The following is a 68,056-nucleotide window of genomic DNA, read 5'->3' as shown; positions in this document are numbered from 1 at the left end:
TTTCAAACCTCAAAATTTGGATAGGCATTGAGTGCATCATCATACAGTTATTTTTACATTAGAATAATATTTAAAGGTCTTAGGAATTGTAATTTTGCTTTAAAATATTTCTTCCTTGATTTTGCTATAGTAGAGCCTTATTTTTCAGTAATAATCTGGCTAATAATTTTCTTCAATCTCAAACCTTCAGAGATTCATTAGCCTGATCATTCTTTTTTAAGCCACTGTTTTCCTTTCCATGGATTACCATGGTTTCTTTACCAGCCTTACTGGAAGTGAGTTCTTTATTAAATACTTCTCTGTCCATATCTGAAAAAAAAGCTGTTAATCTCTCCTTCTCATGTTTTTGCTGAATTGGTGATTATAAATGACATATCTGTGTTTCTGAAACTCTGTGCAGTGCACAACTCCTACTCAATAACAACTCCCACAGGGGTTCAATATACCCCAGTACTTTCTACTGCAGTCTTTCTTCCTATTTTGTCTGTCCTCTACTGTTGTTCTTCCACTGGATTATTAAGGCAGCACTTCCTGTTTTAACAGTCAGGCAATCCAAGACAGAGGAATAGGTCAGAGTTTCTGAGACCAGAGTTCACACATGACCCCAGTCCTTTGGGCAATGAGCATCAAACAAGAAGGAAGTTATAAGACACTCAAATATTTGATTTCAAAATTGTATTCAGTATTGAACTATGGCTATGAGATGTTCCTAACTGACCAGCCACAGTACCCCAGCCTCAGCTATCACATGCTGCTGATGCAGCAAAAGCAAACTGGAGAGAAGAGAGCAACAACCACCTTTCATCCTGGGCATTTGTTGGAAATGACTGAGTGGTCTTGAAGAACCTTTTCTAAAGTAAAAGCATCTGCAGATCAGCTCAGGATTCTAAATTGTCTGGGTGAGAGACATTCCTGGGTATTGCTTCAGGAGGAATTCAAGTATATTTGAAAGGATAGGGGACCTGCTTCCAAAGAGAGGAGTGATATCTTCTCATCCATTCTTCTCAGGAAGACAAAAGGGTTTAAGTGGTAATAGGTATGGACCTTACTGGCTTAGGGGCAGAACCTGTGAGAAAAACTACAAAAAAGCAACACTAAAATGTGCAAAGCAATCCTACTTCCACACTGCCTTTACATGAGCAACTGCCCTTAAGAATCCTTTTTTTTTTTTTTTTTTTTAATTACAGGGTGTATATGGATGCCAACAAATCAGCTATGTCAGCAGGAGAGAGAAAAATTAACTCAATCTATGACATCATGGCCTATCCTTCTCAAACACTGCCTCACCTCTCTAGGATGAGGTGCTATTTTTAGTCCTCTGGTTTCAAACATATGTTGAGACTGCTTCCAAATGCTTTCCTTCTTATCCTTTTCAAGTTTTGCATCTTGGGTGTGGGGGTCTGAAATGCTAAATATTAGCGGTCTGGATTCTCTGTGCTCAGCACGTGTCAGTGAATCCCAAACATACTTTGGATTGAAACTATTTGCACTACATGCTCTCCTGGTTCACATATGGGGAGCATGTATCATAGCATAGTAAAGGCCTTCACAACAACAAGCCTGAAAACTCTTAGTAAAACAAATAGTGTTTAACCTTTTCTTCCCTGTTATATACCTGGAAAAGTCACTGGCTTATATTTTACTCGTTTGGACTTAGAAGATTTGCTTGTTTGATGAGGATGGTACTTGCTAGAAGCTTGTCCATATCTCATTTCCTTCAAGAGAAATGAAGGCCAGAAAAAAAATTTCATTAATTTACCATATTGTTAGGATTAATGCCTTAATTCTCATGCATTCCCTTTGAAAAGTCTGGCACATCCCCAAGTGAAACATAGCTATCTCTAGGGCAAAATACAGCAGCACTAGTGCTAGCAGCACCACGCTGCAGTCATGGGAAAAGGAATAAAAGCATCCTCTCCTGTTGAAATGGCAGGATAAATTTCAGGGTCATAGGAGGCAATTGTAGTCTTGCAAAATAGCTATGACACCAGGGAATGTCCTTATCTAGTGAAAAGCAACTGATGGAATTATTCCATAAAGTTCACAGCCGAATCAGCTGTCTCCAACAGAAACGAGTTTGCAATGTTTCTTCCTTCAAGATTTATTGACTCCATAAACTGCTTCACAAAATTAACAAATCACAACACACTTGTGTGTTCCAGTCTGCCAGCCTGGATAGAAAATGACGTTAGCATCACATGGTTACTGTATTTTTCTAAGACAGTTCTATAAGCAAACTAATTTTTCCCAAATTCCATTCCCTGCATAATTCCTTAGTAAAATATGTTTCCCCCTTGCCACTCCAAGGTGCCAAAGCAGCACCAGTTAAAGGGCTTTTTCTAACATGCTGTAATGGCAATGCCCTGCCTGTGGCAAGAGGATTGTGGCTGGCAGCATGGCAGTATCATTGGGATGATACTTCAACATAAACAAGGACAGGGATTCCAAAAAATAAAAAGTGATCTGGATTAAATCAGCATTGCTCTAATAGTGACTATTAAAAGAAAAAATAAACGAAATTCAATTCATATTGGTCAAGAGAAGCCAAAGTTTTTGCTTCCACTTGTTGACAGACATGTAGCAGCATAAACTTTCATTTCAAAAATATGTAGAAGTCAGCAAGTTGAAAACTGAGTAAATTGTGTGTTATGCTGAGAGAAGTCATTGGCAGCATGAGTAAATATAAAAGAAAATGCTTACTATACCTATTTTCAGATTTTAATGAGAATAGCTTGCCCTCCTGCCAACTTGTTTTCGAGGGCTCTGGATTTAAACAGAGCAGACAGACTTGTGACTGACGACCTATTCTATTCCTTCTCACCCCACCTTCCCTCCCTGCTTCAATGTACAATACGGGAAAATTCCCAAAGTGTTTCACAGTATAGGCATTGTTCTTAACTTCAATTTAAGAGCAATATAATTCAGCTTAGTTCCAAAGCATTTGTAGTGAAATAAATGTTTGACTCTATGAACACCAGCTTTGAATATCTTCACAGGCTTCTGTATCTGGTTCAGTGTTCCCAGCCTCTGCTTCAATGCAGCCTGTGTGCATTTACCACTACCATTCCTTCCACTGCTCATACTTTCTTCCATGCTGCTTTGCCCAAATATCCTTCCCTTGATTTTTTTCCTTCTGCCTTACTCTCTTTGCTCCCTGTGCTTAGAACTTTTCCCTTTTTTGTGTGACAAATAAGCATTTTTCCTTGTTCCTAAAACACTAACCAAAAACATGTCAAAAATTCCTGTGGTTTTCTATTAGGCATTTGAAAGCAATTTGCTACTCTCTACCATCTACAGTGGTCATGCTGTTGCATTATACTCCATCATCCAGATTATTCAGGTCTCAAGATATCAAACCTGGAATTAAATCAGGGGCTCATAATTAAGTAGTGAAATTTTAGTGCAATGGGAACTGCAGTTCCCATTGACTGCAAAATAAGTGCTTATTATTGGAGCATTTTGGAAAGTGTCACTACTTACCTAGGTGACTAAATATCAGATTAAGACATTTGTTTTGGATACTGCAATCCCCATTTTTTACTGGCAGATTATCCTTTTTTGCAGCCCACTGCACACTGGCTTACCTGTCCCAATTTAGATTACAAGCTTTTCCGTGTTCTACACCAGGCTTGACATCCTTAACATGATCCCTGGCAACGAGTTATCACTACCGGTTGTTTAATCTTGGAACTGAAGTAGCACATTACTTCAACTGTAAATGAATGAATGAATTGTGAGAACAGCCTGTCTGCTGACCCATGAAAACAATTTCCCTTTCTTTCAGAGTGACAAGATTTAAATCTTCAGAGACTCAGTTTTTCATTTGCTTTTATTTTGAAAATGAATCAAATTACACAGATGTGTGACCTAGGAACCAGTTTCTAAATATGACATGCCTTCCCTCCCATTAAAAAGATGAGATTCTTTACAATATTTAAGCACTTGCTGTGAAAGTCAAAGTTAAGTATTATTTTCCCTGTACCACATTCTTCCCTTACTTCTTATCTAAAGGAAATGTCTGCTGTATCTTGGATCTTGGCTAGTGAGTACAATATAGGCAGTGAGTGTTGCCTGGGGAATGATGACCTGCAACAAATAAAGTGCAAAAGGTGCTTGTGGGCATGTGTTTGAAATTAGGCTGATAGAACACCTGCCAAGGACTTCAAGGAAGTCTTTCTGAATGGTTCATGCCATCTGACAAATTGGTCAAAAAAAAAAACCACAACCAGAAACCCAACAAACGCAAACTGACAACCTTTTCAGTTATAGGAACAAGATGGAGAGTGCTGAGGAACACATTGAGTGCTGGCAGCTCAGTGTGCAGCTCCAGTGTCAGCAGCAGGTTGGGCTCTGGGCCGTAAGAGCCCCAGGCAAGAGGCCAGGAGCTGGTGCTGACCCTTGGCATAACAGAGGGCACAGGACCTGTGGCACAGCCAGGTGACCGGACACTGAGACACAGCAGGAGCCGAGAACTCAGCAGGAAGAGCCAGGACTTTGTCACACAGAGATTGGGAGGGTATAAAAACCCAGGGCTTTCTTTGGGGTCCTTTCTTAGAGGCACCCAGCTTGAGCTGCTATTGTTTTGCTGCCCCATGGTCAAATAATTTTAAAGATCCAGATGTCTGAGACTGTAAGGGAAATCCCAGCTCGAGGCAGTAAGGAAACGTGGTCTGACTGTGGGAGCATGGGGGGTGTAGGGAGTCAAGCGAGGCACCTGCTGGGTCACTGGAGCTGCCCACTGAGGAAGGGCTTCCGTCCCAGGGTGACTGACCGTGTGGCTTCTGGGTGGTCAGACAAGGAAAGTTTCCTTAAGAGCAATGAATGCTTCTAATGAAAGCCTGAGCTTCTGTGACACATCCACTTGCTGGCCGCACATATTTGTGAATATATTTTTATCCTGCATTCCTACCAGTCTTACCAGTCTTCTCTGAACTGCTTGTCATCATGAAGGAATCTGGGGAAGAGAGGCAGAATGAAAAACACAGTTCCTAAGTTTAGAATCCAAGACTTAGTTTATGTTTTATTTTCAGTTTCAGAGAGAGAGCACCCTCCATTATGGCTCATTTTGCTTGGGCATTTAATGCAAATTCAAAATTTATACTTTCAGGGTTAGCTTTACCTTGTGAACCAATGAGCTTTAGTGCTGGTGAACACGCTTGACGCTGTGCAGCCACTTGTATGACAGCTGTTGACCTACCAAGATCCCTTCTGCCTGGTCCTCATATTTGCGTCCCTTGCTACCCCAGGGAATGACACAGAACAGGAAACCAAGACCAACCAGATCTCCCATTTATTGCTGTAAATACTTCTGTACCTTGCTTTCACAAGTATCATAGGAATGGATTCTAAATTGGCATCCTGGAGTAGTGCAGACCATTGGTGAGCTGTCATCTGCATTCCTCAAAAGCCTGAAAAGCAATGTCATCTGCACAGGAGCTAGCAGCAGATACCCAAAAGGACTTTCTGGGCCACACAGTCCATTGTCATGTTGTTGCAGACTCCACATCATCTAAAGACCACGTTACTTCCAATTTTTACATTTGATAAGAGGCCATCCACAGGCATACCTTTCTAACACAAAGAATTAGTGTAGAGTAAGACCTATAGATCAAGGCATCCTGGGCAGAAAAGACCACCCAGGCTGGATACAAAATTCTTATTTTGATTAGCAGGGTCTAGGGAGAATGTTTACCTCAGTGTTCTTATGACTCTCTTTGGAGACAGCAATTAGTTCATCTTGAATTTTCCTGGTTCCAACTGGAATAGTCCCAGTTAGTATAGCTTCTTGGAGCTTTTTGGAGTGTGTCTAAATGAAGGTATAGAAGGAATGGTGAAAGAACATGGAAGAAGAAAGAATACTTAGCATGTCTCTCCCACCTTCATAGCATGCTATACACACTGAGCTTCACAGAATCTCATTATGCAGTCCATGATAAACAAGTGTGCTTGTTTGTACAGGCAAAGCACAGCTGATGCTCTTCTGAGGCCTGAGATTAAACTGCCTTGACAGGGAATTTAGAATCCAGGCCCTGTTTGCTCTCCAAAGGCCAAACATCTTGTCTCCAGCAGCTGCCAGTGGTGAAGGGTTACAGCAGCACAAAATACCAACCCACACAGAGAGATGCTTGAGACCCTTTCCCTGGTATTCCCTTTTCCTGAATCTGCTCATCACGAACGTACACACTGGAGGCTTAAGTTTCATCATTTCCTGGAAAGGACATCTTAAGTGAGCCATGGACATAGATGACTGTCAAAGTAAGAGACAAGGAAAATAATGAAATACAGATGTGGAAGCAAGCAAAGAGTAGCCAGGTAATAGGAACAGAGTGAAATAAAGCTTAACACAAGCTTTCACTGCTATGTGGGCTGCACATGCTCTCTGAACCATTGGTCTCCCAGTCACCAAGGGCAGCTAGTGGCAAACTCTGTCAGGAAGCAATGGATTCTCTCCAGAGCATGTGAGTGGCTCAACTGCATGTGTATTTGTGTAAACTACTTCAAGTGAACAGTGTGGCCAGAATGGTGAGCAATGACTGGAAAACCTTCTCAGAGGCCTGGGAACTTTGCATATTTCATATGTGGCTTCATTTACTCTTTTTTTTTTCTTCTTGGAGCAGAGGATACATGTTTTCCCTGTCAGTACATATTAGAGAGGCCAAAGTACACAAATGTAAACATGTGGTATGTATGTGTGAATTCAGGGAAGGAGGGCAGGAACTGAGTTTGAAAGACAAGGGGTAATTCAGTAAGCAACTGAGGGTAACTTACAGCTTGCAGGAACTGCACTTCCTGATGTGAGCAAAACTGTTCTCACCTCTCATCCACTCTGAAATTGCATTGCAAAGCAGTGTCTTGGACTCATCAGTACTGAAACACGACCATGGGAAACAAGCAAGACAAGGCTTGACTCAGCAGTGAAGAGAAAAATAAATAGGGTTTAAGGAAAAAATAATGACAACGCTACATACTTTTTAGTCCAGAGAGCATGTACAAAGTGTTCTTTTGAGTAAGAAAGACTACATTTCAGCCAAAGTAAAGACTGCAGCTTTGAAAAGCCAGTAGGGAAGAATTACGTGGTATGGTAAAAAAATAAGGATAAAAACACTTCTCCTTCCTCCTTTCTTTAAAGGAGCAAAATAGAACAATCAGAAAGAGTGTTAGTGCAGATATTTAGAACTTTTAGGACACTGTAAAAGCCAGCTGTGAAAAGTGAAAGAGAATTAAGAACCTGTGGGTAAGTAAGTAGCTAAAAGAGAGAAGGCAGAGGTCAAGCAGGTGAAGGCATATTTGTTGGATGATAGAGGGCACAGATGAGGGATGAGAAATATAACCTGTGCTTCACTGCATTTTATTATTTTTTTAGGTTACTAAGATCCATCCAGAAGACAGAGGCATGAACTTTCCTGGCTATCACTCAGCTATTCAATGAAGGGTACCACCTGTGACAGACACTCCATTATCTCCAAAAGTCATGGCATCCATGATAGTTGGATATTAGGATGCTTGCAATAATTAATTAATAGATGCTTGCACAGTACTCTGAAAATCTCAATTTATAGGATAAGCATTAATTTCAGATTACTTTTGTGAGGATGGATTTCTCCACTTCACTCTGTGTTTTCTTTGCCTAGCTATAAGCCCTGGAATGAGGGCCTCCTGGTGGTGGAATCTGTGACTGTCAAGCCGGAGGAAAGCACATTTCTTAACAAAGCAATGAAACGGCTGTTCTTTTATCTCTTGAGTGAGCTATAATGAAATAAAGAAACAGAGAGAGAAAAAGAAGTGTCAGCTTTGACAACAAAATATAGGTGAGGTATTTAATATCTAGGATTCTAAAAGAAGGGACATCTTTAACTGCACAGCACTGAGGCAACAAGAATTACCTCATTGCTGAAAATTTTAATTAGGCAGGGAATTAATTTCAATATGCAACAAAAGTTTTAGTTTACAGGTTTTAAACTCAGGATAGGTAAGGCTTTATAAAGGCTTTATAAAGCCTTACCTATCCATGACAAGCAGGCAATGTAGCAATTTTCAATACAACAACTAAATTAAACACTAAGAGTAAGCCAAGAGTAAGTCTACTGAATTCACCAGTCAATGGGGTTTCCCTGTAATTATTGATATAACAGAGAACAATAATAATCCTGCAGCATACCTTATAAAAAGCAAGAGACACACTATGGAGTTAAAAGCAGCTCTGAGAACATCTAAGCTATAGATTCTCTATCACTTTTGAGCCAAAAAAGCTGAAGAAGATGCTCCAAATTAGGCTACCAAGAACAGCTTGGGTCTATTCCAAAATTTCCACACTGCCATTTGCTACAGCCCTATCTCCATCCTGTCAATCTCTCAGCCTTCCACCAGTGTTCTCAAAGATGTCCTCCTGGGAACATAAGCAGCTTCCTTACACAATGACTGTAACATACAGGTTCTTCACCATTTAACAGGCTTTTGCAGCTCCTAAGTGATCTCTGTAGTTATTGTCCTGGGAGAAAGACTGTGTGCTAGGTGTTCTTTTCCCCACAGAGTGACAGGAACAGAAGGATGCACACTACTACACCATAATGCTCTTAACATAGCTGAAAATCATATGTCAAACTATATATAAATATATATATGTATGTATTTGCAATATACTGAGAGACAATGCTAGAAACAGCAACAGTCAGTTCTTGTCTTGGTATCTACCTGATGTAGGTGGAGAAACAATGAAAAGCTGCTGCCAAAATACCCTGGGAGGTTGGTGCAGTGAGGAAATTCCGTAGCATTTTTCAAGGAAATGGAGTCTGGTGAGAAATGAAATTTCGTCAAACCCTGCATCAGAAGAAAGATTCCTGAAGCAAATCACAGCAGAAATCAAGACACTGAACCTCCTTCTCTTAGTCTCCAGGGAAAGATTTCTGAACTCTTGTTGACAAGCCCTACCAACTCTGAGACCATTCACACAGGGATTACTCACCATGGGCACAGCAACCAGGCACAGAAGGAAGCATTCACCTCCCATGCCAAGGCAGTGGGGATGAGCTGCCTGGCTCTTTCCAAGTCTCTGCTCTACAGAAAGAGGCAGTAAGAGAATCACCCTGAGACCCCAGATGCATGAGACAGTTTAGTTTTATAATAATTACAGTGTATTTCTACAACACATCCTGCTCAGCACAAGGAGAACTCAAGCAACAACTGTGCTGAAACATGCAGGTTTTCTTCTAGGAAGGTGAACAGTACTGAAAAAACCACCCCAACCAAACTGAGCTCAGTCCCTCACTCTCCTGTATGGTCTTTGGCTCTTATAAGCACCCAGGTGAGCTGCCTTTATGTTCTCATTTCAAATTTGTAATTTTACATGCTCTCAGCTTATCTTCCAAAGTACTTGCCTTCATTTACCTGGACCTTCCTTTCATCTTTCTTACCCAATATATGCACGCACATGTATGGGTATTAAATAGTCATAGAAGCCACAACTACTTCACAAAGGCCTTGCTCTGAACAGCGAGTTTTTATTCTACTTTTAAGGGTGTTGCCTTCCTCCCACACCCCATTATAATCACTTCTCTTATTGCAAAAATCACTTCTTTCCAGTGTACAGACTCTGCTATTTTGGGTCTGAAAGCAACTGGTTTTATAGCATGTGTCCTGCACGAACCAAATATTGGTTAGCTGGACTACCAAAAGATACAGCAGCACCAGAAATTTTTCTTGTCTCAAGTCACCGTATTTAACTGTGCTATTTTTCCAGTTCTCATTCCAAGTGAGCAATTTTCTGGTTCATTTAAGGCAGGGTGCCAATTAAGCACTCTGGGAATGAAAGTCTGTTAGATAATTTTTTTTTTTCTGGAGTACTAATACATGTACAAACCAAATCAAAATGTTGGTGATTCTCTTCTTTTCTTCTCCTTTTATCTCCCTGCCCCCTGTTTTTTTTTTTTCTCCTTGTCTTTATTTTTCCCTTTTAACTAAAGTCAGCATCTCAGTACCTCATTAATCCAAAAATATTCAGGAAAGCCCCAGGAAGTCCTCAACAGAAGCTTTTTTAACAATGAAGCAAGTAACTTCAGATTGCTATTCTATCATATTGGAGAATTATTTTATAGTTTAGGAGTGACATTTTGCCTCTGTAACATAAAAAGTGCTGGTGATATATGTCACATACCCATGCCATTCATTCAAAATATCCAAACCAACTGCCACTGCCACCTCCCATGGAATACAAGCCAGCAAGTAACACAAGGAATCTAAATTTATTCCATCATGTGCTGAAAGGGAGGGCTTTGCAATGTGCACAGAAAATCAGGATGCTGGGACTGCTTCAAAGGAAGGCGTGTGAGGAGCTCCGGCTGTGGAGTCACTGTCCCTGCAGGCGTTAGAGAAGAGACTGGACATGGCACTTAGTGTCACGGTCACGTTCACATGGGGGTGTTCGGCCAAAGGCAGGACCTGATGATCTCAGAGATCTTTTCCAAGCAAACTCATTCTGCGGTTCTGTACCGTTCTGCTCTCTCCAGCTCCACATCCCCTGAACCCGTGCAGTCCAGGACGGGTTCACTCCTCCACTTCTTCTCCAAGGCTCCCAAGCAAGGGAGGGTTCTCTGCCTAATGGTTTAGTTATTTATCTGAAAAAATAAACAAACAATCCCCACCAAAAACACTTTAAACAACTCTTCCAGGCGAATCGCGCATTTTAGGGAAGGTGTTAAGGAAGGCGCCGTCAGCACGGCACTAGTTTGACGCAGCCCGGGAGCAGGGCCGACCCCCAAGCCCGCTGCCCGGCACTCCGCCCCCGTCTACCTCCAGCACGGGAGGCGGAGCGGAGCCGCGGATCCCATCGCCACGGCAACGCGGCGGCCGCAAACCGCTCCCGGGACACGCGGCGGATCCCACCGGCGGCGGATACGAGCGCCGGGAGCGGGCGCGGCCCGACGGAGAGGTGCGGCCCCCCCCGGAATTAAGGCGAAGCTCGATGGAACAGCCCGGCCCAACCGCCCTCGCACCGCGGGGCTGACCCTACCACTGCGGCGCGGGGGGATGGGGTCCCAGGGGCATTCTTCATCGGCTCCGCTGTTGCCGAGCCCGCTGCTTGCAGTGAGATTCAGGGAAGGAAAACAGAACAAAGGAGCATCCCGGTGGTGGACCGTGCGGGGAACAGCGCTTCGCGGAGCTCCCCTTCCAGCTCCTCGCCGTGCCCGTAGGGTGGTACGGCCCGTGCCCCCCCCGAAGTGCTGGGCCGCGCGGCGCTGGGGGTACCGGGGGCGGGGAGGGCCGGGCGGGGCGGGCGGGGGGCGGGGTGGGTGACACTTCGCACCGGCTCCTCCGTCCCCCGCCCGGCTCGGTCACGTGGCGGTGGAGGTGCGAGGGACGTGGCCGTGGAGGGCCGCTGCTGCCCGGTGGCAGCGGCGGGGTGGCGGCCTGGAGCCGCCCAAATCGCTGTCTCGGCCGAGAGCTGGGGGGCTCTGCCTGGGGAGAAGCTCATTGGAGAGAATGAGGGGCTCTGCCTGGGGAGGACATGCCTGGGGAAAACATCGCTGCTCTTGGCTCACAGCCTCAGACCCGTTGTGTCTCTCCTGCTCCTTCAGGAGCCCGCCAAAGGCCTGGCCAGCAGCGTGCAATGCCTCTCTTTGGGAACTCCTTCAGCCCGAAGAAGACCCCCCCCAGGAAATGGGCCTCGCTGTCCAACCTGCACCTGGTGAGTCCCAGCGCCTGTGCTTTGCTGCAGGAGCCATGTCTCGGTGGCATGGGTGGGTGGCTCCTGCTGTGAGTGCCATAACCCTTACAAGGGCTCCCAGCTGCATCTGGGGCAGGAAAAAGTTCTTCACCCGGAGGGTGGTTGGGCTCTGGAATATACTCCCCAGGGCACAGCACCAAGCCTGACAGTTCAGGAAGTGTTTGAACAGCACACGGTGCAGCTCTTGGAGACGGTTCTGTGCAGGGCCAGGAGTTGGACTCAATGATCCTTGTGGGTTCTTTCTACCTCAGTGTATTCTATTATTCCAACTGTGCTGGTTTCTTCCTGCAGTGCAGCACCATTCCTGATCATACTGACTGACATGAAGCTAGAAATGGAATAGCTCAGGGAAGAACCATCATCACCCCACCTGCAGTCCAGAACTGTGTCACTGAAAACTTCTCACCTGTGGTCTCCAAGTGCAGGGAGATGAGTGTGTAGGTGGGAGAAGGTGCAGGGACGGCAGTGAGAGCAGGGATGGCAGTGAGAGGAACCAGTCCTCTACTGCAGCAGTACATGACCAAAGTAGTACACGCCCAAAGGTTCCAGGCTCTGGAGCCATTTGGACCAGCATCTTCCACTGGAATGCCAGTCACTAAGAAATGGGAGATCAGGGGGTGGCTCTGGAATTCTGTGAAACTCTGAGTGTGATCTTCTCCCTGCAGCTGGATAGATCCACCCGTGAGGTTGAGCTGGGCCTGGAATACGGCACCCCCACAATGAACCTTGCTGGCCAGAGCCTGAAGTTTGAAAATGGCCACTGGGTTTCAGGTAGAGTACAGCTCAGCTTGCTCTGGTCTGAAGTAGCCACGGTTGGCTGACCATCTGTATTTTGACCTCCTTCTTTCCTCCAAGAATCAGGAGGCTTCCTGGGGGATCGCAGGGAGCTGCAGCGCTTGCGCAAACGAAACCAGCAGCTCGAGGAAGAAAACAACCTACTTCGGCTGAAAGTGGATATTCTGCTGGACATGGTGAGCCTTTGCCCAACTCCTGCCTGCCCATAGCAGTGGGGATGCCCGGGCAGAGGGTGCTGAGTCCCCTGAAGAAGGCTGTTCTCAGTGCACCCCACTTTCTGCTTTACCCTGTCGTGCAACACGGGTGTAATGGCAAAGTGACTGTGGGAGTAAAGCCTGATCCCCTCTGTGAAAAGAGGGGAAGGTTCCCCCCACATCAGAGCTTGTTGTGAACACTGTGACTGAGGAGACAGAAGCCCCTGCAAGTGCCATGTCTCCTGTTTCCCTTTCTGCACAGAATATGGCATTTTTCTTGCCACTCTGTCCTCTGCCCTAACTATGAAACTGAGTTACAGCCGCAGAAGGCTGGTCACAGAAGATTAAAGCTTCCATCTGCTGTCATGAGGGGTGAGAGACGTTTATCCTGTGTGTAAAACTGTGGATGAAAGAGTTTCCAGTAAATAAACCAAAATTCAACCTTAGCCAGAGATCACAGCTTTCATGCTTAAAATCTGGAGAGACATTCAGTGAAACAGAACACACATCTATTTGCAGTTAATTAGTGATTTAGCCTTTATGTCACTCTAAACAAATATTTTATTTCTTTACTCTTCACGTGTTTTAAAACTGGAAAATGGCTTTTGTGGCTGGAACACTCAGCAGAAGCACTAGATGCTCTCCAGGTTTTCCAGGTGATCTCAGTGAAAAACGTGACATGGCAGCTTCCCCCTTGCTCAACAGGAACAAATTGCCTCCCGCAGGACCTGGCTTGTGGCTGTAAATCTCGGTTGTGCTGTGAAGTTGGAAAAGCCTCACGAGCTTTTAACTCTCCTGTTGTTGTTTGCTGTGCGTTCCAGCTCTCTGAGACCACTGCCGAGTCCCACCTCATGGAGAAGGAGCTGGAGGAGCTGAAGCAGCACAGCCGGAGGAAGAAGTGAACAAGAGATGGTTCTGGGTCTTGGCCCACGGGATGCTGGGGCTGGCTGGGGCCTCCCAGCCATGTTGGTACTGTGTGGAGGTACTTTGTTTCACGGGACCACGAGTGCCGAGATGCCTCTAGCGTTGTGTGGTGCCGTGGGTACTGCTAATGGCTGGTTTGGCACCACAGCGCTGTTAATTAACACGATTTTCCTCAGAGCACTTTATTACCTTGCTACGTTTCCTCAGCGCAGCCCAGCGCAGGTACCCTCTTCTCTAAGGCAGCCGGGCAGCAGGCGGTGGGGCAGATCCCTCTCCGTGAGGGCCCCTCCTCGCCTTCTCTGCTTACCAAAGCGGGGAGACCTCTGCCTCTCCCCCCGGGGAGCCCGCGGGTGCTTGTACAAGGCTCACCGTCTGCCTTGGGCGAGCAGGATGCTGGAGTTGCTCGTTCTCGAGAGTTTTGCATACTTTATATAAAACCTTGCAATTAAAACCCGTTTCTGAGGGTGTTTGTAACGCGTCGCGCTGTGCTGCGGGGGCCGGGGCGGGGGGGCGGCCGGTGCTCCTCCGGGCCGCTAGGGGCCGCTGCCGCGCCCGGGCTGGGTGGCGCTCTGGCCGCCGCGCTTCCGGCGACGCTCTGGCCGCCGCTCCTTCCGTCCTGTCTGGTGGCGATGGCGGCCGCGGCGTCCCTGTCCCCGGAGGAGCTGCTGCCCAAGGGCGGCGCGGGCAAGGCCGAGGAGCTGGAGGACGAGCTCGACGAGGAGGAGGAGGACGACGAGGAGGTATCGGGGCAGGCGGCGGGAAAGGCCTTGCGGGCGCGGTGACCCCGCGGGGCGCGCAGGGCCGTGCGGCGGGGCCTGACATGGTTGGTGCCGCCCGCAGCTGGATGAGACGCTGGCGGAGCGGCTGTGGGGACTCACGGAGATGTTCCCCGAGTGCGTCCGGTCGGCGGCCGGGGCTACGTTCGACCTGTCGCTGACGGTAGCGCAGAAGATGTACAGGTGAGGGGGCGGCGGGCCGGGCCGAAGCCCCTCGGAGCGGGCCCGGCGGGCAGAGCGGGGGCGCGGGGCGGCTCCGCCGGCTTTCGCGGTGGCTTTGGCCGCTGGTAACGCAGTGCGGGGCCTGCGGGGAGCGGCAGAATCACGGGTTTTGTTTATGGGCGGCTTGGGAAGGGCGGGGATAAGGGGACACCCCGGAGCTCGGGGTTGAATTTGGAGGCAGGCTTATGGTTGAGGCACGGAAGGGAAACGCGGGATTGTGCCAATAAGAACTGATTCCTAGGGTTCTTTATCCTTGATAGATTTTCTAGGGCAGCTCTGTGGATTGGGACCACCTCATTCATGATTCTGGTTCTTCCTGTCGTCTTTGAAACCGAAAAACTGCAGATGGAGCAACAGCAGCAGCTGCAGCAGCGACAGGTGAGGCAGGAGGGCCCAGCCGTCTGTCCCGGCCCTGCAGAGTTGGCCGGGAGTGCCTGCACCTCCTGCAGTGAGCAGTGTTGGGGAGCCGGGGCAGAAGGGTGCACGCTGTTGTACACTCTGGCCTCACTCATCCCACCATATTCTCCGGCTGGATGTTCTAATTGGACAATCCTGCTGATTCCCAGTGGTGGCAATGCCTGGCAAGTACAACCTGGCTTTTACCAGCAAAAATATGTTGTGAGGGCCTGAAATAGGGGCTGTGGTCAGGCACTGTCCTTGGCTGCTGCAGCAGGCACGGGACTGGTGCTGCAAAGGGCCACCAATACCTGTGGGAGGGGGGACAGCATGGCAAGACATCTTGTGTCCTTGAAACACCTCAATGAATGGTTTTCTTTCCAGATCCTCCTCGGACCCAACACAGGGCTCTCAGGGGGAATGCCAGGGGCCCTGCCTCCGCTGTCTGGAAAAATCTAATTTGCGGAAGCTGAGTTGGATTCATATCAAGTGGGAAGACCTTGCGATTATGATATATTGAACTGTTGATTTGTTGGGCCAGGGCATTTTTTCTTTTTATCTTTGGTTCTCCTTTGGGACATTGACCTGTTCATAACGAGGGAGGGAAGCCCCCCTATGGACCTGATGATGGCTCCTGTCTGCATCCCCCTCTCCTTTAGAAATCATGAGTATTTCCTTTTATTCAATCACTATGCCATAACCAGTTATAGACTTGGACCAGGGGAGCTCCTCTGCCAGCTTCTTGCCCCCACAAAACACCCTGGGGCACAGGTCAGGCTTTGAAAAGCAGCAGGCAAACACAACAAATGCTTTCCTGCCTGATTTGGAGCTGAAGGACAGTGGTGGCAGGAAGTGTGACTTTCCCAGCAGAGGAAGGAGGGGTGCCGGTGGCAATCAATACCCCATGGAAAATACTCTTTGGGAAGATGCATCTGCAGAAACACTTTCACTGCAGCTGTGTGTGTGTGAGAACCGAGGGAGCAGCAGGCCAGGTTTGAGACGATCACATCCACGCAGATTCTCTGCCTCATAAAGTAGAACAGACATCAGCTGCGTATTTTTTTGTATGGAATATTAAATAAATCCAACCTGAGCAGTGTGGTTTTAATAGATGTCCTTGAGGGAGGCTCAGTTCTTTCAGAGCTGCTGGGGGATTTCTGGGTAGGGATCTTTCCATTTCATGCACGGCCTGGCAGTGTGGAAGGGACCAATGTGGCCTTGTCACCTTCAGAGGGGAGGGGAAGCCATGTTTGGCTTGAGGGAATTCTGGGAGGTGATCCTACCTCAGCACCAGTGTCCACCCGTTCAAGGTTCTTAATGCACAGAAACTTGGTGGTTTTATAACCAAAGAAAAAAAATTTATTTATCCTTTACATACTTTGTTACAGAACAATTCAATTGAACATACAGAAGTGATAGGACATTTATATGGAAACTTTTTTTTTTCCATTTTTAATATTTGGTTAAACAAAATACATCTCTGTAAACAAACCCAAGACAAGGCTCTAACAAAACCAAACAAGCAAGAAAACAAAGAGGGGCTTCTCTGCTCCCGAGCAGTGGGACTGGACCAGCTCACCCACCCCCGGGCACAGCAGCCTCACCTCCCACAGGGATGTGATCATACACTTTCCCTTTACCTGAGCAGCTGGATCACACTCTTTCTCCCCTGGGAAAGCAGCCCCAAAGTATTTTAAAACATCTTTGCATATTTTGCACTGATCCATTGGCTTGCAGTTTCCATGCAAATGGTGTTTTTCTCCAAAGTGCAACTTCAATCAGCATAGAAAATGTTGCTGTTGAGATTTATATTTTCCCCTCTTGAAGAAATGGCTTCAAGTCAGGAGCAGAATGCCTGCAGGCTGAACATCCTGCCTGGAAAGTGTTTAAAAACTCTGCCAGCTGGTATTGGTCATTGGAATGTGTTACGAAATAGGACTTTTTAAAACTAAGAGCCATTTGCCCTTGACTGCGGGAGGCTGTGCTCAAAGGACTGCAAAAGTGTTTGCCAGATGTCCAGGGGTCAGCAAACACCATCGTCCTGTCGTCATGTGGCCTCTGTTCTCTGTTGGGACGGTGCCACTCTGGTGGTCTCTGAGGTTCGAGCACCTGCTCATGCATTTGCAGAGCTCTGAAGAGAAAAATAACTGAGAAAAGGTCATTACAATCCCTCCTTTCACCAGCTCAAACATCAGCAATGAGAGTTTCCTGCATGATGGAACAGGATCCTTCAAGCTCCATCAGGTCCCAGAGGTTGCTGTTCAACCAAGACATGTAAAGATGGAAGCAATCAGCAGCTCAGCCAGGAAGTGCTAAACACAATGAAGTGAGTTCCAGATTTATCATTTCCTTCTCCTGCCACAGAAGGCATGGCTGAGCTACAGCTCTCCTGGGTCACTGGGAAACAGCTGGTAGAGATTCTTCTTAGTGTCCATGTCTAGTTTCTCTTCCTCATGGAAGGCAGATAAAAGCAAATCACCCATTAATGGAATGTTTATTGGCCAATGCTAAAGGAGAGGCTGGTTCAACTACCAAGCCAGAGTGTCTCCAATGCCTGGAAGTTCTGGTGGACCCTCTGCAGCTCCCACACCAGCAGATGGTAGCAATAAAAGAGCAAAACTGCTATAAAGGCTTCCCTCCTCAGCCCATTTTTATTTTATAACTTGACCTCTTTCATTTCACATTATATCTGTGACTGTGGGCTGGATTTCTGGAGAGAGGAAAATAAAAGGGAATTAATTTCTTTGAAAACCTCTTCAGCTTTATTCCTCTCTCCAAGGAGCCCCTAAACTACTGGGTGACCATGCAGAAAGCCAAAAAAACTGTTAAAAAATAGTAAAAAAAACCGCACCATAGCACGAAGGAACCCAAGCAGATTGTGGCCTCTCTCCAGTACAGAAACTTGATACTCCTCAGTCATCCTGTGCTTGCTGTTTCCATGTCACCTTAGCCAGACACACACTGCCAAACAACAACTCACCACATACATAAATCCTTGGAGACCCTAGGGAAGAATCCTCTAGCTACCCGAAGAATTTCTTGGAAGATGACTGGTTTTATTATTGTTTCCTAATTCCTAGCACAAACCAGCCCTAAAAAGCAGAGGGTCGTGCTGAGCACCGTACCATTCCTTGTGTTCTGAGTGTCCTGAGAGACCCTTAGGAATTGCAAATGTCTTCACAACAATTTGTTTTGGAGGGAGAGAACTGTAGAGGTGGCAGCGTGCTCAGTCCCTGCTCCTTCCTGACAAGCCCTGGAGGGAGCACCATCCCACCACACACAGCCTCGAACCACAAGGGGAAATGGAGGCCTAGTGTTCCCAGGCACTCTTTCTCCCCAGCCCAGTTTTTCAAGAGTGCGATGCCTTCCAGCTGGCCAAAGGGTACTGCAGCTCATCCACCTTGCAATTAAAGTGATTGGCTTCCAGTTTCTCTGCTCTGCCCTCAGTTCTTCCCCACCCACCACCCCCAATGTCCTTTGCCATTGCCCTATTGCACCAAGGAAGGAAGAGAAGAGCCTAACAAAGGAAATTCCAGACGAAGAGAGTTGGGGCACCCATTATCCAGGTTTTAGGACATCAGGAGTTTGGTAAAGGGGAAGAACTGTAGTGGGAGGACAGAGCTGGCCCAGGTCACACGTCAGCTCTCCAGGTCTGATGTGCTTCCACCTCCTCTGGCACCACCAACAGGAGTTCGCAGTTCTTTCCTCTCAGCTGGTGTTTCAAAAATTTCCTATCATACAGAGAAATAGAAACAAGTGCTACTGAATGTAGAACTTTGTCATCTATAAAAACAATTAAATATTATCTTAACCTCAGCAGAGATGAGTCTATATAGATGCCAATTTCTTACTTTCCAAGGTAAGAAAAACAGAATTAAAACCAAATTTAGTTTCTTCATATTTCCAAGATAAAGAATCCCACCTTAACTTTAAATAATTCCAACAAATCTGGGGGGGAAAAAAAATCTTTTTATTCTAAAAAAAGAACACCCCATCATACAGACATCCTTAGCAGCAATGTACCACTTGGTCATTTGACATGTTTTTTTAGCCCTTTCTGCACATAAGCTTTTTCTAATACCAAACTTGGATTACTTCAAATAAATATGAAAAATCAACATTTCCTCCAATATCTCTTGGTCCAGATTTCCAGAACTCCCAGTAAAGAAAGCCCTAATTTATTGCTGAAGAACGATACACCTAGGATAAAATCCACCAGAACCTCTGCACAGTAGTTTCACAAGAATTACTTTACCCCAGAAATTTACCAAAACTTCAGTGGCACGGCTGGCTCTGCAAACACTGCACATGTGCAATCCCTATCTCAGAACAAGACTAGTCAAGGGAGCAAAGCTGCTAGTAGGATTTATGGCAGGATGGAATAGAAGCTAAACAGCAATCAAGAGCAGGTGAAACTTTACAAAGTATTTACAATGACCTTCTTGTGTTAAGTTTGAAGAGGGAAGGGGAGCCAAGCCAGAAGGGCAGCATATGCTTACATAGGAAAAGTGATTCCTAACAAACAACTCTTACTGCTCTCAGGGATAAGGCTGCACTTTTAGTCTAGAAAGCCTTTTGTTGGAGACAGACAGATTGTTACTAAAGAGGCAAAGAATGCTGATACTGTTATGTTCGAGGAGGGAGCAGGGCACAGCACATCTGTTGCAGGTGTCACCCATTATTACCAGAGATGGCCTCTTTGCCACAGACAGAGCCAGACACGTGAGAGGCCAAGTCAAGCTCTCCTGAGCTGATAGAGACACTACGGCCAAAAGCATTTCCCTAGCTTTGCACAAATGGGGCATAAATCCAAGCGGAGGCAGAAGAACCTTACTACTCTCAAATTTTTACAATTCAAAGTCAGCCATACATGTTTCAAACACCAACTGTTTAAGGACAGACTTCTTACCTCCAACAGGGACGGATTACAGGAAATCCTACCTGAGCTCACTTTCACCTCCAATCCACTCGGGCACCTTGAGCTTGGAGTCGAGGTTGTAGTAGGTGCCTCCCACCTCCCGGACACAGATCCAGTGCTGTCGCTTGAGGGGGAGCTTCAAGGGGCCCCAGCAAAGGCTGGAGGGCAGATTCATGATGAAGCCCATCACGTTAGACAGGGCAATAGCGTTAACATCCCTGAAAGAGTGTAGAACATCAACCAGATTATGTTCTGGTGCTTTCACTTCAATCTTTTTCTCAGTTTTACAAAGAGTAGCCACCTCCAGAATGACACAACTTCTCGGTACCTGCGCTTATCCCACCAAACCGCCTCGTAGCCTTTGGTCTGAAGTGCTGCCATAATCACGTTCACATCATAGTTCCCATTCCCCAGCATGCTCTTCTTGTGGGGGGTCACCATGGTGTTGGGAGACAGCCTGCAAACAGAAGAGGAGACTGCTCTAGCAGATGTTTGCTGAACCTGTATTCCACAACCTGCTATATAACTTGAAGTCCATTTCCAGGGGTTTTGTGTTTAAACACAAACTATTCCATGGCTGAGGGAACTAAGTAATGCATTAAGAATAACCTGGATGTACAAAGCCTCCAAAAATCCTACCTCTAACGGAAAAGAAATCACAAAGCTCTTTCTCCCTGACCCCTTGAACTGGTACTTCTGAAGGATGCTTCAATTATGATTTTTCCTCAATTTACAGTCAGAGTAAATGCAAGTTTGCTGTTTAGGATAGCGGCTATTACAATTTCAAGAGTCTAACAGTCAACAGCAGTCTTGAAAACTGGGTGAGCAAAAGAGGCACGGGAGGTTGGCTGCAGGAAAGGTTGTTGTTCTTCCTCCTTCACTGGTAAGTGAAAGAAATTTTCAGACACAAAACTGTGAAGATACTTGGGGTTGGGAGCTTTCCAAAGCTGTTGTGGTTGCTAGATGATAAAAAAATATCTGTTGCTGTAGGCAACTAAACAGATAATCCTGATACAAACAAATCTCTTCAGCTTCAACCTCTAAGTTTGCTTAGACATCACTTGATGCATATCCACAGCATCTAAAAATGCAGAACCACAGTCTAACACGTTCATACAATTGCAGAATATCCTGAGTTGGAAGGGATCCACATGGAGCCCACTCCTGGTCCCAGACAGGACAGCCCCAAGGGTCACACCATGTGTATGACAGCATTGTCCTAACTCCTCTTCAACTCTGTCAGGCTTGGTGCTGTGACCACTTCCCTGGGGAGTTTGTTCCAGTGCACAATTACCCTCTGGGTGAAGAACCTTTTCCTAATATCCAAACTAAACCTCCACTGACAGTACCTCATGCCATTCCTTTAGGTCCTGTTACTGGTCACCAGAGGGGAGAGATCAATGTGTGCCCCTCCACCTTCTCTTGTGAGGAAGCTGTGGGCTGCTATGAGGTTACATGCCAAAAATATATAACAGCCTTTGCACAAGTTCAGATAATGGATGTGAGACACAACATGGAGATGTGTAGCAAAAAAAGCCTGTTAGCCACTTTTATGGTTCTACGTTTCCCCCCTCTGCCTAAGAAATTTTGTAAGGAGGGAAAACAACAGGATGTACTATTATGAAGATGACAGCAGGAAAAGCAAGCATGGGGGAAACTGGGAGCAGAGAACAATAACATCACATAATGCCACTCCAAAGAAAGTCAAGCCTTAGATGAGTTGTGTTCTGATGAATTGATCTTTCCATTGATAAGGACTCCATTAATTCTGCTAGTGAAAGTTCAGATTTCATATCATCCAGACATCTGTATTTCACCTGCCTCCTCCTCCTCCTGTCAACTCCATCCCCAAAACTCCTAATGTTTCTGCAAGTTTTTTGCTCAGCCTGTACCACAGTGAATATTCTGCAGGCATATTTCATCACTGGAAATCCCTCAGCCCTCCTGCATTCCCAGCCTTCTTACCCAACAAATTATATTTCTTTAAAAAGGTGTCCATGCAGCAGAGGTGGAAGATGTGGAAAATCTTTTTAACTTTAGCACAATAGTGTTTGATCCCCATTATCTGTGATGAATGCTTAGTTTTGTACCATACAGTACCTTGTACTAATGTCAGAGATTAATGTGGCTTTGTGTTAACTGCCTACATCTGTGACTAATAGTCTTGTATCAGCTCGCGCTTCCTTATTTACCTATATCAGCCACTGGGATGTATTAGCAGATGTCTTAGTTTTGAGAACAAAGATAGAGAGCCAGGGCAAAGAATGATAAGAGAAGTGCATCATGACATGACAACATACTTGAGATATCTCAAGGTGAAAAGATTCATTAGAGGATCCAGAACCATAAATGGAAAATTTAGGGAATGGGATGTTCCCAAATGACCACCAAAGACCCTCAAAATACCCCTACTGATATCCAAATAAATCCATAGAAACAATTAACATATATGCATGTATTCAGGAAATATAATGCACTTGTAATAGAAATGCAGTGAATATATACTGGTTTCATGCATATAAGCTGGTCTGACTATATGACTAGTCAGACTGCTGGGTGCACACGTTAGGTGGAGCAATCCCCATGCACCCAGCACGCTGAATAAAGTAATCTCAGCTTTCCTCCTTAACCAGCTGGGGAGAGTTTATTTCCCAGTTTTCAGCGACACCCTGACAGCAAAGGCATTTGACAAAAAAGCAGTGGACTGAGTAGGGAATTTCAGAGCAATCAAGGCTGGAGAGGCTACAGACAGGTAGTCTTTGTCTTCAGCTCTTGAGTTTTTCTGCAGTGGAGCAGTCTGCAGCAGAAAAGTCTGGGAAGCATGTTCACTACAGAAGGACGAGAAGTCCACAATAACATGGTAAGAGGAAAAGCTGTTAATACCCACCATGGGGGTGTATTTTACTAATCACAGAGATAAAACCTGCAGCTTGTCACAGCTCTTCCAGCATGTCCATAAAGCAAGATCACTTGGCTATGCCTAATTCCTCAAGATGATTGCTTCAATCTACCAACTCTCCTAAGCGCCAGCGAGCAAAGAAAACCTTACATTGGGCTGCAGAAGCACCCTCTCATGGTACCATTTTCCAGACAAGTTTATTCAAGAGCTGAAATAACACATTCATCTTTGTTCCTTCACATAACTTCCAGAGTCCCAGAAATGCGATGAGGTAACCAGCATGGGCAACAAAAAACTGGCATGTGTGAGCAAACTTGCCCCAAGAACCACCTCAACATCTTGATCCACACATACCTAAGCAGGGTCCACAATCATCAGCTGAAGGATTCTGACCAGGCAAGGAATTAAAATTGTTGTTTTGGTATATTTTATCTAGCCACTGAGCTGAGGAAGACTGACAAAGCTGGACAGAAATCCAGGTAAGTAATCCTCCCGATCTTTCAAACAGAAACTTTCATCTAAGACAACATGTTGTCTTAACACAAGGGGCTCCAAGATTCCTGCATGCAGCTGTTTTTCCTAATCAGGTCCCACTATGCAGACTCCAGTGAAGCAAAGAGATTTGTTTGTATCTCCATGCAACACTTGGAACATGCAATCATACTTCCTGCAACAAAAGCCAGAGGAACATCAAAAAGGTATTTCTTGTTTTAGAGAAAAGAAGAGGGAAAGACTACACAATCAGAGGGGTGCCTAGACCAAGTTTCAGCATATGCTTGAGATGATAATCATCAGACTACCCTGGCCTTACACAATAGGATGCAGCAAGAGGGAAGCTAATGATTAAGCAATGTGGTTCAATCATTCTCCAAGGAATGTGGTAAAAGCTAGAGAGCTTATTTGTGATTTTTGTTACCTTATCAACACCAGGTTTAAAAATCAGACCTCAACATTTTTGCAGGTTATTAAAAATATTTATCTGTCCTTTACCAATACATAGAATGTAAGTAGACACAGGAAAAGACAAGTGACATAAGAAGGGCAACTAAATTCATGCTTCTCAAAGGCAAGTCAAAGAGCTACACACAAGCAGTCACCCAACAGAAATAGAAAGGCAGTGGCAATTCTTTTGTATAACTTATAGCTCATCCATTTCCGAGAGGAATATCCATGTGTATTTCCATACTACCATGGGGCTGAATCAATCTGTGTATCTTGATCTGAATATCAGGATGGAACAACTGCAGGTTGGAATAAAAGACAAACTCTCCCTTCTAGGGAAAGAGGTCCAACAAGATTAATATCCAGGCTTTTTCTGAGAGGTTTCATGCTGCACACTAATTCTGTCTCACCAAACGCAATGAAAGCCAACTAATTAGATCATCACACTCCTTCTACCACATGAACTGCCTTTGTTTGCCTCAGGCCAAGAGCATTCCAGCTGTGATTAAGATTCTGACAATTGCTGCTCTGGAACAAAACCACAGTGTGTTTACACTGGACAAAGAGTGCCTTGAGCCTGACATGGACAGCTCCACTCCACCAGCAGCAATTTTATCTGCAACATTACAATAAATAGCATTTCAATCTGATACTTGTTATTGTCCACCACATTCTTTGCCAAAGACAGGCATGAGTTTGATGAGTCAAGCACCAGTTTCATAAATTTGCCAGTTTTCAGGAGAGCTACAACAGGCCCACAACTCCCTGCTCATCAGCACAGGGTACCCACGACTGCCTCATCCCACAGCACGTGCTGCTATGATGTGGGATCTCCTGCTTGTCACAAACACAAGATGCTGGCAACTGCTGTTAGCAGGTATTCAGCCATAACTTACACAATGTTTATAACATCTGCATGTTGAGTACCACAGGAGAGCCCTTTTCCATCATTTCTTTTATCATCACTTAGATTCATCAGTGGTGGGTCACCAGAACTCATAAAGGCTCACACAGGAGAATTACCATACAGCATCAAAACACCATAAAATAAACACTGAGCAAAATATGAGCTATTGCACAGGCCACGTCAATAATTTATATTCATCCCTGTAAAACTCAAAACTACTTTATTAATTATCTGGAGCTCCTGGGAAACATTTAGCAATGCCACAGGAAACAGGCATCCAGCTACTGAAATTAAATCCAGTTTGAGAGTACAGAGAATCTTGCTGCATGGAAAAAAAAGCAATATTTGAAGAACTTCACTGAACCTCTTGAATAAGGAATCACTCATTTGGCAAAACTCCAAATTTCTAAAAATTTTACAAATGTTGCAGTACTAAGTCAGTAAGTCATTCCTGCTACCTTCATTCTCCTAAGGCAATCCCCAAATCCATTATTAACATCTAGGTAATTTATCTACACAAGTAAGGGACAAAAATGTGGAAGACAGGTAGAAGAGGCGTTGAGGTGAGTAGAGAGGAAGACAACACTCCAACCACAACAGCATCTACAATAAAACCCTTGGACCCAAAGCTGGCAGCCAGAACAGGTTAAGAAACAAGTAAAATGAGAAAGAATTTCTGCATGGAAGGACAAAAAAAAAACCCGCTGCAGTTAAAAAAGCAAGATACATTCAATTCAAAGCAGTGGCACAGTCTGAAAGACTCCTTTTCTTTCTACTTCCCCCCAGATAACACCCAAAAATTCCTCCAATCAGCTGAGGTCAAGGGGAAGCTAATGCCAATACAGAGAACATCCTACCTCTGGAAAATCTCCTGCAAGGTTTCCCTAGTGAAGGCGTTGCTGTCCTGGAAGACATTGTTGAGGGCATGGAGGGCACACAGCTCCCTACGTTGCTTCTCATGGTAAATGTGCTGTGGCGGTTGCTGGGATGGCTCTGGCGATTCCGATTTGGTCTTGTCACCTTTCCATGGCACACAACTCATTTTCTCGATGGGTGGATGGGGAGTAGGTGGTGAAAAATGAAGGAGGCTGGAGTTTCTGCCTCCACAGTCACAACAGCAGCCCACTGCCCCTTTCTTTTGTGGGCTAGAGCTGCTTCCAGCTTACGAATCCTCCTCTTGTTCTTCAGTTTATTCAGTAATTGCCTCTCACAGCTGGTTTTAAAAACCACATGAAGATCTGCAACCTCCCTCCTCCCATACCGCATAAAATGTAGTATTTCCCTCCCCTCCACAGAAAAAAAAAAATTAAAATGTCAAAATATATACTTCTCCTTAGTGTCAAGGTACCAGCTGGAATTTATCACATCGCTCCTTTTCTTCCATCTCCTTTGGTCTACAGTGCCACTAAAAAAAGTACCCAGACCAGGTAACAAGGAGAGGCCCACCCTCGAAGTGCCAAAGGGAAGGTGAAGCCAGCGCCTGGTACTGCCTATAGGAGCACAGGGTGGTTAAGCACTTATCAGCTGCATTCCTCCATTCCTTTGGGAACGACTGAATCCCGGCAGGAAGATGCCAACAGCTCGGGAAAGGAAACCACTTCTTGCTAGGCCACGAGATACCCAAGTCCAAGCTGCGGGGAAGGCGACTCCTCACAGGTCACCCTGCGCTCCGACAAAGGGAAGTCTCCGTTAGCAACCAGAGGCAGCACAAAGCCCCTGGGAGTGAGGGTAGGGCAGGCGGGACCAGCCCCACGGCCTGCCTCGCACCTTTCCACCCCGCCCCTCCCCACCCTACGCCTTCACAACCACCACCACCACCACCACCAAAACAACAGCAACAGCAACCCAGGCGGGAGCCGCTTCCCACGACCGAGGCCCAGCGACCCCCGCAACCCACCGCGCTGAAGAGAGGCCCCCGTCTAACCCCCACCCAGCCCTTCAGGGCTCGCCGCTGGGCCGAGACGCCCGCCCTTGCCCTCGGGAGGGTTGGAGGGGCCCCGCCGAGCCGGGCCAGGCCGGGCCAGGCCAGGCCAGGCCAGGCCAGGCTAGGCGGGTCGGGTCCCGCCGACGGCTCCTCACCGCCCGCTCGGCCCCTGGGGCCGCCCCGCGCCGGCGCACGCGCGCGCCGGGCCCCGCTCGCGCCACTCTCGCGCACGCACGCACACACGCGCGCCCCCCCCGCCCCCCGCACGCGCCGACGTCGGCCACGCCCCCTCTACGTCAGCGGCAAAACGAGCCGGGACATAAGCGAAAGCGCTCTCACCGCCCGCTGAATAAACAAACGTAACTCCCCCCCCGGCTTCGTTCTGTGCCACTGGTTGGCGCCTCTGGCGGTGGTGCCACAAGCGTGAGTGTGGCTGGCGGAGAAGCAGGACCCCCGCCGCTCTGCAGGGGTCACCTGCCCGTCCGCAGAGCCCCTCAGCCAGAGGGATTTCCTCCTTGGCGCTGGAGTCCTGTCTGGCGGTCCGCGCCGGCAGTCTGAACACTGTGGGCACGCATGGCCAGCAGGCGTACCGGTTTTCTGTAGGGAGCCCGAGGCGGCAGGGGCGGCGGGGTCCTCTGCGGACCCGGGAGCTGGCGACACGACGCGCCGGGACAGGAGGTCTCGCGGCTGCAGGGACACCAGGCGCACTCCCGCCCTGTTCCATTGGCTGACACAGTTATCAGTAAAAAATCCCCTCTTTCTCATTAGCTAGTCCGAGAGAATGCCCTCCCACCAGGGCGGGCTCTGTTTCGGCACTTAGTCCCACCCAGGCCTTTGGGATCCCTTATTCGATTGGCTGTCGAGGTTGTTTGTCAGGAAGCTCAGCTCTCCTATTGGGCAGCCGACCCCGGACACGTCGAGAGGGCTCTGCTGTGTGTGTGTATGTGTAGAAAACAAGCCGAGCTGGCAGTGCGTCTCCCATTGGCTTCGCGCGCTTCGAGGGGGCGCGGCCTCTCCTCATGAATAACCACTAGTCCACCCACTGTCGCCATGGCGACATGCAAATTTAGCCGCTGCGCCGCCGGTGATTGGCGGGCGCCGCCTTGGCGGGCCCGGGGGCGGTGCCGGGGCGGAGAGCCGGGCAGGGAAGGGAAGATGGCGGCGGCGGAGCGGAGCAGATCCCCGGTTCCCGGGGGGTCCCCGGTGCCGGCCTGTATGTTCGCCCCGGAGCCCGGCTCCCCGGGCGGCCGGCCTCGCGTGGCGGCGGCCGCCTGTCCCCTCCGCGCAGCCTTCGACGGCGAGGACGGCGAGGCGCTCAACGGCGAGCCCGAGATCGACCTCACCAGTAAGGTAGGCCCGGCGGGGGGGCGGGCGGCGGCGAGCGCCATCACCCCGCCAGGCCCCCGCTGCTCTCCTCCCTGCCGGTCGGCCGTGCGCGGACGGCTGCCCCCCAGCCTAACCGCTCCCCCGCACCTCTCGCAGGAGAGCGAGATGCGGGGGCCCGCCTGCCTCCGCCGGGACGGGACGGGAGGCTCCCCTGAGCGCCCCGCCGGCCCCAGCATCACCTGGGCGGGCGGCAGAGCCAGAGGTGCCGTGTGGAGCCGGCCGGGAGAGGCGCGGTAAAGTTGTCCCGTACCCCGGCCGGGACAGGAGGGTGCTGGCAGGCTGCTCCGCCCTGCGCCTTCTCCGCCTCGGCTGCTCGGGGGGAACGCCAGCCCGCGGCCGGTGTAGCAGCCTCAGGAAGCGCAGGGTTTGGAGCTGTCACCTGCTGCAACGTCCCGCTGACGTTTGCTCTCCGCGCTGGGTCTCTGTAGTTATCTCTGCTGCCAGTTGCACTAGTTCCTGGGACTTTCTCCACAATCTTAAAAGGAGGTCAGAGCTTGTAACTTTTGAGTGCAAGAGCCCAGTGACAAGAGTGCTTTGATCTTGCAAACAGGGTTAAGTCAATGCAGGAAAGGCTTGTTCACCTTGTGCAGCTCCTCTCTAGGATCCCAGTGACAAAACTGTGTGGTGGTCTTATTTCTGTCAGAACCATTCTCGCTTCCATCCTGCAGGAAAGTACATTGTAGTAATCTGTGTGTGCCAGAGCCTGCCACAGACTTAGTTGCCTTCTGTCACTGTCTTCTCTTTTTTTTCCCAATTGGCTGATCTCTTTAACTATATGCCTTTTGCTGCCACGGATTTGATGTACTGTGGTGCTGTCTCCCACTCTAAATTCTCCTGAAAACTTCATTTGATCCCCTTGTAGTTATGTGATTCAGAAGTCAGCATAGCTGTTGTTTCCTCCTGGTTTTCTGTCATCCATCCTCTTCATGCTTTCAGCTTAAGTTGTTCCAGGGTCCTGGACTTCCTTGCCCTCTATGCACAGAGAAGGAAAGAGGAATTGTGTCTGTGGACATGGAAACCTTTTTATTTTTAGTATTTTAGTAACCTTTGTATTTAGTACAATATGGTACTGTATTAAAACAAGTGTTACAAAGATGTCTTGTAAGATAGTAAAGAACAGAAATCAAAGCTGTAGTATCCATTGATCGTGCCTTAATGAGCTGGAAAAGATTTTTATACAGGATGCCAATATTGATCTGTGCTTTGTCTTGGACGTGACTGCTGTGGAAGAGGGCCAAGGAGGATGCCAAGGACTGCATCACTGATTCTTGACAGCCAGGAACCTGACCAAAACTCCAGCAAAGAGAGAAGAGTTCTTTTCTCCGACAAACTCCCATTTGTGGTGTCAGTCTGTCTTCCGTTCCTAGAAATCTGGAGATGCTGTGGAGGTGGTAGGTAAGCATTTTTTTTGACCTTTATTACAATTTACTTTTCCATGTAGCACTGTGCACCTGGTGTCTTTTCTCTGGACTTTTCATTCATCCCCACTTTGGCTGAGAGCTGAAACTGTGAACTCTGCTCCATCTTTCTGAGTTAATGTCCCATTGTGTGCTCAAAACAGTAATCCCATATGGTGAGAACGCAGTAGCTAACCTGTGCCTCCCTGACCTCCCCTCCAATCTTTTCTGTCCTCCCAGCTGAATTGTTCCACTTCAATCCCTACTTAAAATGGGGACTCCCACTGCAGTCAGTTTGTTTGATAGTTGCTAGTTCTGTCCTGGTCCTTCTGACTCACCCCTGGCTGTGTTAATACTTTTCCTCCAGTCCTTTCCCTGTGTGTAAGGTGAGCTCTTTTCAGAGAGGAACACTTTGGGATTCTCTTACCAAGTGCACTATGTCAGCTGGTCAAGGACAGTTCAATTCATCAGCACAAATTCATTACCATGTTGATCTTAACGGGTGTTTGTTTTCCCTTCAGTACCAGGACATTGCAGCAGTAATCAACTTTCAGGTCAAAAACCATACCACACAAGGCTATTAGTGAAGCTGATACTTACTTTAGATCTACATTGACAACAGAACATAATAGCACTTGAACAATGTATGGCTACAGGGCATAGAAAACAAAATATGACATTACAGAAGGTGCCTTTTCCCCAGATCCTCGATGGCTGATGCTGGTTTTCCAGCCATGCAAAATGACAGGCTCTGTTTTTCCAGTAAAGAGCAACACTGTGTACCACATAGTATTTGCCCCTAATACTTATAGTTTGCCTGCCTCATGGAAGCAGGCAAAGCCACTTCTCCCCAGAGGCTGGGAAGGGACTTGAGAGATGGCATTTTAAACTTGTGAGATATTTCTTTCTGCTATCTTAAGAATAAAACAATAACTGGTTGTCACTTTTTTGCCCTATAGGAAACCTGAGGTTGCTAGACCCACATGGCTCCTACTGATAACTCCTCAGTGCCTGACAAAGTGGAAAGAACTAAAGTGAACATATTTGACTTTGTGAAAGCCTCTTAAAAACATGCATTTGTGGTCCAGGCACGGAGGAGTTGCTGAAAGGTGAAAAGCAAAAAACAAACCAGAGGAACCAAAATGGAGGGCTTCTCTTCGACCAAGAAGATGGCAGAGGACAGGCTCTCTCCATCCAGGAAGCTAAAGAGATCTTCAAAACAGCCTGTCACATCTTGCAGTGACCCAGGAAACCACACAACTGGCTGGGGCTGCGACTGCAGAAATAGTTGTCAGAAATGCTGAGTGGCATTGGAAGGTGTGATCCATGAAAGCTGCTCTTTTATCTCCAGATACTTCTTTTGGTGTCCTACTGTGTCATATGAGCTGTGAACTTCATGGGCTGCAGAGTGAACTTTGGAGGCAGTCTGCTACTGGAACACCCTTCAGGAGTCCCTTTGCATGGCAGTGAAAGCATCTGTGTGGGGGAACGGTGTTGTGAGCTGATATCAGTGAGCCTGTGCTGTTTGAGGCCCCCAGCTCTCCTGCCTGACAACGTGAGGAAAGGGTACAATGAGCTGCTGAGTGCCTTGGTACTTGTTACAGCACCCTGCCTGCTCACACTGCTGAAGCACTGGACTCAGAAGAACAAAGCTGGTCACGAGACTTGAAGAAACTGAAGTTTGCCCTGTGCTGGTGGCCACTGCTATTTTATTGATCTTTGTGTGTGTTACAGCCTGTTTAATAGATCTTCCTGAGTCTCTGGCTTGAGCTAGTGCACTGGCCTAAAGAGTGAGCTTGTCTGTTGTGCATCCAGGTATTCCTGAAAGTACTTTCAGGGCAAAATGAGCCCTACACATCAAAACACAGCCTTCCATTCCTGCCCAGATTGAGCCTCTCAACAGTTGCTGATTTCGCTCTCAAGGCATTTACATCCAGTGGTTTCCCTCAAGAAGAAACTGAAACTAAAAGGAAAACAGAACCGAAAGAAAAACTAATAAAAGCAAAACTCATTCTTTTGTAGCATGAAATAGAAAGACTGTGACCTTGCAGAGCAGAGTGCTTTGGTACACTTTTCCGACCTCTCCAAGTAGTTGAAAGGCTTAGGTAGGGCATGTGTCCAAAAGGGGCATGTGAAGGTGATTGTATCTCTTGTAGCTGTCTGGCCCTTGCACACACATCCCTGCTGTCTGGGACCCTTAACATCTGCAGAAAAAGTTGTTTTGGCAGCCTTAAACCTTCTAACCAGCACCTGCTGTCTGTGCTTCAGTCTCCGAGCATCATTGCTATGGTTTTGGAAATCTGCTTAAACATTATTTGTTAGGGGTTGGGTTCCTTTACATTCTAGATTTCCAAAAAAGGCCTTCATCAAGTGTGCAATAGTGGTGGTAAAGGTGGTTTCTCCTTGAAAACACATTGTGTTTACTGGGCTAAGCAAGTCAGGCTGTGTTAGGGCATGTTGGGCAGACTTGAGGATTTTATTGTCAACTCTCTAAACCATATGTTTTAGGCAAACATCTAATTTAGCACAGCTTTCAGTCTCAGTGCATAGTGAAGGGAAATGCTTCTTTCTGACTGTCATTTTGGGACGTGTGTGTAGAGACAGCTGTGGATGTCACTGAGTGTTGGCACAGGTGTGCCTACCCTTAGGGCTCTTGGTGGGTGTCAGCCTTTAATAACTGTTACTAAAAGTGCCTTTTTCACAGAATTGTGTGTCAATTGTGACAGCTATCAGGCTACTGTACTGGGATGCTCAGCCACCAAGAGATTTGTAACCATGGAGGTAGCCAGAGAGCAGGTAGAGTGGCTGATGGAGGTCTCCTTGGTCTGTCACTGCCATGACACCATTGTGGCCGCTCTGTGCAAGTGTCCTCTGCTGTACTGTGTGAGCAGTGCAGGTTTCTGCCAGAAATGGTGCTATTCCATTCTAGGAAAAATCATTCCTGAAGCACTCTGTTGTCCTCATTTCCTGCTTTGTTTCTGTTTTATTTTTTCGTTCTCTTGATGTTCCTGCAGGGAAGAGCAAAGGAAGTTTCAGTACTGCATTAGCTGCAGTCAAAGTTTGTTGGTAGCACAGCTGCTGGCCTACAAAACTGCAGCTCTCCACTGCTGAAACCTCCAGATATGCTCATACAAATTGCTTTGCATGTCTGCCCCTCAGCGCCACTGTGTAAAGTACCTAAAATTTGAAAATAATGCTTATTTGTGTTCTCTCCTTCTGCCCCCTCAGAAAACAGAAGGGGACATCAAATATGTGAAAGACTTAAAAGATGCTCTGGATTTTGGTGCCCAGGTGTTCTCTGCAGTGAGGTCTGGTTGGCTTTCTTTGGTTGTCCAGTCATGCTTCAGGGGAGCAGCAGCACTCTTTGCAGCAGAGACTGTGGTACCCAGCTAAGGAATTTCTGTGGAGAAAATATCTGCTCCCCTTTCTGTTTTCCTTGAATGAAAACATATTGGAGTGTTCACTTAAATGTGGCTTTTAAACATTGGTTACATCAAAATGAGATGCTTGGTGTTCTTACTTGCTTTGAAGTGTATTTTCCTGCATAAATGAACTCTGAGCTCAGACAAACAACCTTGTGCAGTGTCACAAGGAAGTAGCTGTCAGCAAAACTGGCTTAAAAAACAAAACAGAGCCACCACAAAGCGGTCCTGGAAAAAGAGTTCTTCTCTTTCAATAAAACACATAGATTGATTGTGCTTGTAACTGAAGCTTTGGTTTTGAAGTTGTTTGCCTGACATCTGCAAATAGATATTCAATCTTTTTTTCCAGCTGGTGATGGTGAGTCCAACTTCAGAGCAGTATGACAGTTTGCTCCAGCAGATGTCAGAGAGGATTGATGAGGGATGTGGGGAGACCATCTATGTCATTGGACAAGGATCAGGTGAGTATAGCTTTCCCAGCAAAACAACAAAAAAGTATTAAAATTATAAGAAAAACCTGCTGTATCTAACTAGACTGCTGCTGAAGTTAATGCTTACTTTTCCAGAATTACTTGAAAATGTTCATAAAATATAGCAGAATATGTGGGACAGATTCTTTTGTTTTATCCCTGCCAACAACTGTCTCATGTAGTGGAGCTAAATATATTTTTTTATAAAATCATGCAAGTTCTTTTTTGAAAATAATGCATATCTTGTCTGAGCACACTAGGAAAAGACAAAGAATCTAAAATTATAATAACAGCTTTAGTACAGATGTCCTCAATGTCTGTGAAGGTCTTGTTCTGTCTGATTTTGTTCACTGCTCTGTTGGAAATAACATATTTTTACCCCACAGGAATTTATTATAGATACTTCACATAGCGAAAATATATGCTGCTGACTTTATGTGATAGTATGTGTCTGCTGTGGAGGGAAAGGTTTTCCTTTGCTCAGCATGACACCTTTATTGTCACATTAATTTGCGTGTGACTGCAGTCATTTGCCTTTGCAGATTTTAGCAGTTAGCATGGATTACATTTTTGTTCTTTTTGACAATTTGAGTATTTGCATCTGATGCTGGTAAACGCTGGTAAAGGGCAAAGCATGCCCTTGCTTTGAAATAGAAATTTCTGAATATCAAATAATTGTCTATGGTTATCATAAGGCAAAAAAGGCATGTTTCAAGTATACTGGATATCTACTGAACATGAAATTGTCATGATCAGACATTTGCTGTGTTTGAGGAGGAATATGAAACCCTGCCAGGACTGGCTGAAATAATGAAGAGAGGGAGCTGTGTAACCTCAGAACTTTGTGCTTTTTGGGTTTTCTTGGAGTTTTGTGAAGCAGCCAACATAGAGGAGAAGCCAGAATTAGATGGGCAGTGTTCATGCAGCCAGGGATTATGCTCTTGCCTCCAAGCAAGCTTCCCAGATGTAGACTGCATCCTTGGTGTTTGGGAAAAGCACATTGCAGTGGAGATCTAGCTAGTCAGGCTAGTACCTGCTTTCTTTTCTAGGATACCTTGTGAGAGTGTAAACTGGTGGTTGTTGCAATGATTTGCTTAGAAACAGGCATTTGTTTCTTAAAATATGAGTTAAACTTCTGACTTAATTTTGCGTTGCAGCGTAGTGGAGGAAGATGGGGATATTTTCAACAGAGAAGGGATCTTGGTGTCCCTGCCCCTGTCACTCCTTCTCATTCCCTTTCAGCATGTGTGATTTTGATCATCCCAGATACCCAGCTCAGCTGACTGAGAAGCAATTGAAGACTGCCATAGGAAGATTATTAGTTCAGCAGTAGTGACCTTTCTCCCCTGGGTTTTGCCATCTCCTCTCCCCTACTTCTCATTCCCCTCCTATAACCCAAGGCTTGTTTTAGTTTTTTCTCAGTCTCAGCCAGCTTATGAGCAAGGTTGGAAATTGCCCAGTAACTCAGCTAGTTTTAGAGCTGGGCAGTAATTAAAATGCTGATAAGTTCATGCAAACTGCAGTTCCTGCTTTCCTGCCGATGAGTCAGCCATGCATAGGAACATGTACACATGGCAATAACTTTGGTCATCAGGGTGCAGTGTGGCTCTCCACCTTTGTTTGTTGTCTTGTGGGCTTTTTTTACCCACAGAGGAGATTCTGGGGTCAAATCTGTGCACATTCACAGCACCTGGATTGGGAAAGAGACAGTGATGGCCTTGACCCTGTCTAGATAGTTGCCATTGGTATGCTCTGACTGTCAGCTCTTTTGCTTGGGTGAGCTGCTCAGAGGAAGCAGTGCCACATTTACTGGCTAATGGTGGTGATGCTTCACTCAGAGCTTTCCATTTGTTAATGCTTTACCTCTTACAGTGTGAGAAGAGATACTTTATCTGACTGAAGGACACAAAGTACCTTCAGCAGGTGAAGTGAGGGAGTTAGAAATATGTCTTTATTGCCAATCCCTACGTATTTGCTTGTAAAGATTGTGAAGAAAACTCCTCTAGATGAAAGATTGTGGTTTTCTAGTGTCTTTTAAGACTTAGAGTGAAGACCATCCCTTTTTATTTTGGGCCAAGGGTACGTGGCTGTGTACGTGGCTGACACCCCCAGTCCACATACAAATCCTGATGGGTGTGAAGGTCCCAGGCAGGATGGCAATGCTGCTGCCTGTTGCAGGGTGGTGCTCACTGACTGCCTTTGTCTCCTCCACTCCACACCACACCAGATGGGACTGAGTACGGGCTGAGCGAGGCAGACATGGAGGCGTCCTATGCCACGTTGAAGAGCATGGCAGAGCAGATCGAGGCAGACGTGATCCTCCTGAGGGAGCACCAGGAGGCCGGGGGCAAGGTGCGCGACTACCTGGTTCGGAAACGTGTGGGTGACAACGACTTCCTGGAGGTCAGGTGAGGAGCTGGGTGGAGACAGGGTTAGTCAGCAGCTCAGCTGCATTTTTAACCTGTGAGCAGTGCATGCTGCTGAGCCAGCAACGCCGCTTTGGGTCTGGGTGTTGGAGCTACCCAACAAAGGGAGTCGAGCTTGACCACTCCTTGCTGATGAAATTGTCTTTTTGTTGTTGTTGCTGTCTCTTTTGTGAGCAAACTGTTGGTGGAAATTTGCCTGTGTTTAGCAGCGGGTTGTTGCTCTCTAAGTGACAGCCTCACAGTTGGGGGCATCTTTTAGTTTGTTGCCTTGCCAGAGGACGTGTGCACATGTGGCTGTATGTATGTGTATATATGCACACTGCTGGAACACAATACTTTTGACAAAGGATCCAGTTCTGTTCCAAGACTGTGATGATCCAAGTCACCTTTTAATGGACATATACTAGCTTATATAACATGACTTGAGAGTCTGCCCAGACCTGGATGGAGAGGATTTCCAGCATTTGCCAACAGCCATAATAGCCTCATTGATCAAAGAAGGAACTTGCTGTAGGACATGGCTTTCTCCTAAAATATTTCACCTTTTTTTTAGCTTATCCGTTTCTGGGAACAACTATTTTAGTTTTTGTGCTCTTCTTAGTGCTTGGTGCTGTTGCAACATAGGAAATGTGAGAAAGGCAGAGGTGTTCTAGACCGAGTTCGGATTTAGTCTTCCTTTTGAATTGCCATAGTGTTTATGTTGGATTGCAGAGACAAGGAGTTGGAATAGGGACACACTGTGTGGCATCAAGCAACATCACATTCGGTTGACTATGTTATGGACACCTGTGACAATGTTTCCACAGTCTTCTCTGGAACTCAGGACATCCCTCTGGCTGTCCTGGACTGCCAAGACCCCTGCCAGAGGGTTCAGAGACCCTGGAACAGAGCCCAAGACGCTTGTGGTTTTGGTTATGACCCATGGAGCAAATTACCAACCTTATATGAAGATTTGCAAGCCACAACAGTTTAAGTAGAATGATAGTGAATTTATCACAGGGTAAAAAATAGATTTTTAGAGTTTTTAGAATGTGGGTTCAGGGGGCAAGATGGAAAAATCTGGGCATGTCCAGCCTTTCTCCTCCTTTTGCTTGGCCTCCATCTTCTGCTGTGATATTGGCGCCTTTAGATTGGTTTAGAGTAGAAGCTCGGTGTCTAATTTGGGTGATAGGTATTGGAAAGTAATTGTAAATATTGTACACATAGTTTTTAGTATAAAAAAATTACACCGCCTCTGAGGCGGGCACAGTGCCTCTGTCTTGCTGAGCAGACCTCAGCTGGACAGGAGAAAGAATTTTATAGATAAGATACAATAAACAACCTTGAGACCGAGAACTGAAGAGCTCTGACTCCTTCTTCGAGTGCCAAGCTGAGAAAAGAGACTTTCTAATGTATCTCGGGGTCACTCTGATCAGCCAGAGATCCCGAAAGTCTTCCACATCCCAGTCCCCAGAGTCTCGGATCTCCACTGTTAGTTAATAACTGTAAAAGAATCTCTGCTCTGCTTGTGAAGCTCTAACATTTTTTAATCTCTGTTTGAAGGATAGGGAGCAAAAGCCAGTTATTTGCAGGAGCAGGGATGTTTGGGTTTTTTGCATCACTTGTTCATTTCTTCAGGTACTGTATTTTACCAGGCTCCTTTTCCTTTCCCCTGCAGGGTAGCAGTAGTTGGCAATGTGGACGCAGGGAAGAGCACCTTGCTGGGTGTCTTGACTCACGGCGAGTTAGACAATGGCCGGGGCTTTGCTCGGCAAAAGCTCTTCCGCCACAAGCACGAGATTGAGTCAGGCCGCACCAGCAGCGTGGGCAACGACATTCTGGGCTTTGACAGCGAGGGCAACGTGGTGAACAAACCTGACAGCCACGGTGGCAGCTTGGAATGGACAAAGATCTGTGAGAAATCCACCAAGGTCATTACTTTCATTGACCTGGCTGGTCACGAAAAATACCTGAAAACCACCGTCTTTGGCATGACCGGCCACTTGCCTGACTTCTGCATGCTTATGGTAGGTAGCAAGAAAGATGGACCATACCAGCTGGAGTGGGGCTGTTCACAGCTTTAACAGCCTAGACTTCTTTCCTGTTGCAAAGTGTCTGTGGGGTTTTGGAGGGAGGCAGCATCTCACAGTGTACAGGAGAGCAGAAGCCTCTGTGGCTATCTGTCCTGTACTGTGAGGCAAGTGCCCCAGGACTGTCAGTCCCAGACAGGCCCGAGGTTTGTGATTCTTGAAAATGGAAGAATTTCTGAATTTTAGAAAACCTTGTTAAAACTGGGGAGAAATGAGTCAGTCCTCTGCCAGTGTCCAACAAACAAACATCTGAGATGAGCTGGGTCTGGTCATATGGCCCCAGTGGCACATCTACAACTTAACTGCAGTCTACTGCATGTCTGACACAAGGTTTTCTCAGTAATCCAGCTTACTGCAGAAGAAACATTGACATCCCTGTATTTTATATCCCTGGTGTAGGTTGGGAGTAATGCTGGGATTGTTGGAATGACCAAGGAGCACTTAGGCCTGGCGCTTGCACTTAACGTTCCTGTCTTTGTTGTGGTGACCAAGATTGACATGTGCCCTGCCAACATCCTGCAAGGTGAGTCTTACAGGCTCTCTCCAGGGCTGTTTCTTACCTCTGTGTGTTGCTGTGCTCTGCTTGGGTTCAGCAATTACTGCTGGAAGAAAGCTGCTTAATCTGGTTCTGACTGCATCCTGAATACCTTCCAGAAATCTATCCTTTTCCCTTGCTCATTTTGCAGGTGGTTGACTTACACTCACCATGTCAAACTTACCACGCTGGGGACTCAGCTTAGCAGCCCAAAAGTGTTTGCTACAGGGTTTTGCTTAATTGAGCTCTAAGAGGAGCAGCATACCTTTGGGGTTTGGGCTTTGCTTTCTCTCTGGATAGTTAAACCTGGAGAAAAAGTCTGGAAGTTCTTTTGAAAGCTGCTTTCCTCCCTGCCCACAGTTTGAGTGTGATCTTAAGCTGTGACAGGACTTGATCTCCCCCTGCTGTTAGTGAAGGGGCAGCTGCTTGTTACCTCCTGCTCACCTGGGCACTTCTCAGGTATGCTGGCATAACTGCAGCAGCTCCTTCCTTGTGTCTAAACCAACGAACACTTAATAAATCATGGTTTAAAGCAGCTACATATGTAGGCTATGATAGCAGGATGGGAGGCAGGACTAGACACAAGTGGGGACGGCAATGAGTAGCATGGGCTAGTGATTTTTTTTCTCAGCAGAATTAAAGAAGCAACTCTTAAGCCCAGCAGTATCCCATTAACCCATGCATAATGCTTTTTCAGGCTGTGACTTATTCTCACTTTTAAAATTCTCTTTAAGCATTTCTCACACCTTCAGAAATGTGCTGTGGTTAATTGGAGCAATGGGTTTTTTGATAATCAGTCCTAAGAATCAGAGAAGTGAATGCTCCTAGTACTGTCTGTAGTTCAGTGCATTACTATAAAAATCCTAAATATGTTTCAGGCAAATAGGTGCCTTTGATCAGAAGATAATCTGTTTATCTCTGTACTAGATGTTTGGCAAAAAAAATGTAAGGCCTGACTATAAGATAATAAGTGGGAAGGAAGGAGAACCTTTGGCTCAGCGTGAGGAGAAAAGAGCTGCTCTTGGGAGAAGCTACTCCTGTGACGTGCTATGTTTAAAGTAAATAGACTCAAGATTTGACTCAAGTATGTCTGTGAAGAGCAGATGGCCTGATTAGATGTTTGTGTTTCTGTATCCAAAACATTACTTTCCCATAGGCAATCACTTGTTTACAAAAACCCATCTAATTGGATGACTATTGTAGAACATAAATTATTTGCTCTTTTAAGCCCTTAGTACCCTTTTCTGTTTTTTCTTTAATTATTGTCAGGCACTTTGTAGGAGGTTGAATACTAGTGCAGGGGTAATCCCCTGCTGGCTGCTGGATATGAGGCTTAGAAAATAAGTTAAAAGAGGCAAAAGCTGAAAATTGGGAGCCATGAGATTTGTCCCAAAACACTGATTTCTGAATATGGTCCACCCACATTGTCCTAGTCTGTGATGATAATCTTTACCTCTTTCATGCTTCTCCAGCCTCCTATGGCAAGTTGACTGCCAGGGAAAATGTATTGAGGTTTGTTTGGGCAAAATTGATTTGCAATTCACATATTCTCAAATGTTTCTGTCCTGATTTCAATTAATTCACTATGAAAAATCCTTTCTAGAAAGAGGAAATACCTTGTAACTGCTTAGAGCTACTAATAGACAGCTACAAAATGTCTACTTCACAGCACTGCAATCTTGTCTGTCTGCTCATGTGTGGCGTGGCTTGGCAGCCGGATAGCTGGCATGAAATGGAAGATGGAATGGCTCCTTAGTCCTACCTGGGCTGCAGCAAACTCACAGTCTCACCTTTAGCCATCTTCTCCTGTCTTATCTGTGGCCACAGCACCCATCTCCCTTTGGGAGAGACCCCACAAAAGTGATTTGTAAAGAGGGGAGACGCTGCCCTAACAATATTCGTTTCACCCTTTAAGAAACCCTGAAGCTGTTACAGCGACTGCTGAAGTCCCCAGGGTGCAGGAAGATTCCCGTGCTGGTTCAGAGCAAGGATGATGTCATTGTAACAGCCTCCAACTTCAGCTCAGAGAGGTAACTGGAGTAGAGGAGAATCATTTCTCTTTCAATCCTATGTGGAGACTGGGTGAGGAGATTCAGAGAGTACCATTGTCTAGATGTGTGAAGGTTGCATCTGCCATGTGGAGTGTGTTCCATAAGAGTGTGTTGATTTTGAGGTTGATCTGCTTGTGTTCCCCTCTCTGAGGCATAAATGAGAGGCTGCTTCTGGGCAGTCTGCAGAAGACAGCAGGGCATTTGGCTTCCTTCAGTCCTTTCTTCAGAACCTTGCACCTTTTCCCAAATGTCTTTGGAAGGCAGAAGCAATGTTGCAGGTTTTCAAACATGGGGTGTTGTGCATCTGACTGCTTGCCAGGCTCTCCCTTCCTAGCACACTATATTGAATTAGTCCCAAGATTTTGGATGTCTCCCTACATGTGGAAAGCCGGGTAGGAAGGTGAACTAACTCCATTTTCATCAATTTTCCTTTACAGGATGTGCCCAATTTTCCAGATTTCAAATGTTACTGGGGAGAATCTAGATTTGCTGAAGATGTTTCTTAATCTCTTGTCTCCACGGACCAGTTACAGGGAAGAAGAGCCAGCAGAATTCCAGATAGATGATACTTACTCTGTCCCGGTAAGGGGCCTGGTATATTGTGTTCCCTCTTTTAGGCTGAAGAAGGTATCTTCTCGAGAGAGAAGAGTTCTAGAGCTCTTCTGCTGGCCTGGTAGAGTAACCACAATTACTTTTTTTTCTTTTTTGGCATAGGGTGTAGGAACAGTTGTCTCTGGGACGACGCTGAGAGGCCTAATCAAGCTAAATGACACCCTGCTGCTGGGGCCAGATCCCCTTGGCAACTTCCTCCCTATTGCTGTCAAGTCCATCCACCGCAAGAGGATGCCCGTCAAGGAGGTGCGGGGAGGCCAGACTGCCTCCTTCGCCTTGAAGAAGGTGAGGTGATCTCCTCTAGACCCCCAGAACAGGAACTGCCCTCTTAATTTTCGAGTGTTCTCAGAGTTCAGCTGCAGTAAGGCTGTTTCTGCAAACATCAGCGCCCTCATGTTGCAGAGGAATGGAATCCCATAGAACCTCTGTGGTTCCACATCCTGGGTTTTCCTCCTAGCAGCTGCCAGGGGATAGCAATGCCACTAGATAATGATGTTGGAAATAATCTAAGAAAGTGGAGGCATTGCAAGAAAAATCTCCTTTTCTTCTGGAACTGCATTAGTAGCCTGCACAATGTATTTACACTACTCCTCTTGGCTTGTAGGACCAACTGCATGATTTGGGATTTAAAAATCAGCAAAATTTGATATGACTCCTCTTGCAAAAGGTTTCTGTCAATAGAAGCTTCACTGATTTTAAGGGGATATAGTTTAAGATACACCATACTTCACGTGTTCAGGCTTACCATGTTATATTAACAGACATCATGATTTAGGAGAGATCATTTTCTTGGATAATGTGAAACCAGGATGTATGTTTTGCTTTTAAAGGATCAGTGAGGTAAATGTGTCAAGTGTCCAGAATTTCCAGTACTCTAAAGCTTCCTTATAAACTTCAGCTGAATTTGATTTTTGCAACCTTTACATGATATCCTATACGTAACAGGCAGCTCTTGCTTTGTCTTCTACTGGGCATGAGGTAGTATCTGTGAAATCCCTTAGGGTTCTGCTGGATGCAGTCAGCCAGAGCAGCAGATTTCTTCCCTGGAGAATCATGCTAAGGTTTTTTGTGTCTCTGCTTTTCAGATCAAGCGTTCTTCCATCCGGAAAGGCATGGTAATGGTGTCACCCCGCCTGAATCCTCAAGCGTCGTGGGAGTTTGAAGCAGAGATTCTGGTGCTCCATCACCCCACCACCATCAGCCCACGATACCAGGCCATGGGTACGTGTGTCAGTGTTGGATTGCCTTTGTTTCCCAGCGGTAGCATTTTGTATCAGATCTAGCCTAAGATAATTTTGCTCCTGGTGTCTCTGCCAACCTGAATATATGCCATAGTTCCTGGTTTTGCCTTTCCCAGCATTGTGGAAAGGAGAGGCAAGGGAGCTAACAGAGGAGAGTGGGGTGGCTATTAGGTAAAAAGGAGATGTGTGCTCTCAAATGTATCTGGAGCTTACCTATGCTGTAGCTCCATGGTGCAAAGTTTCTCCACTTTCAAATGCTGATGGAAAGTGCTGATGGAAGTGCTGATGCTCATTTTGAGTCCTGTCCTCCAGCCCAGCGGCTCGGTATGTAGGATTCTGTTGAGTGTGCTTCAGGACAGGCAGGATTTGAAGGCAGCTGTTCTAGCTTATGTGCATGTTCTTTTTGTGGGGGGAACAAAGGCAGCTGCATGACCCATATGGTCTGCTGTAGGGTGAGGAGCTGCCTCAGATGTGTCTCTGAAGCTCGTTCCACTAATGGGCCTGGCTGCTGAAAGCCTCTGTGCTTTACATTCACAGTGCATTGTGGCAGCATCCGTCAGACAGCCACGATTCTCAGCATGGACAAGGACTGCCTGCGCACAGGGGACAAAGCCACCGTGCACTTCCGCTTCATCAAAACCCCGGAGTATTTACACATAGACCAGCGGCTGGTCTTCCGGGAAGGCCGCACCAAAGCTGTGGGTACCATCACTAAGGTAAAGGCTGCTGATTGCCACCTGCTTTTGCCCATTGGTGACTTCTTACACTGAGAAGCCAGCAGGAGAATCAAGATAGTTCTGGAAAATTAAGGGAAGAGGCTGTGCTTCAACCACAAGCATCAGGCCTGATATGGGTCGAGGATGACTGATGTGGTGGGTCTTCAGCTGGTGTGAATGAGGGAATGTAAAGGGAGGGGCTGAGCCATATGCTGCTGGTTCTTAAGGCTCAGTCTCTTTCTGACATCTTGAAGCTGCTCCATTTGAGTCACGTTGTGGAGGTTAGAGTGTCACCTCAGCCAAGTGGCCCTTTCCAAGGGTGGAAGATCAGAGGTCTAGATTTCTTTGAACAGCTGCTGCTGCATCCTTCTCTTTATGGTTATTTTTACAAATTCTCCAGAGGCTTTTTGTTAAAAAGCAGCATTGAATCTTGCCAGATCATCCTGGCTGTTTTAATGCTGAGTTTGGCAATTTGCAATTTGCAGCTACTCCAGACCACCAATAACTCACCAATGAACTCCAAGCCACAGCAGATCAAGATGCAGTCAACGAAGAAGGGAGCTGTTACGAAACGAGAGGATGGTGTTCCCACTGCTGGGATGGCAGCCGGAGGCCCAGCAGCTGGGGATGAGGCCCCCTCAACAGCTGCAGCACCACTGACACCTACTGCCCTGCAGCCATTGGTAAGTGAGGAAAATACCATCTCTGTCCTAGCTGTTTGTGTCATGGTTTCACCTGTTGCAGGAAGGGCACTCTAAAGCACAAGTATTATCCCCTCATACCTCGAACTCACCTTGCAACAGGAACAAATAGAAATTTAAGTAGTCTCACAGCAGGAATCATAATTCTCTGATGTCTGGATGACTCCATGGCTGACCTTCCAGCAGACAGCAGCTCAGGGTACCGGGACAATTCAGGTTGGACCTCAGGAAGTGTCTAGTCTAACCTCCTGCTCTAAATAGGATTAGCTGTGAGGTCAGACAAGGTTGCTCAGGGTTTTATCCAGTCATGTCTTAAAAACCTCCCAAGGAGGAAGACTGCACAACGTCCCTTGGCAACCTGTTTCACTGCTTTGACCATGTGCACAGTGAAGAAGTGTCTCTATATACCCAGTAGCTGAACTAGTGAAACACATACCAACCAGTCACAGAACAAGTCTTCGATGTCTGAGTGAGAGGTAGAATATCCCTACACTAGAGGAATTACAACCTAAGTATTAGGTACAGGTCATCTGCCCTGTGGAAAAATAAGGATGGGGACATCCAAGAAGGAAAGGCTTTAAATTTCTCTTTAGAGAAATTTATCCAGGTTGTTTTGTTGGTTGAACTTCTCAGTTCAGCTTTTCCATGGAGGATACCTAGTATTTCTGGCCTGAAAGGAATGGAAACTCAATTCTCACTGCAGGCCTACTGATCAGCTTTATTACTGATAGAGGAAAGGTCCTTTCCTTGTAGGATACTTCCTCAGGAAGTGAAGGGTTCAGGAGCCCACTCTGTCAAGTGACAAGGTGTTCCCTTTCTTAATTCTGTCTATATTCGTTGCCATGGTCAAATCTCAACCCCTTGAGCCAGACTGCTCATGAAAGGGGGCCCCCTAGCAGATGTTCTCTCCCTCTGCATATGCCTGGGGCTTCACACCAGTCCTCCACCTCGTCTTTGTCTTTCTGTAGCATCACTGTGGTTGTAAGTAGTGGTCCCAGCTTGCTCTTTGTTTCATCCCTCCCCCGAGACTCTGGGTTGCTTTTGTTCTTGCTTACGTCTTCCTCTCTCTCCTTGCTGCGTCCCCTCAGCCTGCACTGGATGAAGAGCCCCACAGCCGTGAGGGCAATAAGGTATTTGGCTGCTCTCAAAGAGAAACAGTGGGTTTGCTGAGGTTGGGAAAAGAGTCAGGTAGAGAGCCATGGTAGGGGGTGGGGGGCTCTCCTTCAATTCTGTCAAAGTCAAGGGGGCCTGAGGCCTTGATTTCCTGTGTGCTGAGCCCTATGGCACTTGCTGGCTCTCGTGGGAGTGAAGTATTTAGAAACTTGGGAAATCAAAGTCTTCCCAGCTTCAAGGGCAAAACTTCCTGATGCGTCTGTCTCTCCTCCTTCCCTCATGGTGTGTCTGTCTCCCTCCTGCCTTATCTCCTTCCTGCAGTGGTCGAAAGCTCTTCAGTCACAACTGCCCTGCCACTGTCTGAATGTGTGTGTGATCCATCTGAATTCCTGCTGTGTTGCTATCCCAGCTGAGGGGTTGCTTTGCACTAAAGTCAGTCTTGTTTTTCAGTCAAAAGTCGGAGGAGGAGGCCGTCGACGTGGGGGTCAGCGCCATAAAGTGAAATCTCAGGGAGCCTGTGTGACTCCTGCCAGTGGCTGCTGAATTTTTTATTCCTCCTCTCTCTGAAGAACTCCTCCCCATCCCTTCATTTCTTATCCAAAAGATCCAGAGCAGCGTAAACCAAAACCCATCCCAGCTGATTGGCTGCAGAAGAATCGTCCCTCCTCCCTGCAGGAAGCGATGGAGAGGAGCACAATTTATAAGCTAATGAAGGTGATAAGACAGAGAACTGAGTAACTGACACCTTCCTCCTCCCCCTGTCGACACATTTTTGTACATCATGGGCTTAGTTTTTATTCTTATTAGTTTTTATTATATTTTGTGTGCATGAAGATGAGAGGGGAGTCTGGATAGAGCTGCAAAGAGCCAGTTAGTTGCCTCCCTCCTCCCTCACCCCTTTCTGTCCACAGGACTTGCTGCTCTCCCCTATTTGCTGTCTCAGATCCAGGGGTTATCAGATGCCAGAAATTTCAGACTTGCAAAGGTTAAAACAGGTTGTTTAGGATGGCTCCATAGAGCATCGTTTCATCACCACTGTGGCCTTGTGCCAAATATGTTTTGGATTCCCTCCCTCTTAAACTATTTCTAAGTGGATTTAATTTAATGTTGTAATGACTGAAGTTTGAAGGAGAGGGTGAGAAAGTTCTTTAGTTGGAGATCTAAGAGGGAAACAAATTGGAAAGCAGTTGTTGATGTTAAGTTCAGGGATCCTATGCTCAATATCCTCAAATAATGTTGAAAGCACTTAAATTTTTAACTAGCGACAGAGTTAAATGGGCAGACATTTACCCACCCAGTTCCCCTTCCCACTGTGTTGCTCTTCCCAGTGTTACTTCAGTGCACATTGGAGCAAATCTACCCTGCCTCCCAAGGCTGCAGCAGCTCCACTGACAGTATTAGGAACAGTGCAGGAGCACTCAGTCCGTCCCTTGAGCCAGAGAAAGCCTTCTCACCTCGACGGACAGAGGTCACAGGTGGTAAGATACCTTTGGAACAGAGACACCAGGCTAACATGGCCTCCCCTTGATTTTGTTTACTCCAAGATTTCCAAAACCTTTTTGGAACTCACTGGCCAAGCTTCGCCATGGCAGAAGTAGGATTTGTCTTCTCCCCTCTTGGCCAAAGAGGGCAGTGATAAATTGGTACCAAATTTATAGAAGTGCTTTCAAGGTTGGAAGTACATGGTCATTTTTCTGACTTTCACTGAATTTTTTTTAAGATTTTATTTTTCTTAATGAGAAATTCCGGCTTCTCCAAGAAGGCCCTGCAAGGACAGTTTACAAATTACTGTTAGAATGGTTTTTTTAACCATTTAATGAGTTTGTCAAGTGATTGATTCCCTGCTTATTTTGATCTCTTTTCTTCTAACCCTACCTCCTCCCTTGGCTCTGGTGAGGACAGGAATTATCCTCTGCCAGTTTGTGGTGAGCTCTGGGAACGTGGTAGCATTTTGAGGAGGAGGTGGCATCCTCAGCAAATCATGGCTCCCCCCCCAGCAGGCGCGGTCAGGCTCGGTTTCTCTGAGGGCTTCCTCCTCCAATGAAGGACTTTTATTTTAATCAGAGAGAGACTGCAAAGTTTCTGTCCCTCCTTAGCAGGTTGTTCCTGTTCCTCACTCTGTGTCACCTGTGTGGAGTTCATTCCAGCTCACCTTGTGACTCAGGGTGGGCTTCCAGGCCGGCTGAGAGGCAGAGCGCATCTCCTGCTGCCAACACCAGCACTCCAAGAGCATTAAGCGGCACGGGAGAGGCAAGAAACGTGGTTTGGAGAGCAGGGTCCTTTGCCTTAGAGACTGCAGTGGGTGGAAGGGGAGGTCAGACAGTCCTTTTCCAAGCTATGTGCCTAAATACTAGCACTCTCCTGGCGAGGGAGGAACTATAGGCGGCTACAACACTAATAGCACCCGCATTGTGAGGGGGTGTGAGGTGTGGCTAAGCAGGGCACGAGGGCCTGGCTTGTTTGTCTTCTGGCCCTGTAGCAGCATCAAACTGCATCTGATTTCACTGCCCTCTGCTTCTAAAGGGAGCAGGGAGCTCCAGGCAGTTTTCTCTTTCTCCATTCCTTGTGCTCCAAATGAAGGAGACTGCCGAGACTGAAAGAAGGTTCACTTCAATTTGTGCAAAGGAGGTGGTGTGATCTCTCTTTTGTGACCAGCATTTACAGATCACTCAGGCTGGTGTGATCTATAAAATAAATTTTAAAGAAGTTTGTTCCAAGTAAAAGTGTGTCATCTTGATTTTTGTCCCTCTGCAAAACCAGGCTGAAAGCCAGAGGAAACAGGTTTGCCTGGCCCCAGGTTCCTTTGCTAGCTACGAGAGGAGGCTGTGCTCATAGTGACAGCAGGGCAGGGGCATGGCAGCACAGGAGAGCCTCTGCACAGCCCTGACAGCTTTTTACTCTGGCCAAAATGAAGACCACCTCAGTGGTAGAGTGAAACATGGTGTGAAACATGGCAGAGTGAAAATGAAAACATGGGCGTGGTGTGAGCTGTGCTGTGTGAGAAGTGAGTGGGTGTGAAGAGCAGCTCTAGCAAATCACTCGAGGCCAGCCCCATGAGAGAAACTGCTGAAGGATGCAGCATTAGCACAGCACTTGCAGTGCCTGCCGACTGTGCTTCCTTGGACATGCACCTCACCTGTTTCTGCAAATACAGTGGGACTCTCCAGGGTTTGCAAGGAGCCTTTTTTTGTCTCCTCAGTTAATCTCAGAGGTTCACAAAGGCTTTTTCTGCTCTGCACAGCCCTTTCATAGGTAAGTGTTGGGCTGTGGTAGCCAGAGCTGAGGCTCACACAGCCCTTCTCCTCCTGGAGAGGGCTGGTCCAGGGCCAGCAGAGAGCAAGCCTGGCCCTAGCGTGGTCTTTTAGGAGGAGCTGCATGGGTATTCCTCAACTTAAGTCTTCCTCCAAGCCCAGGTTAAGCAGACAAGGTTGTGACCCTCCTCGAGCCAGTTCAGTTTCCCATTTTTCAGCCTTTTTAATGCACCAAGTGAACTTCCTCACACTAAGGAAAATTAAGTATTTCTTTTCTGCTTGCTTTGTAGCTGATGAGTAGTCAACAGCCCATGTGAAGGAAAAGAGAAGCAAGCAGATCCCCTGAATTGGGCTTTGTCCCTGTTAGCCCAGCCTCCCTTACTGCTCCTTGGGGCCAGCTGCGCTCTGCTCATGGAAAGGCAGAGGATGGGAAGGCTTGGGAGGTGACTGCAGAATGAGGAGAGCCATGATATCACAGACTTAAGTCTAGTAGAAATTCTTAGTCCCAAGGAATTGGAGTTTTTAGGAATAAGTCTTGTTTTCAGCATTGTTTCAAGGAGTTTTTGCATCCTCGAGCCTGCTCAATGACAAGGTGATAACTTTGTAAACTGGCCCTAGAGTTAGTACATCAGGCTGAAAAATAAGGATTTGCCATAAAACTACACAGAAGAACAGCTCCAAGCTTTGTCTCTACTAGCTGTGCATCATTCCCAACAGCAAATTCAGTTATAAAACATCCAAACCACTCTGGGCAGTTTTGATATAATTTATGTCATGGTGTTTTGTTTTTTTTTCTTGCATAGGCATAAATTACAATCTGTTGATTAAAAAATAAAAGGAACAAAACAGTGCAGCATTTGCAACAGGCTACAGCATCAAACACAAACTCCTGTCTGTAACCATCTGTTTCTGCAGGGCTAATTCATAACACATGTGTAGGGCAAACTGAGAAGGAGGGAGAATAGAGGAGGGAAATGGAGTAAATAAGAGAAATCTGCTCCCACAGCTGTTCTGCATTTCTCCTGCCTCACCAGGCTCATCTTCAGCATCAGCTCTAGGATTAAATACCCCTGGGCAGAGAAGCGCATGCTGAAGCAGCAGTTTTCTGTGCCCTCTTCTTTGGCAGCTCTGGGCAGTGCTGCAGAAATGCTGCAAGCTACAACCTCGAGAGCTGGCCACTTCTGGCACTTGGCACAGGGGCTCGGGCTGCAGCCCAGCACTGATGCTGAATTTGGGGGCTGAAAACCCACATGTAGCCTCAGCATATGTTTCTGGGGATCCTCACACAGATGGCATGGTGAGGTCTCTAAAACCAGCTAGAAAAGAGCATGGAGCCGCAGGATGAGCTCTCACTGGTGGCTCTAGGGAGTTTTACTTTGAACAGCAAAGATTTTCTTGTCCAAAGGACAGGGCAAGCTTGCACTGTAAAGCCAAATGCTCCCTAACCCAGACACAGCAGTTAACACCCACGTGGAAGGAGCAGAGATCCCACTACAACTCCATTTTCAGGGGAAGAGGTCACCTTTCCTGCCTCTCATGAGCATGCCTGATTTACCACAAAATCATTTTTTTCTTGGGCAAAGACCTTGTCTGTTCTTACAGTCCAAGCCAGAGACCAGGGAGCCAGAAGGAACATAAGAAAAGGGCTTTTTTCCCAGGCTCATGGCTATAGCTTTTGCTCCAGGAGCCAGAGAAAGGTGAGAAAAGGGAGAGCTTCATCTCTGCTTTCTCTTTATGATTCAAATAAATACAGGAGCTGGTCTGCCAAGCCCAGAACCGGTCTAGGCATTCATAAAAGCACAGCTCCATGTGCTCAGTGCACTCATGGACAGGGCTCCAAGGCAAGCGGGCAGCTGTAGACAAGTTTAAAATAACTTTGCCTGTGGATGCCAAGAATTAAGACTACGCTCAATATAGGAGAGAATTTATAGTCCCTGGCTCTGGCTCCAGGTCAGCTTTCTCCCTGCAGCAGGGCCTCCCAGCTCTGCAAGAGGCTCCACAGGGTAATTTTAACCTGTTGGAAACAGGACTGTGCCCTCTGAGCTCACTTCCCCTGCTTGGAGCAAGGAGACCCCTTCAGAAGGGATGTGCTGCCATCACCCTCACCCTCCCAGGCTGGCATGGAGGGAGTCAAGGTTCAGCAGCTCTGCCTGATGCCCATCAGGGGATGCTGAAAGGAGACACTTCTTCAGCCCCTCCTCCTCCTCCTCTATGCCTTCAGTGCTTCAAGAAGAGACCACCAGAGTGGGAATCGATACATGGTGCTCTCACAGTGTCAGGGCAAGGATGGTACCAGCACTGACCATGAGCCCTTAAGCTTTTCTTTCAATGAAACACAACACAAACCTGGAGGCTGTTAACACCATCCAAGAACATAAGCCAAGCTGTGTGATGCAGGCAGCCAGGAGGTGGAGGGGCCAGATGGCCCTAGCGCCCCTCAGCCTGGGGAAGGTCCCTGTGCATCCTTCCTGCAAACCCCTGCAGTGCCTCCACCCATCCCAACAGTACAGGCAAGATTTACATGCCCACTGCAAGCAAAACTCCCTCTCCTGCTCCAGCCCAGTCCTCCCACAGCCAGGGCTCAGAGAACAGTGCAATGCCAGTAAGGAGAGGTAGGAGGAAAAGGGAGCCCTTCCAAGAGAAAGGAGGTCAGCCCGCACAGCCATCTGCCATCGAGGACAGGAGAGCTAAGGGAGCCCTGCAGGGGGAGGGTGGCTCTGCATGCTGGCCCCTGCAAGCCCTGGCGATTGCCCTGTCTCCCCCCCAGGCGCCCTGCAGAGCCCTGGGGCAGCAGCTCCACTTGCTGCTAACAGTCAAGTATACACAGATGCAGCCATGGGCAAGAGGCCACAGCCACACATTGCAGTCTCAGAGCACATCCAGAGCAAGGAGGGCAGGAATGCCTCCAGCACCCCACCAACAGCAGTGCACGCAGGACCCCAGCTTCCAAGTCTAGCTACCAAGCCACCAACAACGTGAGGCCCGTATTTTAAACAGCTCTGCTCATCTTATTCTAGCTTATCCTACTGTGTATGCTATTCTACTAAACAAAGCTCTAGCCCTCTCCACATCTAAGCCACTCATCCAAGTGGAACCATGTAACATTCTCTGGTTAAGTACAAATTGCATGGAAAAAGTCTTTTTTCCCTTTGTTACTACAAATCACCCCCCCAAAAAAACCAACCCCAACACCCCAACTGGAAAATAGCTCCCCTCCCCACCCCTCTTTAAAAAAAAATATCAGAACAAACCCCAAAGGAAAAGCAGGCAACAGGAATTTTCAATAGCATCACCAAGCTTAACACTGGGAAGGCAGCCAGCCAGGGAGGCCAACAGCATCAGTAAGAGCCAACTCAGCTACTGTCAGCAGGAGGGCTTGAGTGGATGGATGGCAGCACCAAGGTGGGCTCTGCCACCAACATGTGCCACACGCCTCTCCTCCCGCTGCCCCAAACCATTAGTTTTATGTTAATACTTCATTAATACTGTCTTATTTCCTCTCTGCCGGCCCAGCATTGGAGGGCTGGAGATCTTTACCCAAACCAACACCAACACCAAGGCAAGAGAAGTGACCCTGTGTGGAGGGGGACTTGGTGGCCACGACCAGTGGCTCCCACCTACTCTGGCAGCACCGAGTCAGGCACCGTGGTCCCACACTCCGATCTCCTGCACCCAAGCCCATATGAAGCACATCACAAAATGACACACCCCTTTCCCAAGCCCTGGCCATGCTTGAAAGGAGTGGGACAACAGGGAAGAGGGGCAGCGCAAACCCGATACAAAGTTAGCTTAAAAAGTTAAAATGTCCCATATGCACTGAAAACAAGCCAGGCTGCGCTAGGACCCACGTGGGATGCTCTTGCCTCACCAGCCAGGTCCTTGGAAGAGTGAAAGCCTCACCCCTCCAACACCAGCTCTTCTCCTCCCCCCAGGGGAGCAGCTTCCAGGGACGGCTGCTGGCACGTGCCAGGATTTCTAGGTGCAAAGCAGTGAAGCAGACGCATCCCCTCCTGCTGCCAGCCCGGCAGCATCCTCATCCCGCGCGGGCCGGGGTCAGTGCACCGGCTCCCCGTGCACACGGAAGCGGTAGATGCAAGTGTATTCGGGATGGCCCCAGTTGCTCAGCACCCGGAGCTCCACCAGCTGGTATGTGCCCATAGAGTCACCCTTGGGGAGGAGGGAAAAGAAAAACCTGAGACCTTGAGGGCTCTCTTCAGCTCAGAGACCCCAGAGGCCCCATTTTCTTCTCAGGGGTCAGATGGTCCAGGGGTAAAGCATTTACCTCCAAGTAAAATGTTTGGATGGGGTCGCCATCATGGTTGTAGGTGAACTGTCCAAGGAGAAGGCCCTCCTCCTCTCCTTCTTCCTTTAAGCCCTATGGAAGGGCAGGGAGGCAGAAAGGGAGAACCAGGGGTCATCAGAGAGGGAGATCAGAGGTCATGCACACATCCGGGGCAGAAGAGGGAGAGGGAGACGCAAGCGTGCTTGGCCCCCGCTCCTGCTCTTCCAGGTCAAAATAGACAAATGGGAACAGGGACCAGTGGGGAAGGATGAAGGGGGGGAAGACCAAAAGTTACACCTACTCAAGCCCCTTTGTCCCCCCCAAACTCTTTCTGAAACCCGGTGCTGCCCCTCTCCCCACCAGTATTGCTTCTTCCTCTTCTTCAGGGTAAGACCAACACCCCCAGAGCGCCCCACAGCCAAGTATGGGGTTTGTTAGCCATCCCTTCCAGCACCCTCCAACCGTGTTCCCCACACCCCCCCCAGCTCTGGGTGAGGGCACTCACATAGACAGCGAAGTCCTTGGGGGCACTGGGGATGGTCCCCTGCGGTGAGAGGGCTTTCGGGATGTGCTCCAGCGTCACAGCCGTGGGGCGGATAATGCCCGAGAGGCGGATGACAGCAAAGCCCTGGGAGCCACGAAATGCCCAGCAGTTCCCAGGGTTGACGTCGGGCTACGAGCATGGAAGCGAGATGCCAGCAATGTTACCACCATCAGAGTCATTTTTGTCCCACCAGCCTGGCTGCTGGCTTGGAGCAACAGCCAAAGCCCAGTAAAAGCGCCAGGAGAAGCAGCCCAGCCCCCCACTCAGTGCCCACCTGCAGGATGACACGGGGGGACTGCGAGTGGTACCACAGGGGGATGCCGAACAAGCTCAGCAGCGCCGTCCGCGTCTCGTAGGTCTCTGAGCAGCGAGTGTTGATGACGCTGGCCCCTGGCGTGAGGAGAAGGCAGCAGGTGAGCGGCAGGCCAGCCCCCGTGGTCACCTCCCCAGGACAGCTGGCTCCTCCTGACCACCTACCTGCTGACTCCAGGGCATAGTCAACCATCCCCACACGGTCCTCGCTGTAGCGCTTCAGGGCCTGGCCCACGATGAGATGCACTTGCTGCAGTGGGAGCAGAGGGCACAGGAGGGTGACAAACTGGGGCAGGCATCCTGCCCCCCACCTGCCTGCCCCTGCAGGGACAGAGGGTGCAAGGACCCTCCCACAAAACAGCCACGGGATAGAACAGCCAGGGGATGAATCACCGTGGCAAAAATAAGAGAACACGCATTTGGCTGGGAAACCTCGTTAGAGGTTGCTAAAAATACCCCAGGGGAGAGGAGCTGTGCAGTGAAGGGGCAGCACCCAGGCATGCTGCACTTGCCTGTCCCCAGGAGGGGCTGGCCCAGAGGGAGGAGAGGTAGCACCAGACACAACCTGACAGACCACCCAGAATCATCAGCTGGTCCCTCCTGCCCTGTCCCACAGGATTGTTGGGAGCTCTCCCTATCCAGAAAAAGGGGAAATGGCTGGAGCATCCATCTGGAGCCAAAGGCAGCCTAAGGACCCTGCAGCACCACTTTGGGTCTAAATTTTATGGAGTGCATAAAGCTCACAGACTATAAGGACTGCTAATCCCAGCTTGATCCCTCCCTCCACTACCTCCACAGGGAATTGCCAGCAACTCTTTCCAAAGCAAGCAGGCTCATTTTTTCCCCTTGGTGTCATTCTGCTGAAATGCTTTGCACCAAACAACTCTGTAGTACTGCTGAAGAATGGGGATAAGCAAAATGCTCCACCCATGGAAGCCCTGATGGCACCTCTCCCACATTCTAGGTGAAGGATGCATGAGCAGAAGCTTGGATTTTAAGACAGTAAGTGTGAATGCTGAGAACCGGTCAGAGAATAAAGTCCGATAAACTTTCCCAGACATTCCTCTGGGAAGTTTTGAGAAAGTTCAGAGAAGGAATTAAAACAATCCTGCAGCTGGTGTTTTGAACTTGTTAATTGTAGGATGTTTACGAGAAGGGTGTTGTTCCTAACTACCCAAGGGTGTGAGAGATATTAATTAAGGACCAATCAGGTCCACCTTTATCATAATTCACTATAAAAAAACTTGTGGTTTCTAAAATCTTGGCTTTTGCCTTCTGAGAAGACACAGGAGTTGTGCCTCTTTATTCACCCATCCTCAACACAACAGCAACAAGCAAGAGCCTTGCAGGGCTGCAGGTATTAGCATCTGTGACCCTTCCAGAGCACAGAGCAAGCACAAACTGAGAAGGGAGTGGCAGAGAAGGAGTTTCAAGGGGCTCTTGCATCCTGTGAGCCCAGGATCAATATCCCAGCTGTGGGGGCTGTCCCAATGCCTCTGCCATCTGCCAGGCACACATGCCAGCCCCCTTCACACACAAAGTGGGGCACAGTCCCCAACCCTGTGGTCACCTTATGTCCATGGGGCTCAGGCCAGTACTCACCTCCTCTGTCACTCCTGCAGCCCCTCCTTGCCGCAGGGCCACTCCAATACCAGCCTGAGCATCCCGTGCTGACAGTCTCCGGTCCTCCAGGACTTTTGCAAGGATCTTATGCTCCAGAGCCCGGAGCTCTGCTTGCAAGTCTTCCCGCTGGAGGATGAAGGCAGCGGCACCATCCTGCTGGGACTGTGACAGGAACCTACTGATCCACACTGGGAGCTGTGTTTCCACCTGGAACAGTGCGGGCAGAGCTCAGCCTGGAGCAGGGACCCTCGCTTGCCTTTCTGCCAAACAGGCTGGGGACCGGGGACTCACATCAGCCCGCACTGTCTTCAGCTGCTCCAGTATCCCCTTCACGTGCTTCCCCATCACCTCCTGGTCTGACTTGAGGCTTGCCAGCTCCCTCCTCAGCACTGCCACCTCCTGCTCCAGCTTGCCCACCTCCTGCTGGAAGGTCCCTCGCAGGCTCTCCTGCACCGAGCTGTGCCGAGAGAAAGGTAACAAAACTTCATGCCAATAGGCCCAGTTCCCCTCTGCAAACTGAAGGGAGAGGTTCATCCCACCTCACCTATGCTCAACCCCATCTCAGACCCAGTTTTAATCCCAGTGGCAGTGACCTCTTCTACTGCATCCCATGGGAAAGCATCCTCAGCTCACCCCTCAGCTGAAGGACCACATTCACAGTGATGCAGAGTGACAGTGGCAAAGGTCATTGCTGCCCTTGCTCTTGGAGCTCTGCTGCCAGCCACAGAACGGCAGAATGGGTCAGGCTGGAACAGACCACAGCGGGTCACTTGGCCCAACCTTCCTGCTCTAGCAGGGTCATCCCAGACAGAGCACATGGCACAGGACTGCATCCAGACAGTTCTGGACTATTTCCAGTGAGGCAGACTCCACAACCTCTCTGGGTAATCTGCTCCAGTGTGTGGTCACTGCACAGTAAAGAAGTTCTCCCTCATATTCAGGTGGAATTTCCTGTGCATCAGTTTCTGCCCGTTGACTCTTGTCCTATTGCTTGGCACAGTGAGAAGAAGAGCCTGGCTCCAACCTCTTGTCACTCTCCCTTCAGCCACTGCCACTGATGAGGTCCCCTCTCAGTTGTCTCTTCTCAAGGCTGAACAGGCTCAGCTCCTTCAGCCTTTCCTCATAACAGAGATTCTCCAGTCCTTTCATCATCTCCGTAGCCCTGTGCTGGACCCGCTCCAGGAGCTCCATGGCTCCCCTGTACTGCTGAGGAGCTCAGAACTGGACACAGCACTCCAGAGGTGGCCTCACTAGGGCTGAGTAGAGGACAAGATCACCTCCCTGAACCTACTGACAACGCCCTTCCCAATGCACCCTAGGATACCACTGGCCATTTTGGCCAGAAGGGCACAGTGCTGGCTCCCACAGACACCCACATATGTATCCTTCCTTCCTCTCCCCCCAGACTACGCCTCTTGATCTCTCCTTTGTCCCCAGCCAGGCCTGCAAATCCCTCCTAAGCCTGGCTGAGGGGAATTCACCCAGCTAGCTGCCCCACAGCCAGCGTTACCTCTGCCACTCAGAGTTCAGCTCCAGCAAGCGCGCTTCCATCTCCTGCCAGGAAAAGGGGAAGGGGTGAGACGTGTGGCACCACTGCTGAGGGGTCCCATCCAGGCACCACCACACGCTCTCCGCTTACCCGGGAATCTTGTGCCATCTTGCCCAGGCGCCCGTCTAGATCCCTCTGCACCTGGGCTCGGAGCACATCCAGCTCGCCCTGGAGGATGAGGAACAGGGTGGAATATCAGAGCCCGGCCCTGGCCACCCCCATCTCGCCGCAGTCCCGGTGTCACTCACCTGGAGCTGGTTGGCCATGTCGGTGTGGAGATGCTCCTTCAGCCCCGCGTCCCGCCGGCTCACCAGTCCCTCCAGCAGTGCAAGGATGTCCCCCGGGGGTGGCTCTCCCCCTGCTGTCACTGCTGCCGCCCCACGACGCAGCTCCCACCGTGACAGCTCGGCCTCCAGCGCCTCAAAGCGCTTCTCCAGGGACTGGAAGCGAGCCAGGAGTCGGTGTCCCCCCTGCAGTGACAAAAACAGGGTGTGGTGCAGCCCCCCAGGGAAGTGCCTGCTCCACAGGACCCCTGTGAAAGGGGACTCTGACCACCCACTCCCAGAGTCAGCGGCAGCTTATTCATCTGTTGCTTCCCAGGAGAAGGCAGATGTTCCCCCTGCTCCATCCCAGGGACACCCCGAGAGTGAGATGGCCACAAGCTGGGGGAGCCAGTGTGGAGCCATCATGGGCCCCGTTCTCCACCATTCCTCACACCCTGGAAGCAATTGTCCAGCCATGGATCACACCATCCCAGCTCTGCCTGCAAGGCACTCCTCCCACCTGGGCCACCATCATGCCTTTGCTGAAGCTTACCTGGTCCAGCGTGGTCAGGTCCCCTGCCCCAGGAACGTCAGAGGAGGAGGAAAGCTTTCCAGCTCCCCACCACGGGAAGGAAGGCAGGCTGAGTGTCGACAGCCCGTACGGGTAGAAGTACCAAGCTCCTGAGCACAGAAGGATGAGATGGTCAAAAGCACAGGCTGGTAATGGGGCACAGTAGTGGACAGGGTGGACATGCAGAGGCTCAGCCATCAGCATCTCCAGGGATTACCAGGAGACACTGCACGGGGATGCAGATGGGCCAGGTTACCAGAAGCCATGAGCACTGAGCTCCAGGCCAGCCCATCCCCCGGCTATGGCAGTGGGATGCTCTGCACTGTCCCAGATCTCAGGGCAGCACATCAAGGAAGGTGGCTCACCGTAGGCGGCAGCAGCGAGGAGCAGGAGGAGCAGGAGCAGCAGCAGGGCCCTCTTCAGACGTGGGTAGCGCCTGGAGCATGGAGAAGAGAGAGGTGCCTGTAGGACTGCAGCCACCTTCCATCACCTTTGGATGGGGGCGAGAGGGAAAGCAAAGACACCCACCACCCCAAATGTGCCTCCCCTTGCCAGGGTCCTGCAGGTTTTCCCCACGCTTACCCCATCCTGGTGTGCCCCCCAGCACACTCACCTGGAGAAGGGGACGCTGTCCAGGTGGGAAGCTGTGCCGGTGAGGCGGCGCCAGGCCCCTGCCAGCCCTGAGAACAGCCACCCCATGAACCGAACTGCCAGGAGAAAAAAACAAGCCTCAGGAGTCATGACAGATGTCCCCTCCATTCCCAAGAGTGGCACCACAAGGGGATAAAACCCCTCCACCCAAACAGGGGATAGCACACACAGGACCTGGAGAACTGAGATGCTGACTGGCAGGAACACTGCTGCTGGAAGTGCCCCTGCTAGCCTTCCACTCACCTGGGGAGGTGAACACATGCCAGAGGAAGGAGCCCACCCGGGAGGCTGCAGTTCTCAGACCTGACCCAGAGCTACTCTGGCCTGAGTAATAGTGACCTGGAAAGGAAGCAGCAAGCCACCAATGCAGACAGCATCTCAGTGCATTGCCCACAGCAAAGGCTTTGCACTGGGGGTGGCATCTAGTGGGGACTGGCAGCACACTGGGTACAACCAGGCCCCCCCTGGGGATGCCTCCCCTCCATTCCTGCCACTACAGACAGACTAGTGCATCCCTACCAGCATAGTCGTCCTCCGAGGAGTACCCGGATGAAGATGTGTAGGTGTCGTAGGTTTTGCTCTCTAGCACCCCGTTGATCTTACTGGACTCAGTGTCCCCTGTGCCTCTTCTCCTCCTGGTGGAGAGCTCTCCACCTGCCCCAAAACACAGAGTTCCACTGAGAAAACGCCCACCACTACTTCCACAAGGGGCAACCCAGTCAGCCAGCCTGGACAGTTGCCCCAAGACTCGCCAGTGTCCAGGGAGGTCCCCAGCTGCCCTAGGAGAGCGGGAGGGCTCACCCCAGTAAGTGCTGCCGTCCAGGTCATCATCCAGCATGGAGCTACCCAGGGCAGCAAGGCCCCGGCTGCCCCCCAGGTAGGACTCGCTCATCATGGACTCGCTATAGTAGGAGGTTTGGGTGCTGGGGGCAGGAGAGAGGCGCTTTGTGCTACTCGATTTCCTCCTGATCGTCCTGCAGGAGGCGAGAGCAGGCTCATCAGACATGTGCGGTTACAAGGTGGCGGGGGGGGGGGGTTGTCAGAGTGCACTCATGGGGGAAAATGGGGAATTCACCCCAATCCCTCGACCAGCATCACTTCCCTCCACCCAGCTTTCGGAGGCTGCAACCTCTGCTTTGCAGAGGCCTCCCGCCCGTCCCGGGCACCGCTTCCGCTCGCACCGCTGCGGTTTTCCGGCCGACACTCGCAGCGCACCTCCCTCCCTCCCTCCCTCCTCCCTCCCTCCTGCCTCTCGCCATCCAGCTGCGGCTGGGAGCTGGCACCCGGCCACCCACGGCGGGCTCCTGTGCCGGGCCCGCGGGGACGCAGAGGTGCCTGCGCTGGGAGCGCGGGGCTTTGGCCGGAGCAGGGGCACGGCCAGTGCCGAGGCGGCCATGCCGGAGCGCCTCGGGCTCACCGTCATGCTCCTTTTGCAAGCTATCCCCACAGCCCACGCAGGAAGGTGCCCGGTCCCTGGTGTGGGATGGAATGCCCCGCCCGTGTCAGATTTGGGCAGGGGGAAGCCCCCACTCGTGCCCCCCACTAACCTGCCGGTGGTCTCCTTGAAAGGGAGCTGCGTCCCACCCAGCAGAGATGTGCTGCTGCTGCTGCTGGTCGTGGCATCATCGTCCCCGGGGTAATAGCGGCTGGTGACAAGGCGCTGGCTGCGGCGGGACATGGCGGCAGCACGGAGGGGAGCTCGGCTCACCTGGGGGTGGGGAGAGGGCGGGAGAGCGAGGGAAGTGTCAGTGGCAGGGACCCTGGAGGGACGCACCCAGCGGGATCCCGCTGGCGGGGACCCCGCCCCTGTGGCAGGGGTCCCGGCGCACACCGAACGGCGTCCCGAGCTGGCGGCCGTGGGGTGTCCCGGGATGGAGCCGCGCCCGGTACATGCCGAAAATCCCCTTCTTCTCCTTCCCCCTCCGCGGACCGCCCGCGCGTGGAGCGGCTGCTGGCGGCCCGACACATTATTCCCCGAGGCCCGGTACGGAGCCGGCCCGCCCGCAAGCCCCGGCTTTGCCCCCGGCTTTGCCCCGGCCGCGCCGCCCCGCTCGCAAACCCACCGACCGGCCAGTGCCGCGCAGCGAGGAACGATCCCCTCCGTCCTTCCCGGCCGCTCTCGCCACCGCCGCCGCCGCTCCCTTTTGTTTTGCGGGGGAAGGCGGCACCCGCCTCCCGCCCTCCCCCCGGACACCCCCGCCGCCGCCGCCGCCGCCGCCCCGCCCCGCCCGCCGCCGCGGAGAGGGGGGCAGCCACCGCTCCCCCGGCCTCTGGGGACCTCTTCTTTATCATCATCGTTATTGCTATTTATTATTATCACCGCCACAGGCGTATTCTTTTTATTTCATTTTCTTTTATTTTTATCATTTTGGGGGGCCCGATGATGAGGGCCCGAACACACTCTGCTGCCCACGGGGACCTGGTCCCCAAACACCTCAGCCCTGGGGCTCCTCCGCCATGCCCAGCACGGACAGCAGTCAGCCCACGCTGCCGGCCAAGGGCGTGGGTGATGCCGGCCCAAAATAGGAGCTCCCAGGTGCAGGGCTGCACCCCAGCCCCGTTTGGGCTTTTCTGGGGTGGCTGGTTTGCTGGTCCTGGTGGGGTGAGAAATCCCCGCACCCCACGCACCACCCGTCACGGCGACACGGCCGAACCTGTCCCTGGGGCGTGGGCAGCCCCGCTCGACACCCGTGTGCCCACGCCGCCCCGACTGGGCAGGCGTGTTCTGCCGCTCCCCGGGCCGCCGGCCGCAGACGCCCCGCTGCCACCGCTCTTCCCCACGGGCGGCTGGGCAGGCTCGTCAGGGGGTGTGCGAGCCAAACCGGGCTGCTCCCATGGGACCTTGAACGGACTCTGTGCAAACTCACCAGGCTGAAAAAAACCAGCCCCCCCCCTACCCACACACCTCGCGTTTCAAATCTGACAGCGCCTCGGAAAAACGATTTGCCTGGGGAGCTCTGGAGTCAGAGCAACTGGCTACCTGGCTGTGAACGCGGTTGTTCAGACTATTTCTGTGGGCAGGAACGGTCCCCCTGGCCTTGGATATGGGGCATAAAGGTATTTATAGAAAGAGTTAAAAAACTACGAAGCTGGCAGAAGGGAAGTAACCTATTGCAAAACAGCCCTGAAACCTTTTCCTCCGTGTGCTGGGCTTTGGGGCATGAGCCAGGGCAGTGGCAGGAGGACGTGCTGTCAGCACTGGGGGGGCACACCGCAACAAACCCCGATTCAGCGTCCCCAGCCCCGTTGTGTAACGCAGACAGATCCTCTTTGTCTCCCTTTTCTTTTTTTTTTCCTGCCTTTTGAGCCCATTTTTTGTTCCAGCCAAAATCTCTGCCTAGCTTTTCCAGCTCCATCTCCCACTGTGCCAGCTGCCCTTTTTCACCCCCTCCAGTGGCTTCCCATCCCTTTGCAAGTGTCTAGCTGGGACAGAGGACATCTTCCCCCCCCCAGTGGCAACTTTATCTCTGGCCATGCAGATGGCAATCCCGTGTCCCAACCTGGGTACGCTGGCAGTGGCTGTCACAATGGCACCTGCTCCAGCTGACGTAACCCTGCGTGGATTAACCCCCCGGGAGGCTCAGGGGATAAGCTGGGTGCTGAGCCACCAGGCACTAAGTAGGGTGCACAGCCCCGGGTCAATCCATCCCCTCCTCAGGAGCCACTTTTTTGGGTGTGAAGGGAGTCAGTGGCGGTTCCTGGGGGATTTGGGAAGATGTTCTCTGGGGAGCGGGGTTTGTCCTTGCTGCATCCCTGGTCTTGTGGAGGAGGAGGTGATGTCAGAGCCACGGGAGTTTTTGAGTGGGTGTGGGAAGACTGGGGCAAAGATAAGTGGCATGTAGCTGGGAGCTTCTGCCTCATTTTCTCCACAGCAGCAGTGGGGAGTGACAGCTCTCTTTTTGGGGGTCACCAGGGCATCACCATGCTCGGGGTGGGGGTGGGGCAGAAGGGGTGGGCCCAGCTGTTCCAGTTTGGCAGTTCTTACTGGGGAAAGGCAGGAAAAATCCCTACCCTGTCCTAAAAGGCTTTGGAGGGCTGAAGTGACACGTCCAGGCATGCAAGGACAGGCCAAGGCTGGGAAAGCAGCCTTAGTGGGGAAGATCACAGCTCGTGTCTTCTCCACTAGGCCAACCTTTTTATTTAAATTCCCTCCCTGTCCCACCTATCCTTACAACCTGCTTTCCTGGTTCATCACGCCACCAGCTCCGGCACCACCAAAAGCTGAGGCTAAACAGAGCTGCACATCGATCCCCACATCACCCTCGGCAGCACACCAAAACAGCCCAATCCAGCAGGGTACCCAGCCCCCATCACACCCACGACCCCACATCATCCACCAGCACCTTCTCCTGGTGGGCTGCCCTGGCCAGGCAGTGTCCCACCGCCAGGAGCACCTTCCCCAGGCGCCGGTCCAGTGCCTGCAGGTGGGGCTCAGCCAGGACGGGGGCCAGCGGATCTGCAGCCAGCGCCTCCCGCAGCACATCGCTCAGGCGGTAGGGCTGGGTGGCCAGCAGCTGCAGCCGCAGGTAAGTCGACTTCTTGATGCTGCCAGAGATGAGGAGGGAGAGGTCTCGATAGGAGGAGCCTGTCCCCAGCAGCAGCTCCGGGGTGGGGGCAGCCCCTTACCTGCAGCATTGCTGGAGAGGGGCCAGGATGGACGGTTCATCGCGTGAGTGCGTGCCGAAGCTGGGGGTGTGGAGAAGCCCAGAAGGATGTGTCAGGGTGGCATTTTGGCAAGACTGGAGGTCTCCCCCCACCCCTCTTCTGTGATTGCTCCCCCCTACTCCCCAGCTTTACCCGCGACCATTGTCCAGGTGGAGCAGGAAAGTGTCATTCCCAAATTTCTCAAAGGTCTCATAGTGGTGCCGGTCCATGTTGCCTGTGGCGGGCCAACAAATTTGGCATCAGGTTGTGGGCTGGAAGATGGGAGCAAAGACACGGAGCACTCTTCTGGTGTGAGACTGAAACCCGGAGCCCAGGAAAAAGGGTTGGAGGCACCTCTAACTTGTCCATCTGGTGGCCATGGCCGTGCAGGGGAACTGAGCAGAGACCCCATGGCCTCATCCCCCCAGCAGAGACCCTCCCCTTCTCATCCCAGCAGCCCCACAGAGGGACAACAGTGGCAAATGGAGCAGAAGTAATGGCAAAGCCATGGCTGGGTGGTCAGGAATGAGGAGGTGGGAAACTCTCCCAGTCAGATACTGGTGAGAGGACAGTGCAGGGAGGAAGAAGTGGCCCAGGGACAGGAGAGGCAGCAAGAGCCCCGGGCGGCATCATCTCCACCTCTGGCTCTCCAGGGGCTGCATGTGAGAGTGTGCTGGAAGGTGCTTCTCATGTCCAGAGTATTCAGCTGGGATCTCCCTGGAATCTCTTGACCTTCAGCTTCTGCCTGGGAAATGCCCTAGTGGCACAGCCCTGTGCTCTCATTGTAAGACTGCGGCTCATTGCAGCCTGAATGACAGTTTGGCCAACAAATCTCACGGGGCATAGAACCACGGGACACGGAACCATTTGGGCCTCTAGGTCCTGAGGGACCTCCAGAGCCCTCAGCACAGGCACGGAGGGGCTCACCCATGAGGAAATCGAGGATCGCCATGTCGATGAGGTCGAGGAGGCGATGGCCCCTGTCGTAGGGCGGCGTCTCTCGCACCTGAGCGCAGTAGTTGGGGTTCAGCTCCCACCTGGTGGCAGAGGCCAGGGAGGGCAATGGGGCCATGAGAGCAGCTGTGGAGAAGCGCCCTCCCACCCCATGGCTCTGCTGACCCATGTCCCCACACCCCCCATGCCCCGTCTCACTCAGCCTTCTTGCTCTTGTGGTAGGAGCGGCGCCAGGGGCTGCGCCAGGAGCGGCGCTTGGCCAGGGTCTTGTCGGGGAGCAGGGCAGCCATGGAGCCCTCCAGGCAGTCCGGTTTGCCGCAGAGGGCGTGCTCGGTGGAGCAGTAGTAGGAGCACTCCCCGTAGAAGCAGACGTTTCCCGCTGGCCAGGTGACAAAACAAAGGTTGACAAAGAGAAGGAAGGCACCCCCAGGCAGAGTGGTCTAGCAAACAGCCAGGGAAGGATGCTCCATGCACTCTGGCCATGTGCCACCAGCAAAGCAATGGCAAGGGAGGCTGTGAGGAGCAAAAGCCTGTTGGCAGGGTACCCGTGGGAGCTGGAACAGTCCCCAGCGGGATAGCTTGTCTGAGTGCGGGGGGAGCCAGGGCAGCAGCAGCCAGCACCAGGTGAGCTCCATCCAGGTGGCCACAGGAGCGGACAGAGAGCATGAAAGCTCACCTGGGGAGATGAAGAAAGTCTTGGCCAGTTTCTTGTCTGTGGTGATATCCCGAATTTCCTTTGTTATGTTGACCAGACGGCCAGAAACTGGGGGGATTCGCCGGAAATCCAGGATCCTGAAACACAGAACTTGGAACTATTTCTTACTGACCTCAGCTGGTTTAATAACAGCGAGTTATTAAAACTGACAGGAGACACAGGTATCCCTCACAACCGAGGAGCGAGAGGTGGCATCAAGGAGGAGTTTCTCTGGTGCTTTACCAGTATGGGAGGGCAGGCTTGGATGCAAAGCTTATGCTTACCGGTCCAGGTGGAAGGCTGCAATCTCTGCATTGTGCCGCTCAAAGTCTGAGAAGTAGAAGAAATCAACGGGGGTCTCCTGGTCCCGGGTCTGCCTGGGGAGAAAGGGGACAGTGGGGGCAATCATCAAGGGTGGGGCCACACCAAGCACGGGATTAGTTCCAAACCACCACTCACCTTGTCTTTCCTTGTGACACTGGAGACACAGACAAACCCAGTCTCCTCCAGTCACTTCCTGATGGGAGGGCGGCTCCAAGCCCCCTATCCAGGTTCCCAACGCAAGGGGTGGAGAAGCCCTCATGGACTGGAGGCTCCTGGATGGTCCTCATGGACCACCTTCTTCTTTCCACCACTGGAGGTCACTACCCCATCACAAGCTGCATCCAGTTTGCAGCAAGTACCGCCAGGGAAGGCGAGGGAAAGGGGACCATTCTGCTCGCCTGTTTTGGGATGGAGGTGCTGAAGCGAGGCAGCACATGAAGCATTTCTCCCTCCATGGTCCCCTCTGGCCACTTCTTGCTACCTAACAGGACCGTGTGGGTGAGATACAGGGTTGTCCCAGGCTCTACTCACTTCATGGGCTTGAAGAGGGCCTGGCCATAGTTTGGGAACGTCATGATGAGCTTGAGCTGGGTCCCGCCGGACTTCTGGACTGAAAGGAGGCACATGGGGATGAGGGAGGCAGGCAGCAGGCAGCGGGGCAGGGTGTGGGCAGGGGTACGGGCAGGGAGGCGGTACCCGAGCTGACGATCCTTTGCGTGGCCAAATCCCGGAGGAGCGTGGGCAGCAAGGGGTCCCGGCGGGGGTACAGCTCATAGCGGTTGATGCCGATGTGGAATTTGAGCCACGTGGGGTAGGTGTCATAGGCTGTCTTCCCTGTCGGGAGGAGCGTCTCGGCTTTACTGCTGCTGACCCTGCAGCCCAACAGCCACCACCACCCAACAACAATGACAGCTTTTAGTTGGGACAGGATGGGTCCCGTGTCCCCGGGCCCTTCCTGGGAGCCAGTGCACGGAGGGTGAGGTGGGGAGAAAGGCCAGAGCAAGCCCTGGATTGGTTCCAGGTTTCATGGTGGCAGGACTCCCTGCCACATATGGCCTCCATGGGGCTCTTGGCACCTGGTAGATCCCACCCGAAGTTGGTGGCCAGGAAGACCCACCAGCATGGCTGGATTGGACACAGTGTCTTCCCTCCATCCCCCATGGAAAATCCCTGGGTTGATCCTGTTTCCCTCATCCATGCATTTATTTCCCTGCTGGAACAGATCACCTCATAGTTTTTCCCTAAGTACAGTCTGCTACACTCCTCCATGTGCTTACTGGGGACACACATGTGTACACTGGACAAGGGTGGAGGAGCATGGGCTTCCCAGCCATCCCCAGCACTGACCTGAACTCCTGTCCTCAACAGCCCATTCCCCTGGGTGGGTTTCCCCAGGCGGATAAGTTTGGGTTAGCACTATCCCTGCCTCTGTGCATCCTGGGAATTTGCAGTTTGCTGGCATTCAAGGGAGCCCCTGGGAGTATCTGCCCCACCTCTGTGCTAGCACACACTGGCACTGCAATGGGACAGTTAGCCCAAGGCATCTATAACCCAAATCCGTGTCTCTCTCTAGGGAAACACAGACCGTGCATTGCTTTCATCAAACCAGACCCAAGGTGGTCCTCAGAGATAAGGCAAATGCCCATTTGTGGAAACCAGCTCTTAAGCCAGCTTTTATTCTCTCCCAGTTCTAGCAGGCACCACTTTTGGAAGGTGTGCTTTCTGTAAGGAAGCTGCTATGTGTTACAATGCTAAAGCTTTTAATATCTTCCCTTCTAATTAGAGGTTAGTAGTCCAAAGATAAAAATAGACTGTCAGCAGTGAGCTCACCATGCGACCGAGCCTAACAAGGTCAGGCAATATCCTGCAAAATGCAGGACAGAAATGGTCTCATGGTTAGAGGTAACCTAAATTGCAGCTTTGCATCTCCAACATACTGAAAGGGAGATAAAACTGGTTAGAAATCTGGAGTGGGGACTTCCTCATATACAGAGAGAGATACTAAGGGCTAGTCTGCATTGGAGAAGGGAAGGAGCTGAGGAGATCACCTAATAGATATCCGTAACACAATGAATAATTCAAGAGTCTCCTTTAGCTTCGCTGTGTGCTACAAGCTTATGGGTGGCAGCCCAAAAATTCAGGGCTAGGAGAGGATTTGAGATATGAGAAGATCATGCTCAGTAATGGGGGCCCCTCTAGGGTAGGATGCTGATCTACAGAAGGGAACTACGTTTGGTCCCTGCTGCTTGTTCCCTGAAACCCACATATTCCCCAAATGCAAACTAGGGTTGAGCTTGCTCCTCACCATTCGTCACTCCCGCTGCTGTGCAGGCTGAACTTCTCCATGGGATTGACGACAAACAGCTTGTCTTTCTCTGTCACCTCTGGGACTGGGATGTTGTAAAGAGGATGCTCGAAGAGTGCTGCCAGCTTTGATCCTTTGGTCCACCCTGCATTCGCCTCTTCATGCTGCTGTTGGACCCCGGGCTCTCCAGCCCTTAAGTGCAGCCCCACTCTCTCTGGCTGGGAACTTTTCTCCAAGGAGCCGTTGCTTCCACTGAAATCTTGAAGGATTCGCAGGCTGAGCTTTTTGAGGCTGGCTGGCATGGGGCTGCCTGACGGGACACCCACAGCTTTTGATGCTTTAGTATTGCAGCCACAGGACCTGTGGGTTGTGGGGAGAGCAAAATCCACCACCAGGTGCACAAGAAGGGCCAAGAACAGAAGAAAGAGAAAGCTGATTTTAAGTTTCCTCTGGAACAGCATTTGCAGCCGGCACCGCATCCTTCCTCACACAAAACACTGAGCAAGGGATGAGCACGAACACAGGGTTAAAAATGTTGGTGTGGCTGCAGCCTCTGGGCAAAAATAGGAGAGAGGTTTCCTGGATTCAGAGCATCGCAGCAAAAGACCAACTGCACGGGCAGAGTGGCAGGAAAGATCTGTCACCACGGCACCTCACAGCGTGACACCACCAGGATGGGACAGGAGGTTGTGGCAGGGTTTATCAGTGCTGATAAGGGTCAAGCTGGCACTGCCAAGGTTAGAGTGAATGGGGCAAGCTCCAAATCAATAGCTGCAATGCTGGCTCAGGGACAGCAATGGCTGCAGATGACTCCCCACTGTCCTGTCTTTCTGTGCAGTCACCTGCACAGGGCTGCAGAACATTTCTTTGAATACAGGGCATTAAAATGGCTCTGCCCCTCTGCAGCACACACCCTGGCAAGCACTGTGTAATCCCATTCTCCATGTTCATCATAGCTGCACTCTCAGAATCCAGGATTTTTTTCCCATTACTTGGCCATATCAATTTTATCACCCTCTGTCATCCACTGAAAATCAGTTGTACCAAGCCCCCTTTCACTGAAGCTGGATAAAATGGAGGGGATGTGAGTATCAACATTGCTTCAAGGGGAAATGCTGGGCTGGCAGCGTAAGGAAGGGCTACAGGCAGGTCAGTTTCAGGGGAAAGGATGTTCCCAGGGCCTCTAAAACAGGTAGGGGAGGCAGGCAAGCAGGAATGGGGATACTGCCTTGGGCATGGGCACAGAGGGGCAGGGGGACCCACCAAGTGCTGGGAGGACCGGCAGCTTGTGGAAGAGAAGAGTATTTCTTCTTACAAGAAATTCACTTTTGCAG

General features: G+C 49.7%; 6 protein-coding genes across 8 annotated transcripts; 3 read left to right on the top strand and 3 right to left on the bottom strand.

Annotated features, from left to right (window-relative positions):
• Window positions 1-11,500: 11,500 nt before the first annotated feature.
• On the top strand, window positions 11,501-13,882 carry CBY1 (chibby 1, beta catenin antagonist; the record flags this gene model as incomplete). Its single annotated transcript, XM_084205951.1, has 4 exons — window positions 11,501-11,680; window positions 12,385-12,490; window positions 12,575-12,690; window positions 13,530-13,882. 4 exons carry the CDS (start codon window positions 11,501-11,503, stop codon window positions 13,608-13,610), a joined length of 483 nt encoding a protein of 160 aa, XP_084062077.1. The 3' UTR covers window positions 13,611-13,882.
• Window positions 13,883-14,242: 360 nt separating this feature from the next.
• On the top strand, window positions 14,243-16,119 carry TOMM22 (translocase of outer mitochondrial membrane 22). The gene is made up of 4 exons (XM_084205410.1): window positions 14,243-14,372; window positions 14,473-14,591; window positions 14,891-15,008; window positions 15,411-16,119. Exons 1-4 carry the CDS (start codon window positions 14,262-14,264, stop codon window positions 15,483-15,485), a joined length of 423 nt encoding a protein of 140 aa, XP_084061536.1. The 5' UTR covers window positions 14,243-14,261; the 3' UTR covers window positions 15,486-16,119.
• Window positions 16,120-16,370: 251 nt separating this feature from the next.
• Window positions 16,371-26,451, bottom strand: JOSD1 (Josephin domain containing 1). The gene is made up of 4 exons (XM_084205845.1): window positions 25,550-26,451; window positions 20,273-20,401; window positions 19,968-20,162; window positions 16,371-18,757 (listed from the first exon to the last, which is right to left on the bottom strand). The coding sequence occupies exons 1-4, from the start codon at window positions 25,732-25,734 to the stop codon at window positions 18,658-18,660; spliced, it is 609 nt and encodes a 202-aa protein (XP_084061971.1). The 5' UTR covers window positions 25,735-26,451; the 3' UTR covers window positions 16,371-18,657.
• A 1,305-nt stretch (window positions 26,452-27,756) lies between these two features.
• Window positions 27,757-47,809, top strand: GTPBP1 (GTP binding protein 1). Of its 2 annotated transcripts, XM_084205688.1 has the most exons (13): window positions 27,757-27,966; window positions 33,171-33,282; window positions 35,519-35,699; window positions 37,375-37,723; window positions 38,186-38,309; window positions 40,237-40,351; window positions 40,810-40,954; window positions 41,087-41,269; window positions 42,070-42,205; window positions 42,763-42,941; window positions 43,427-43,624; window positions 44,731-44,772; window positions 45,206-47,809. In XM_084205688.1, the coding sequence occupies exons 1-13, from the start codon at window positions 27,772-27,774 to the stop codon at window positions 45,296-45,298; spliced, it is 2,052 nt and encodes a 683-aa protein (XP_084061814.1). In that variant the 5' UTR covers window positions 27,757-27,771; the 3' UTR covers window positions 45,299-47,809. The 2 variants fall into 2 exon arrangements, with proteins under 2 accessions (XP_084061814.1, XP_084061815.1); XM_084205689.1 differs by lacking the exon at window positions 44,731-44,772.
• Window positions 47,810-48,756: 947 nt separating this feature from the next.
• On the bottom strand, window positions 48,757-60,192 carry SUN2 (Sad1 and UNC84 domain containing 2). 2 transcript variants are annotated; one of them, XM_084206461.1, is made up of 18 exons: window positions 59,869-60,192; window positions 59,349-59,509; window positions 58,603-58,775; window positions 58,321-58,455; window positions 58,045-58,140; window positions 57,764-57,857; window positions 57,516-57,586; window positions 57,133-57,260; window positions 56,565-56,786; window positions 56,407-56,484; window positions 56,278-56,321; window positions 55,059-55,224; window positions 54,747-54,974; window positions 53,310-53,394; window positions 53,107-53,222; window positions 52,794-52,961; window positions 52,289-52,381; window positions 48,757-52,173 (listed from the first exon to the last, which is right to left on the bottom strand). In XM_084206461.1, exons 1-18 carry the CDS (start codon window positions 60,094-60,096, stop codon window positions 52,060-52,062), a joined length of 2,400 nt encoding a protein of 799 aa, XP_084062587.1. In that variant the 5' UTR covers window positions 60,097-60,192; the 3' UTR covers window positions 48,757-52,059. The 2 variants fall into 2 exon arrangements, with proteins under 2 accessions (XP_084062587.1, XP_084062588.1); XM_084206462.1 differs by having other exon boundaries at window positions 59,865-59,944.
• A 1,919-nt stretch (window positions 60,193-62,111) lies between these two features.
• LOC311153579 (extracellular serine/threonine protein kinase FAM20C-like) lies at window positions 62,112-67,201 on the bottom strand (the record flags this gene model as incomplete). Its single annotated transcript, XM_084205522.1, has 10 exons — window positions 62,112-62,346; window positions 62,428-62,487; window positions 62,599-62,680; window positions 63,373-63,482; window positions 63,598-63,778; window positions 64,076-64,191; window positions 64,378-64,470; window positions 64,949-65,027; window positions 65,114-65,289; window positions 66,723-67,201. The coding sequence occupies 10 exons, from the start codon at window positions 67,199-67,201 to the stop codon at window positions 62,112-62,114; spliced, it is 1,611 nt and encodes a 536-aa protein (XP_084061648.1).
• Window positions 67,202-68,056: the final 855 nt, after the last annotated feature.

This window comes from Fringilla coelebs (assembly GCF_963513975.1).
Source record: "Fringilla coelebs genome assembly, chromosome: 5".
In the NCBI taxonomy this organism is placed as follows: domain Eukaryota; kingdom Metazoa; phylum Chordata; class Aves; order Passeriformes; family Fringillidae; genus Fringilla; species Fringilla coelebs.
The sequence above is the reverse complement of the archived record's forward strand: the minus strand, read 5'-3'. Positions and strand labels throughout refer to the sequence as shown.

Excerpts from the sequence above, each read along its gene's own strand:
- JOSD1 (XM_084205845.1), bottom strand. The coding sequence starts at position 25,734 with ATGAGTTGTGTGCCATGGAAAGGTGACAAGACCAAATCGGAATCGCCA. Across the intron at positions 20,402-25,549 it reads TTGCAGGAGATTTTCCAGAG|GCTGTCTCCCAACACCATGG; the intron begins GTAGGATGTTCT and ends TTCTGTTTGCAG. Across the intron at positions 18,758-19,967 it reads GGAGGTGAAAGTGAGCTCAG|GAAATTTTTGAAACACCAGC; the intron begins GTAGGATTTCCT and ends TCTGTATGATAG.
- GTPBP1 (XM_084205688.1), top strand. The coding sequence starts at position 27,772 with ATGGCGGCGGCGGAGCGGAGCAGATCCCCGGTTCCCGGGGGGTCCCCG. Across the intron at positions 27,967-33,170 it reads AGATCGACCTCACCAGTAAG|CTGGTGATGGTGAGTCCAAC; the intron begins GTAGGCCCGGCG and ends CTTTTTTTCCAG. Across the intron at positions 41,270-42,069 it reads CCTCCTTCGCCTTGAAGAAG|ATCAAGCGTTCTTCCATCCG; the intron begins GTGAGGTGATCT and ends TCTGCTTTTCAG.
- TOMM22 (XM_084205410.1), top strand. The coding sequence starts at position 14,262 with ATGGCGGCCGCGGCGTCCCTGTCCCCGGAGGAGCTGCTGCCCAAGGGC. Across the intron at positions 14,592-14,890 it reads GTAGCGCAGAAGATGTACAG|ATTTTCTAGGGCAGCTCTGT; the intron begins GTGAGGGGGCGG and ends TATCCTTGATAG. Across the intron at positions 15,009-15,410 it reads AGCAGCTGCAGCAGCGACAG|ATCCTCCTCGGACCCAACAC; the intron begins GTGAGGCAGGAG and ends TTTTCTTTCCAG.
- SUN2 (XM_084206461.1), bottom strand. The coding sequence starts at position 60,096 with ATGATGATAAAGAAGAGGTCCCCAGAGGCCGGGGGAGCGGTGGCTGCC. Across the intron at positions 59,510-59,868 it reads TCGCTGCGCGGCACTGGCCG|GTGAGCCGAGCTCCCCTCCG; the intron begins GTCGGTGGGTTT and ends CCCCACCCCCAG. Across the intron at positions 55,225-56,277 it reads CTGAACTCTGAGTGGCAGAG|CTCGGTGCAGGAGAGCCTGC; the intron begins GTAACGCTGGCT and ends CTCTCGGCACAG.